The sequence below is a fragment of the Oncorhynchus mykiss genome, chromosome 5 (assembly GCF_013265735.2).
Source record: "Oncorhynchus mykiss isolate Arlee chromosome 5, USDA_OmykA_1.1, whole genome shotgun sequence".
NCBI lineage: Eukaryota > Metazoa > Chordata > Actinopteri > Salmoniformes > Salmonidae > Oncorhynchus > Oncorhynchus mykiss.
In genome coordinates, this window is record NC_048569.1 from 45,583,640 (window position 1) to 45,644,587 (window position 60,948).

General features: G+C 45.5%; 2 protein-coding genes across 4 annotated transcripts; both read left to right on the forward strand.

Moving 5' to 3' along the window:
• Positions 1-1,830: 1,830 nt before the first annotated feature.
• sh2d3ca (SH2 domain containing 3Ca) lies at positions 1,831-42,319 on the forward strand. 3 transcript variants are annotated; one of them, XM_036977672.1, is made up of 12 exons: positions 1,831-2,542; positions 21,266-21,394; positions 24,283-24,435; positions 27,252-27,529; positions 27,732-27,851; positions 28,427-28,554; positions 28,785-29,326; positions 29,763-29,878; positions 33,140-33,311; positions 33,406-33,517; positions 33,757-33,975; positions 39,092-42,319. In XM_036977672.1, exons 1-12 carry the CDS (start codon positions 2,468-2,470, stop codon positions 39,265-39,267), a joined length of 2,220 nt encoding a protein of 739 aa, XP_036833567.1. In that variant the 5' UTR covers positions 1,831-2,467; the 3' UTR covers positions 39,268-42,319. The 3 variants fall into 3 exon arrangements, with proteins under 3 accessions (XP_036833567.1, XP_036833566.1, XP_036833568.1); XM_036977671.1 differs by having other exon boundaries at positions 1,832-2,548; XM_036977673.1 differs by lacking the exon at positions 27,732-27,851 and having other exon boundaries at positions 1,835-2,548.
• Positions 42,320-44,875: 2,556 nt separating this feature from the next.
• On the forward strand, positions 44,876-60,505 carry urm1 (ubiquitin related modifier 1). The gene is made up of 5 exons (XM_021603098.2): positions 44,876-45,001; positions 51,175-51,245; positions 58,023-58,104; positions 59,142-59,190; positions 59,622-60,505. The coding sequence occupies exons 1-5, from the start codon at positions 44,967-44,969 to the stop codon at positions 59,688-59,690; spliced, it is 306 nt and encodes a 101-aa protein (XP_021458773.1). The 5' UTR covers positions 44,876-44,966; the 3' UTR covers positions 59,691-60,505.
• Positions 60,506-60,948: the final 443 nt, after the last annotated feature.

Sequence of the window (60,948 nt, forward strand, 5' to 3'; positions counted from 1 at the left end):
GCCTTTTAGATTGGTCTAAATTACCTTGTGTTATTGTTAAGAGAAGGTGGGTGGGAGAATCAGTGAGTGCAATGGGAGATAAATGATAAGTGGGTTAGGGGGGTTAGGGTGCAGAGAGAGAGAGAGAAGAACAGTGACTTTGCAATGCACTCTCCCATCAAACACACGCACACGCACACACACACTAGCTACAGTGGTTATATCTACAGTGAAATACTGTGCTTCATGCATATATAATACGCAGTGCCCGTCCCATCCTATATGTAATCTATGCATGTTATGCACACTAGCTCCCCTACCCCACCACGCCCCATGCTCCCAGGATTATCTATCTACTCTTGGTGTTCGCACAGCCACGGCAGCGGGAGCAGAGTCGTGATGGGATGCACAGACTCTGGTATGCTGTCATTGTCAGCGCAGGACGCTCGGGGATGGAGATAGGGAAACGCATGCATCCTTATGGGATTATTTGTGCTCACAAAGTGTAATCCGCCTACCGAGCCCTGCTTTAGGGGGATTTGTTTAAGGAAAGACTCCTCCGCTAATGAATCTCTCCTGTGTCTCTTCTCTTTGTGTGCCGTTTTCTCTCGCTCTGATAGTTTGGGTTATTCCCGTGTATTCAAAGACAAGATTAGCACACTGATTACCTCGTGTGTGTGTGTGTGTTGGGGTACACTACACACACACACACACACACACACGTAGTAGTAAGAGAGGTGACCTCGGCGATAAAGCAGAGGGATTCCGTCAACCCTCCATGTCCTTTCCTGTGAGGTGTCTGCAGTGCAGGGCTATCAAAAGCTCCCGGAATTTAGGATGCTGTCATGACTCCAGATCCGTTGCCATGGCGAGGCGTCCTCTGTGATGTCACTCAGTTCCCCAGGGGACAAAGCCCCACCTCTCCGCTGCTCAAGACGAACGTGACGACTCAGATTGGTGTGCATGTGGCAGTGTGTATGTGTTATTGAGTGTGATGTGTGTAGTGTGTTTTGTTTTTCGCACACTCGCTAAATTCGTTTTTTTTTTTTTTTTTTTTTTTTTTTTTTTTTTACAACACCCTGCCTTTCTCTGACTCTCAAAAACAGAACATGAATTATGTCCTCAGACACATTCTATACTTAGCACATCAACCCTTTCACAACATACAAGAACACACACCCGCAAACACTTACCCATAGACAGAAAATATTGCAAACAAGTTTAAGATGTACTGGGTGTGTGAGTGAAAGAGTCTGAATGTGTTTGTGTGTGTGTATTCAAATGTGTGTGAATGCATTCTTTGCCCCCTCTTGCCACCCTGCAATTCCTTTCAACTAGGAATAAAGGACAGATTCCTTTGAGAAGGTGCTGAAACTAAAGAGGCATACCTCTCTCTCTCTCCCCCTCTCTCTACCCCCCTCTCTCTCTCATTCTCTTTCTCTCTACCCCCCTCTCTCATTCTCTCGCTTTCTCTTTCTCTCCCCATCTCTCTCTCTCTGTGTCTCTCTCTCCTTCTCCCCTCTCTCTCTTTTGCTCCTTCTCTCTCCCCCCTTTCACGCTCTCTCTCACTCTCTTTCTCTCGCTCTCTCTCCGGCCGGTCTCTCTCTCTCTCTCATTCTCCCTCTTTCTCCTTCTCTCTCTCTCCTTCTCCCCTCTCTTTTGCTCCTCTCTCTTTTGCTCCTCTCTCTCCCTTTCACTCTCTCTCCTATCCCCCCTCTCTCTCTTTCTCTCGCTCTCTCTCCACCCGGTCTCTCTCTCTTTCATTCTCCCTCTTTCTCCTTCTCCTCTCTCTCTCTCTCTCTCTCTCTCTCTCTCAGTATTGTCTCTCTGTGGTCGTGAAGGAGGGGGTGGGTGGGGTCTGCCTTGCCAGCAATTCGACAGCACTCCGCCAGTGCCTGCTAGCATCTCTCCCTCCTCCTCCCTATCCCTCCCTCCTTTCCACCCTCCCCCACCCACTCCTTTCATCAGAAAGGGATGAGGTAATCCCTGCGAGGGCTCGTGAAGCACAGCCAGAGTGTGAGCGAGACAGGGAAGCAGTACGAGAAAGAGCCTGTGCGTAGCTGAGAGAGAGAGAGAGAGAGAGAGAGAGAGAGAGAGAGAGAGAGAGAGAGAGAGAGAGAGAGAGAGAGAGAGAGAGAGAGAGAGAGAGAGAGAGAGAGAGAGAGAGAGAGAGAGAGAGAGAGAGAGAGAGAGAGAGAGAGAGAGAGAGAGAGAGAGAGAGAGAGAGAGAGAGAGAGAGAGAGAGAGAGAGATGACAGTAGCAGCAGAGTGCGAGGGGCTGGAGTCCTGACCAGCAGTAGCAACTGTAGTGTTAGCTAGCGTTAGTAGCATAGCAGCCACACGGTTTTGAGTGAGATGAGCCGCTGCCGTGGCTGCTAGCGAGGAGCGCTGCCTGCCTGCTGTGGGACAGTGACAGAGGAGAGGAGAGCTGGTGCTAGGGTCCTCAGGGTGGAGTACAGCCGTGAGCTGAGCCGTAAGGAGAGGAATCATGACTGAACGCTGTAGCCTATGGAGCGCCCTGTCGGCAGCCGCCTGCTGTTTCTACAGAGGCTCCTTCATGCAGGTGCAGGTGAGTGTGTGTGTGTGTGTGTTTGTGTAGGTGTGTGTTTGAGAAATGAAAGTGAGCGGTTGTGATTCAAAGAATGTGTTTTTGTTGGAGAGTTTTGGGTTTGAACAGAATCTGTATATTGGCTCGTGAATTTCTGGACATTTCTGTTAGCGGTTTTGTCTTTGCGTGTGAGAGTGTGTACGGGTTGTGCTGGAGTGTGTTCATTCCTGTTTTGGACCAGCCGCTAACTGGTGATATCATAGATACCATACGACACGGGCAGGCATATCTAGTTGTGCTTGTCTAATTTAGAAGCCAGGGGGGAAACATGAGGCTGGCTGATTCCTGACAGATGATCTAAGGGTTGTACTGTTGGCAGGTTGTGGTCAGATCATCTATTGTAACAGAGGTGGACAGGAGAGAAGAGCAGGGAGGTGAATTCCATTCGATCACCACTGAAAGTCATGCCGCTTGGATCTGATGGCATGAAGCATCGCTGAAGTATGTTGTTATTGAAAGTCATGCCGCTTGGATCTGATCGTACAAAACCTCAATGTAGTACGTTGTTATTGAAAGCTTTTGTATGTGATAGTATGAAACCTCACTGTAATACATTGCTACTCGCTGTTCTGTTTTTTTTTGTTTTTCATCTCTTATCTGTGTGTAGTCTCTCTCAACTGTTCCTTGTCTGTTGGGAGACTCTCTGTGGCAGTATTCGGAGTTTAGTAACAGGATTTATAGCAGAGTAGTGGCTTTCAAATAAAATAGGACCCTGACGTGTGTACGTGTGTGTTGGGAGTATGTTCAGTGAAGGGGCTCATTTTGGTATTTGTAGTTGGGCCACCAGCCCCAGCCACTTGAGTCTGATAGATGGTCTGGTAACATCCTCCGTCTGTTGACCTGTGTGTCCTGTTTACATCACCTGATCTCAGACCAGCACCAGGACAGGAAGCTGAGACACTGTCTGTCAGTGACAGTTCGAGTTGAAAAGAGCCTCGACTCCAGGGCGATGCTGGAGCATTTCAACCACTACATTCTCAAAAATAAGAATCTGATCGAGGTTCATTTCAGTGCCCCGGGCCAGGGAACAAAATAGCAGGCTTTCAACACTTCAGTTCAACCATTAGCTTGTTTTCAATTTCCAGCTGATATGGTGCTTTAAACTCCCAGCAGAGAGATTACTACTGATCGTATGGTCTATGAGTCTATGGGAGTGCGGCATGCTGGCATTGCTACCATTGTGTCTGTAATTAAGACCACTGCCGTCCCAGTCGGTCTCTAACTGGGACATTGTGACGTTACAGCCCTGTTTGTTCACAGAGCAGATCAGCGCTTGAACCCCATCTGCCCCTCGCTCCCCTCTCCATGCAGTTTGCACTTTGATGGTTTTCTCCTGATTTTTAATCCCCCCTTTCTGTGTCTGCCAGCCAGGCTAACTCCAACCATCCAGGCAGCGTAACCCCAGTTTATCTCCAAAGTGACCCAGCTGGGATAGGCTGGCAAGGCCACAGAGAGTGTCTGTCAACCCCAGAGGCCATGGCCTGGCACCACGGCCCCCAACCAGTGGAGGCTGGTGTCACTTTAAATTGGAGGACCGGCTCAAAGGAATGAATGGAATCAAACATGTCCTCTGGATTCAAGTGACACTGTAGCCTCCGCTGCCTTCAATCGTGACGGGAGCTCTAAGGGCCACCACAGCCACCAATTATCCCAGGGCCCCGTACCACCAGTTACCGCGGGGGCTCTTTCAACCTCCACATAGTCAGTTAACCATGTTCAACCCCACCTGTCTGACATACGTAGCAGAAGCGGTAGCTGATACTGAAACGTTTTTTTTTTTGCGTTAGCGACGTTAGGTAGCATTATCCCCGCGCCGCCCGTAGCCGATTTGGCGTGCTGGAGTATTGTAATATGCGACCCTCTGTGTAATCCCCCCCTGCGCCACTCTTCTTGTGTCTCGTCTCGGGCGCCCCCCTCCTCCTCCGAATCCTTTTCACAGCAAATCCTCTTTGCAGCGCCTGCCTCGCCTCTGCCTCGCCCGCCTGCCACTCCCCCCGGGACAGCGAGGGGCTAAGCGGCTGTTTAACTGCTAAAGTTCAAGAGAAAATCAGCCTGTTACTGAGAGAGAGGAAGCTAATTACACTGGGATGTTTTCTCTAGTAATGAGACACACTTAGCCTGTTTTTTTTTCTTTTTTTTTTTCGGTTTGCTCGGAGTCCTAACCATTAGTGCCCTTTTCCAACAAAAAAAACCTATGCCAGTGCATTGTAGCCTGGGTGCCAGTCTGTATCTACTCTCTTGTCGTGAGAATTCCACAAAACGAGAGCATAAACAGACTGTTACCCGGGCTAACTGCTTGGAGTTGTAGCTGGATACAGCGAAGAGGGTAGACAGTGAAGCACAAGGGATTATACATGACCAGAGACTGAGGAATGGTGAGGAATGGTGAGGAATGGTAGGGGTGCTGGGATCTGAGCAGAGCAGAGACACTTCCACAGATCCATAGCCCCAGGTCAGGATTAGGGTCGGTAGCTGCTCCCACTCACTGGTTCTCACCTTTCTCCCAATTAGCCAATCTCTCCTTTGTCAGTTCAAAAACCTTCAGTTTCTTGTCGTTGGCTCTTTTCAAGCTTTCATGTCAGAACGTAGGATGCGGACTGCGTGTTTTAAGTGCCATTCGATAGTACCTGAAATGTGTCCCACAGGAACCTTTTGATCCAAAGATATAATAGACCGATCCACCTCTGAGTATTTAGTAGGGGTTTAGAGGAGCTGAGGAGGGTGTCACCCTGGACTGTACTATAATGAAACAGTGGGAGGGTGGTTGCAGATGGCATTTTGGAGGACATAGCTAGAGAGAGAGAGAGAGAGAGCGAGAGCGAGAGAGAGCGAGAGAGAGCGAGAGAGAGAGAGCGAGAGAGAGCGAGAGAGAGAGAGAGAGAGAGAGAGAGAGAGAGAGAGAGAGAGAGAGAGAGAGAGAGAGCGTGGGATAAGAACGGCTGAGGCACTGACTGGTGAACATTTGTAAATGAAATAGGTGTGCTGGATACTGCTGGAACCGGGATATCTACCACTGTACCAGGTAGAGGTGTGAGTGTGTTGACAGACAGACTCACCTCAGTCACTCTACTCACACTACTGCTACCCACACTAACTGCTCCACTCCAGAGAGACTGTGTGTGTGTGTGTCTCAGATCCAGGTGCTACATAAAGGGATTGGAGGTTGTTGCATGCTTCCGTGTATGTGTGTGCCATACAGAGAGATCTAAAGGACCCCTCGTGGTGCCTGCATGGTTCCCCCTCAGAAGTCTTTGTGTGTGTGTGTGTGGCTCTTTTAGGGAGCAGAGCAGCACAGCACTGCTGAGATCACAGACTTGGTCTGGAACTTACTTCTACCCCCACCTGCTCTGTACACTCCCCAACCCCCGCTCTCCAACTCACTATACACGGCCTCACAAGCTATTCATCTACCAGTAGGTCTATATCCTGTTAAATTCCTCATTATTGAACATTGATAAACATCATTTCATTGTTGACGTGGTAGACCGTTTGCTGCTATGGATGTCAGCGGACTTCTGATCCTGTGTTTTTCTGACGGCGTTCGAGAGCGAGAGGGAATCCAGGGTGAGGATTTAGGCAGGAGGGGTCAGGGGGAGGGGTTCTATTGTGTGTCCACTTGGCCTTTGACCCCGGGGGTCAGCGGTTTTCGGGGTCGCCAGCAGGAGGCCAGAGTTCAGCCGGACAGATATGACTGAACCACCCCTACTGAGCCTCTCTGGTGAGCGCAGAGGCCTGAGGATAAGTGGGCCGAGGGTAGGGAAGGTTATGGTAACCTGGTGGTCATAGCAGTACGTCAACTACAGATGTCGGGCCCATGCTAAGGTTTAAGGCACGAGTAACCTAGGTCTTGTCTTTGTCTGTTGGGTCTCTGATAAGATGGGTGTGAGGATTTAGTGGGTCAGCCAGGGGAGGATGAGGTGACGTGGTCCCAGTACTCCTTAGGCTAGCATTGTTATTTATGGCACGACGGGACACCAGGTCTCCCCTCGTGAAAGACCGTCTTCTAACATCAGTGGGATAGGTAAAGGTTGAACAGAAGGCACGAGTAACCTAGGTCTCCCATTTACGCTGTAGGTTCTCTGGACTCAATCTACCTCACTGGCATTTATACCATAAATAAATCTTATTCCTCTTCCCAGCGATGGCCCCCCAAAAAAGGTCTTTGTGAGTTACTGGGTACCAGAGTCCCGGTGGAATTCTTAATGTTTCAGTTTACTTTATGAAAGGACCCCAGGCAATTAAAGTGCAACTAGGTGATTTGCGGCGTAGGACAGAGAATAGCTCCACAGCAGCAGACAATGTGTTTGATCATGGTGGAAGAGAAGATATAGGAGATGGAGAATGTATGTTTTTCCACAGACGGTTACTGATAACATCGAAATAAAACTAGTAGAACCATTTTGAAAAATGTAAATTAGAAAACGTTTAAACAACCGTTTCTGTGATGGATTCAACTTCATTTAGAAAAAGATGAGACTAAAGATTAAAATGTTGACGATACCCAAACGATTAAAGTAATCGAATCTAACATAAAGATACGTTAGGGATTAATGAATCACGTTTCATTAGTTCTCCAAAGATGAAACAATTCAATTTGAAAAGCTTTGAATGCAATTCAATTTAGATGAGACTAAGAATTAGACTATCCTTGATTAGATCGTGTTCGGAGGGAACACACACACGGAGAGAATTACCCTGATTAGATGGTTTTCAGCGTTCAGAGAGGCAACGGTATGCTCTGCTGAAGTGTTGAGCTGACTCTGAACGTTTAGGACTAATTTAGTGTGACTGAACGGCAGACGCTGATGCTGCTGGTACACACACACAAAAGAAAAACCATGCATCTTCATGAGCTGTGCCATAGGCTACACCATCGTGGGGGGTGAGGGGGAGGGATCCCCTCATGCTCCTGAAAAGATGAAGAGACTAACCACATAGCAGTCTCAACATAGAGATGGAGGGATAGAGAGATGGAGGGATGACTGTCCGTCTCTTTAGATACAGTATGTATGCATCTCATCGGAGCTTAGGCAACAGCAACTACAGAAAACGATTACATAATTCTCTGGATGAAAAAATGGACAGAGGAAGGTGAGGAAGGGGGGTGAGAGAGGGAAGAAGGAAGACGGGTAAGGGTGACACCACAGCAGGGTATCACAGGCTAATTTCCCATGAGTGTCTCTCGGAATAACACGTCGATCTTGTGCAGGCAGGGCTAGTGTTTCCCCCTGGGAGTGTACACACACACACACACACACACCCACACATATTTTAGGCTGCTTTCGGTGTGCTATGAGAGTCCGGACATGCAAGGGCATTGCTGATCTTAAGGGATGTGTGTTGTGTTTTGGAAGGCCCTCCCCTCCTCCCTCCTCTCCAACAGCGCGAGTTCAAGCCAGCAAGAAGGGCTCCATCTGAACATCACCATGGTGACAGCCTAGTACACACACAAGGACAACACCCACCTCCCCGATATCCCTCTATCCCTACCCCCATCAATGATTATACTGTCTGTGAGGAAGAAAGAGCGTGTGTGTGTGTTTAGGAGCATGAGTACTGTACCAATACTATCTCAGTCTGTCAATTTAATGGCCCTCTGTGTCGGAGGTAACCAAGGGGTTACTAGCTGTCCATCAAAGCTTTGCACCGCCCTCAGACACTGTGCAAGAGCTGTACCGTAATGTGTTAGTGTGCGCCCGTGTGTGTGTCTGTCTGTGTGTGTGCGAGATGTGTGGCAGCGGGTACACAGAGCTCTGCTCACTCTCTCTGCTCTGTATGAATGAAAGTGATACCTCAGCGCTCCCGCACTGTCTAGCCTTTCCGCCCTGCCAGCCAATAGCACTCAGCGCTACCTTGCCTCCTGGAAACAATGACATCATCTCTAGCCAATAGCATCACAGCTCTGGGGCTTGCTGCCTGCTGCAGCTCCAACGATGATCAGTTGGGACAAGGGGAGAGGGAAGGATGGAGAAAAGAGAGAGACTATTGTACTGACAGTGCAAACGGAAGATAGCAGGGCCCGGATTTGAAGCAGGCTATAAGGCTCAGAGGTATTTCTGTGTGCACTCTTCAAAATAAAGGTGCCAGTTGGAACCGAATAAGGTTTGTGAGAGCGATGCCATAGTGGAACCATTTTAGGGTCTCTGAAGCACCTTTTCATGGGATGGTTCTTTTGAAGAACCATACAAAAATCCATAAACCAGACAAGTTTCGGCCCTTCGGGACCAGAATTCGATATCCCTGCTGTAGGGTTGAAAGTCTTAATTGCATATTCATATTGCATATCCTTGGTGACTTTCGAGTGAATTTTAAAGTTACCACCCATGACTGTGTTTGCTAGTGACACAGACACGGTTCTTGCATTCATTCATTTTCAGTCCTGTGGCCTTCACCAAGTGAGATTTTAAGTGAATATGTTGTCAGTTAAATGTGATTATTCGAGACAACACAATAGATATTTCATAATGCCTTCTTGTGAAGGCGTAGTTTTACCATAATACAGTGGCCTGAAACTCTTGGTTTACAGGCCACATCAGGCCTGCAAGCCACATTATGCCGGCTAGCAAAGTGATGTGTAATTTCTATTGGAATCCAGCCAGAGTGGGGATATCCAACATTTGGAATTTTGGGAAGACCAAGATATGAGACTACCTTAAATATCCAAACTGGAACAACCATTTTAGTAACTGGTGCAGTAACAGATTGGTATAGTTTAGGAAAATGTATGTCATTTATATTTGAGTAGCGTGAGATTAATTAATCAATCAGTGTACATGCAAAAACAGAGATATTAAAACACAACAATTCTTAAAATCAACTTACAATAGAGCATGCTGGGAAATATGATAAGGATGGGCGTGATTTGGCTTCCACTTAACGCCAACACTGGGGTACTTTTACACCACTGTGTTAATTTAACTCTTGAATCAACGCTAGAAATGTTACACTGAAAAAGCAACACTAGTTAACATAGTGAAAGGGACACATCTGCAGGCTCCCATACATTTCAAGAACCTTTTAGAATTCTGAAGAACAGTGGATGTGAAGAACCCCACACTCAATGTTCTTTATCGGGACCAAGACATGGTTCTATCACGGCCACGGATACTATAACAGCCAGACAGGGCTGTGTGTGTGTGTGTGTACTCGGCCCATCAGAGGGCCTGGCTAATTCACACCCCTGATTTATATGCATCACCAGTCCACCTATCAGATCAAACGCTGCCTCATTATCAGCAGTGGACATGGGGAGAAGAGACCGTGTGTACGTGAGGACTTTCTCTAATCTGTTTATTTTATATGTATCATATGACAGCTTTTATATATTTAAAAAATAATTTTTTAACCTTTATATTTAACTAGGCAAGACAGTTAAGAACAAATTCTTATTTACAATGATGGCCTAGGAGCAGTGGTTTAACTGCCTTGTTCAGGGGCAGAAAGACTGATTTTTACCTTGTCAGCTCGGGGATTCGATCCAGCTACGCTCTAACCGCTAGGCTACCTGCCGACGTCTCTCTCTCTCTCTCTCTCTCTCTCTCTCTCTCTCTCCTCCCCCGACTTTCCTCCCTCTCTGGTCCCCCACCCTGTTCTCTCTCTCCCTCTCCTCCCCGTCTCTCGTACGACCCTGGTCTGTGTGTTTGTGTGCAGAGCCCGTCAAGCCCGTCAATAGGTCACCCTATGTTTGTGTACTGACAGACTGAGGACTGTATAGCGTTGGGTGTCCGCGTCTGACTGTCGACTCCGGGCGGACCACGGCTAGTCAGCGACATTGATGCTTTTCCTCTTTTCGACCCTCACAAAGCAAAACGTCCCACCGCAGGGTGTGTCCAGGTATCGATTAGACTGGCGTTTGCGTGTGTGTCTGCGTGTTGTGCATGTGCTTGCCTGTCTCTTCCTGTGTGCTCATCAGCATGTATACACACACACACACACACACACACACACAGGATATCTTTTCCAACGTTAGCCTTTTGTATGCACTGGAGGGCGGTTACACCGTCGACCCACAAAGGCCCTTGACCACACCAAAAGCATAAAAGCACAGCTGAAAGTAAAAGCAAAATAAAAGGGTGTGACGATCCGCTATTAAGACTATATCAAATATCAACACTTACAGCCAAAGCTACAAATAATGCTGAGGCCGTCAGGGGCTCCCTATATTAAGTCATATTGCTTTGTATCTGCTGTTGTCTTTTGTTGTGGCGCATCGAGACTACTGTACGAGCAACAATAGGCGTGCTGCTGTTCTCCGCTGCTGCTGTTGTGGTTTGATGTGATGGATGATGATTGATGTGACAGGCCCATCCCTCCGTTCTCGCTTCCTTTCTCTCCTCTCCCTCTTTTCCCTCCGCTCCTTCCTCCTCTCTCTGGTCCATCCTTTCCCTCAGGCCTGAAGCCAGTGGCTGGGATTGGGAGTGGTCAGTCATTTGATGAGGGATGAGATGAGGGAGGGATGAGATGCTGTTACGATGTTCTCATCAATTTCCTCTGAAGGATGGGGATGGGGATGGGGGCAGGATATATTACTGACCATCAGAGAAGAGCCATTCATTCGGTGTCTGAATCAGAAACAATCCTTCAATCTGTGTTTCGCAATCTATTTATCCTTAATTTCACCAGGGAGTCTCTAGAGATTTAAAATTTTAAAAAAGGGTTTCTTAAACTATGGGTCGGGACCCAAAGTTGGCCCTGAGCATGTGAGAGATGGTTTGCGGGTTATGAGAATACATCTATAATACACACTATTTCAATTTAATTTGAGTCATTAAAGGATGATTTGGGTCACAGAAGGATGGTCAATTTCTCATTTGGGTTTCAAGCTGAAAAAGTGTACGAACCCATGATAGACTGATAGTGTGGTAGACCGATTTGTCTCTAGCCAGCCCCTTTGCTTCACCATGAAACGGTTCAGTTTGGATTCCAGGCTAGCCAGCCCCGTTGCTTCACCATGAAACGGTTCAGTTTGGATTCCAGGCTAGCCAGCCCCTTTGCTTCACCATGAAACGGTTCAGTTTGGATTCCAGGCTAGCCAACTCCTTTGCTTCACCATGAAACGGTTCAGTTTGGATTCCAGGCTAGCCAGCCCCTTTGCTTCACCATGAAACGGTTCAGTTTGGATTCCAGGCTAGCCAGCCCCTTTGCTTCACCATGAAACGGTTCAGTTTGGATTCCAGGCTAGCCAACTCCTTTGTCGTTGTCATAAACGCTATGTAAGACGGTGACAAAGGAGTTGAGTCTAAAACGGAAAGCGATCTGGTGTCTGTCTGGCTGTAGCATCAAAGGGAGACCGTTCAGTCAATGTCTGGTCTCATCTGCTCAGTCTCTGTCTGTCAGATCCCTCATGTGTTCCTGACTCATCATCAGGGACATAAGTCTCTGTTTTTGGGAGGAGATGAAATCTCCCATCTTTTATTGGCTTTCTACATCTTCATAATTCCAGCCCGCTGTGTCTTTTAGGCAGCAACAATTAATTCAGGACTGGCGTTTATCGATTAATCAATGGAAGGGATGCAGCATCTCTGTATTTCTCCACCGCACACACACACACACACACACACACACACACACCACACACACACACACACACACACACACACACACACACACACACACACACACACACACACACACACTTTCTGCTCCTCTTGACTCTTTCCTCCTGCTGCTTCCTCCTCTCCTGCCTTGGGGTGGTGGGGAGAGAGAGGAGCATCGTGGGACTTGTGGTTTATCTGACAGTGTAAAGGCCTCCATTTATAAAGAACAACAAAAAGATCCCATGGCCTCGGCTTAACACATTACCGCTTGTCACCGTGGTAACAGATAGCCTCTGGCCTCGGCCTCTGGCTCCCAGCCGACACACCACACACACACACACACACACACAACGTCCCACACACTGACACCGCTGGGCTAGAGGAGCAGAAGCAGGTTAGTATTGATGAGGCACCAAGACCCACAATCCATCAGGGCCCTGACCCCTGACCCTTGAGAGCCTTTAAACTGGCCATTAATGGGCCATTCTTTCAGTGTGTGTGTGTGTGTGTTTTTCTGTGTGTGAGGAGAGGGGCTTAAGCACTGTCTATTCCTGACTACTCCTACATGCCAACACACATTTATTTTGATATTCATCTCACACAAACGGGCAGGTTATGCTTTCACCCAGCAGAGTGTTATATAATTTCTGCGGTCGATATGTCTGTAAACAAAATGAATCCATACCAATTTGTGAACCGGGAATCTTTCTGAATAGGAAAAATATAATAAATCCCAGTCAGAGGAGGTTTGTGGGTTTTTGGGAACCTCATATGACCTGAACAATGAAATTCAGCCGACAGCCATCCAGGGTTTAATCCGGCCAATTTTCTCTTTCTCTGGTGTGTGGATTATCCACCCGTATCCCTGTAAGCCTGTTCGCTCTCCTCCTCCTCTTCCTCTCCCCCCTTCTCCTTTTCTCCTCCCTTTCTCTCCCCGGAGCCCAGTCATCAGTGTGTTGCTCCTGTTCTTGTCAGTGTAATGGGCCGACCAGTCTCACTGCTGCACCAAACACACACACACACACACACACACACACACACACACACACACACACACACACACACACACACACACACACACACACACACACACACACACACACACACACACACACACACACACACACACACACACACACACACACACACACACACACACACACACACACTCACTCACACACACACACACACACACACACTCTGATACAGGCTGCTACACCGAGCACACACACTGACAGGCAGGGAGCAGGTGGGAAAGATAGATGGGGGAGGGAGGCGATAGAGAGACAGGTGGAGAAAGAGAGGAGGATGAAGGAAAGTAGAGGAGGAGAGAGAGAGAGAGCGAGAGAGAGAGAGAGAGGAGGAGAAGGCAGAGGAATGGAGAGACCCGAAGCAGGTAAGTGAGACAAGTGCCCTTTCATTTGCCCTCCCTCCATCCTTGCCGTTCCTGGCAGATTACTCACTGCCTGTCTGTACTGAGGAGGTGGACCGGAGGCTGTTGCTGGGGCTGGAGGCTGGGCAGTGACAAAGCAAGGTTTTGGGTAGAGGAGACGGGGCCGTGTTATCTCAGTGCTACAGAGAAGTCGGGTAGTTGAGATATGTTGTTGGTAAATGGAGGACCAGGGAAGTCTTATCGGGTCGTATTGTAGTGCCGCGGAGAGAGCTGTACCTCGGACGGTAGTGTTATGAGTCCAGGTTGACGGTGCATGTATGTAGTCTACTGTTATTGGTTAGTGGAGACCCAGACCATGGGGTAGCAGATCAGAGGAAAGCGTTGGCCACACCCAGCTGTGTTTTCCTCTTCAGTTCACCCCACTGCACATTGCAGGATCGTCCCCAGCCCGGCAAGGCCCAGCCCGGCAAGGCCCAGCTCGGCGTGACGGTGCACATGAACCCTTTCAGTCTCCTCTCTACCAGCTTCGAGGGAGGAAGGTAGGGAGGAGGGAGCCACCATGGAGTGGGAGGGGTTACCAAGGCAGTGTCTCCCAGGTGTGGCCCTGCTGAGTAGGCTAGAGAAGGGAGGGAGGGAGGAGCCACCATAGAGGGGGAGGGGTTACCAAGGCAGTATCTCCCAGGTGTGGCCCTGCTGAGTAGGCTAGGGAGGGAGGGAGGGAGGGAGGGAGGGAGGGAGGGAGGGAGGGAGGGAGGGAGGGAGGGAGGGAGGGAGGGAAGGCGGTGGGTTGGTGGTAGGTGCTGGTTGATGATGGAGTGGTCGTGCTGGGTCTCCTGAGACGGATAGGGAGGAGGGAGGAAAGGGCTTGGTTGATGATGGTAGATGTGTTGCGTGAGACCTCTAGCCTTGCGTTTTGTCAAACCTCTCAGCTGTCCTCTCCTAATTGGGTAGTCATGCCCTGATGGAGCCTCCAGTCCCCAGTCCCAAAACCCCAAGCCCCCTCCCTGTTCTTTCCCCAGCCCCTGACCCCTTGTGGCCTTGCCTCAGTCTCATCCAGCAGCCCCCAATCTTCCAATCCTGGCCTTTCCCCAGCCAGCAGCCCCCCAGGGCCAGGGAAAGGATGTAAGGGGGGGGGGTCAGTGGAGGGAACACAAAGTGACCCCCACTGTGGGGTCTGTGGGGTGGGTGGAGGCTGTAGAGTAGAGGCTGATTCCCCCTGACAGGACTGGCTCTGTGAAGAGTTTATCTAAACGCAAAAAAGGACCTGTTCCCTTTTGGTAGGGTCACAAGGCTGCCTAGCATGGACACACACAGACACACACTCACACACACACACACGCACAGACGCACACAAAGAGTGAGTTAAAGATGACCTATTTTCTATACCAATATGTTTCCAGATGCAGGAGGGAAGCAGCTTGGGGGCATGTTGTGGCCATCCAGAGGCATTATTTTGGGGGTTGTGTGTGTGTGTGTGTGTGTGTGTGTGTGTGTGTGTGTGTGTGTGTGTGTGTGTGTGTGTGTGTGTGTGTGGTGTGTGGTGTGTGGTGTGTGTGTGTGTGTGTGTGTGTGTGTGTGTGTGCCCTTACCTCTGAACATACTCTGCTACCCTACAGGCGTGTTTAACAGTAAAAACAGAGGTTGAGAGTCAGGGGGAAGAGAATCAGCTCCGAGACATACTTGCAGTCCGAAATCATTAGAGCTGAGTGCATCTCTGTACCTCTCTCACGTTGTGTGTGTGTGGTAGTGGGGTGAGAGGCACACACAGCAACTCATTCTTACCCGCTCAGTTAATATTGTCTTTTCCTTATCATCATAAATCACACCCATCAGGTGCAGTATCTTAATCAACTGTCATTAAGAAACCAGAGAGTGGGACAAAGAAGGCTTTGATGAGAGAGAGAGAAGGGGGGGAGACAAACAGACAGACAGAGAGAAAGAGAGGGAGGGAGATGGAGAGAGGGAAATAGTTTGGAAGAGAGAGCAAAAGAGAATAGATGGATAGTCCACAGTGGGAGTCCAGGAGCGTGTCATATCCTGTGGCCCAGCTGTCAGTCAGTGTGGGGGTAGAGGCACTGAGACCATGCTGAGTGACAAGCTCTAGAGGGGATTGTGTGTGTGTGTGTGTGTGTATGTGTGTGTGTGTGTGTGTGTGTGGTGTGTGTGTGTGTGTGTGTGTGTGTGTGTGTGTGTGTGTGTGTGTGTGTGTGTGTGTGTGTGTGTGTGTGTGTGTGTGTGTGTGTGTGTGTGTGTGTGTGTGTGTGTGTGTGTGTGGTGTGTGTGTGTGTGTGTGTGTGTGTGTGTCTGAGAGCTAGCACTGAGCAGCCCTAAGGGGGTAGACAGGGCATGACAGAGGAAAGGAATGAGGATTTTTCTGCCACTCTGTCGCAAGCCAGTAGCTTTGTGTGTCTGTGTATACCAGCAGTAGTAGGTGTGGTGGAGTCGGTGTTGACAGCGGAGGTCCCAGTTATCAGTCCCACCTCCAGACCCCAGCCTGCAGATATATCAGCCAACAGAGGGGATGTAAACTATAGCCTGCAGAGGTGATCCTACAGAGGGGGCACAGTCGGACAAGACACCCACGAGGAGTAGGGGTCGACCGAAGAGTGACTGGAGGATGGAATTCATACAATGTAACTAGATGTATATCTGGTTGGTGGGAGAGGAGGAGGAGGGAGGGTGAGGGATACGTTGCTCCTCGGCGATTCCTTAGCTAAGCGTCTACATGGCGCAATTACTGTATGTGAATGACGTTACCGGAGAAATGAATCAGATGAGCTTTGGTGGTTATCATAAAGCTATGGGATTTACTTTGGGTTACAGTCTGTGCCAGGCTAACTTAAGCCTTGTATGTCCTTTTAACATTCCTGACACTGCGACGTGGCTTCTCATAGTACCGCGAGTCTGTGGAAGGGGAGTGATGGTGTTTAGGACTAAGAGACTAGGAGGAGAGAGAGGATATCAGGTAAGATAGGAGCATGTGAAATAATGGGATACGGCTGAGATGGTGGGAGACAGGGTTGGGTGGGAGGGTTTTAAGCAGTAATCCAGGCCCCTAAACCCCTTAGAGGGGGGCAGATGGAAAGAGGGAGGGAGGGATAGAGGGTACAGAGAGGGACCTCTGCTCTGGCCCAGCGGATGGGGAGGAGGTGGGGTCCCCCAATCTCAGGCTGCTACCATAGCAACGGGGCTGGGGTAGGGGCAGGGGGAAGCTGAAAGAGAAAGGCTCTACATTCTATCATGGGTTTGGATCTAAGAACACTTCATGTCTGTTTCAGTGCATCCCTTATTCCTTGCTTTGCATTGTACCATTTGGGCCAGAGAGGGGGTTTGTTTTTTTTGGTAGATTGCGCCTGGTAGATTGTATGTATCTTGGATCCAGGCGAAATTTCTGTGAGTTTGACTGATGGTAACGCCACCTCTGGTTTGGTGATCTGCTGGAGGGAGTGGGGGATGTCATTAGTTGGTGCGATTTTATTGGTCAGCAGTGAGTAAGTGGGAGGGTAGTAGGTGTCTGGGTAAATGAGGTGATGGATCATCCGGTGTTATTATTCATAACATCAAGGAGTGCAGGGACACAGTCCAACCCTCCACCTGCACCCCCATCCATCCCCAGCTAACCCCCGTATCTCCCACCTGCACCCCCTAACCCCCCCCCATCTCCGTCTGTCCCTAGCCCTGCGTCGCACACCCAATCTCCAGCCCAACCCCCATATCCCCTAATGTCCTACTCCAGAATCAGCTGGGGGAAAGAACCAAGACCCAGCGGTCTGTCCCTGTCCTAACTATCCCACCTCTTCAATAAACCTGACACCTCTGTGCCTCCAGTCCACAGACGAAATGAGCAACTTAAAAAGAATGATGAAGTTGGTATGCACTGTAGTCCGTTGTTTTTTACCTCCAATGTGATGTATTGGTAGTGGTATGTACTATAGGTCGACCAATTAATTGGAATGGCCGATTATTTTGGCCCGATTTCAAGTTTTCATTACAATCGGAAATCTGTATTTTTGTGCGCAGATTTGACGATTTAAAAAAATATATATATTATTTTTAAAATTTTATTTTTATTATTTTTTTACACCTTTATTTAATCTTTATTTAACTAGGCAAGTCAGTTAAGAACATATTCTTATTTTCAATGACGGCCTAGGAACGGTGGGTTAACTGCCTCGTTCAGGGGCAGAAAGACAGATTTTCACCTTGTCAGCTCGGGGGATCCAATGTTGCAACCTAACAGTTAACTAGTCCAACGCAATAACTACCTGCCTCTCTCTCGTTGCACTCCACAAGGAGACTGCCTGTTACGCGAATGCAGTGAGCCAAGGTAAGTTGCTAGCTAGCATTAAACTTATCTTATAAAAAACAATCAATCATAATCACTAGTTAACTACACATGGTTGATGATATTACTAGATATTATCTAGCGTGTCCTGTGTTGCATATAATCTGATTGAGCATACAAACATACAAGTATCTGACTGAGCGGTGGTAGGCAGAAGCAGGCGCGTAAACATTCATTCAAACAGCACTTTCCTGCGTTTTGCCAGCAGCTCTTCATTGTGCGTCAAGCATTGCGATGTTTCTGACTTCAAGCCAAAAACTTCTTAGCTGGGAATATTGAAGACTCATGTTAAAAGGAACCACCAGCTTTCATATGTTCTCATGTTCTGAGCAAGGAACTGAAACGTTAGCTTTCTTACATAGCACATATTGCACTTTTACTTTCTTCTACAATACTTTGTTTTTGCATTATTTAAACCAAATTGAACATGTTTCATTATCTACTTGAGGCTAAATTGATTTCATTGATGTATTATATTAAGTTAAAATTATTGTTAATTCAGTATTGTTGTAATTGTCATTATTACAAACACATGTAAAAAAATAAAAAATCTAATTAATCGTCCGATTAATCGGTATCGGCTTTTTTTTGGTCCTCCAATAATAGGTATCGGCGTTGAAAAATCATAATCGGTCGACCTCTAGTATGTACAGTAGATATAACTGTATGGTTAGAGTGTTACAGTAAGCCAGCCAAAGCTAATGGCTTTCTGGCTCAATATTGAGGTGAATGAGCTGCTGTGTTTAACATCTTATATACATGAGGAGGACTGTGTGTTTGTTGTGTGTGTGTGTGACTCAAGACTCCCAGCTGCGTGCTGTTGGAGCCAGGAATGCTGCACTCACTGTACATCGCCCGGCACCTGGCCTCTTCACACACAATGAGACGTTTCCATAGCAACCAAGGCTGCAGTGGGGGGGGGGGTTAGATGAATGGCATAGTCTTTCGCACTCCATTGTAGTTCCTCTATTACTCTCTCTCTCCCTCTACCCACCCTGTATCAATGAATGTCACCTGGCTATTCTCTACTTCTCTGTCTCTCTCTCTCGCTGTCTCTCTCTCACTGTCTGTGTCTGTCTGTCTGTGTCTGTCTGTCTGTGTCTGTCTGTGTCTCTCTGATGTTGCATTAACAAAAAAGTATTGGGTTTGTGCTTTCCAGGAAAGTAAGGAGTGTGAGGCTGTTACTCCAACCCACCAGGGAGGCACTGTAACTGGGCCACAGAACATGGGGCTCAGCCAGAGGTTGGATGGGTGTACCACCCCTCTTTGGGAGTCAGAAGAGAAAAAGTTTGAAAAAGTTTCTCTCTCACACACATCCTGGTCCCTCTGACTCTTTCTCTCTTTCTGCCCCTCTTTCTCTCTGTCGCTCTCGGTTTGTCAGTCGGTCTGTCTCCCTCTCTGGTCTCAGTCATATCATAGAGAGCCTGGCTATTCCAATTTGCCCACCACCTACTCAACTACACACACACACACACACACACACACACAGTGTGTGTCTACTGTATAACCCAATTACAGGATGGTCCGTCAGCTCAGCAGCAGCAGGGCTAGTCTCTCCTGGGTCACCACAGAGACGGGGAAAAGCAATAACTCCACACTTGACCCTGCTGCTCTTTTATTGCCCAGAATCCCTTTCACACAGACACACACTTCACGCCCACTTCACTTCAGAAACGTGACGTCAAATCTAATCTGAGTGGAAACTGCTGTGGTTTTCCTGCCCTCCTCCATACCTCCATCCTTCCCTAGAGGAGGAGAGGCGAAAGAGGAGGAGGTGAAGTAGAAAGTGGGGGTTTAATCAACTTATCTCAGAGAAGAGGAGAGAAGGGGGCAGGTGACCAGAAGCATACAGTGACCCGGGGCGATATGGTATTGATTGTCTGCCTTCTGGAGCCCCCTCATCTCTTTCTCTCACTCATACAGACAGATAGACAGCTTCACTGATCAATGGATGGATGGACGGACACACGCGCGAAGAGATGCAGTACTTTCAATGATAGTCTCACTTGTAGTCAAAAATCTTGCTTGTACAGATGTAGGATCTTAATTTTCTACGGTAGGAAAATAATCCTGCAGCAACAGGAAATGTGAATATTTACATGGATTATAATTAATGGAAATGTTTGTAGGGATTGTTTGTCACAGCTGTTGAAGGAAGTGGACCAAGGTGCAGCATTGTGAGCGTACATTTTATTTTATTATTAAAAATGACGCCAACAAAGCGCCAAATGAGAAAACAACCGTGAAGCTACATGCTATAAACAAAAGTCAACTTCCCACAAAGATAGGTGGGAAAAAGCTGCCTAAGTGTTTTGTGGGTAGTTATTTTTTGTTTTGTTTTTCTGCACCTGACAGAACTGTTCGTTGTTATTTTGTTCAAGTGTTTTTTGGAAAATAAATCATGAACACTTACCACGCTGCGCTTTGGTCCACTCCCTTTTCTTTTAACGGCCGTGACATTGTTACAGTTTCTGAAATGTCAAAGTGGAAATGTCAAACTTTAGAACCCTTTTTAAAACTTAAACACACTACAGGAATAATCCCTGTAACAAAAGGGTGATCAAATTAAGATCCTACACCTGTAGAAGTGTACTTGGATAGTGTTTACTCCCAGTGGGTGTCAGATAACGTCATGTCTTTCCATTTAGCATCTCATCCCTGTGTCCATAGAGACCGTGTTGTTATTGTTTGTTTTGGTGGTTGTGCCTCTACTGGTAGTATAGAGATGCTGTCAGTGTGTTTACTCCTCTCTCTCTCATCTCTCTCTCGCTCTCTGTGGCTCTCTGACTCACTCTCTTTCCCCCTTCTCTCTCATCTCCCACTCCCTGTCTCTCTCTTTCAGTTCCTCTCTCACTCTGACCCTCTCCCCTGTCTCTCTCTTTCAGTTCCTCTCTCACTCTGACCCTCTCTCTGTCCTCCCTGGCCGCGTCTTTCCTCATAGATCTGGACTCGAGTGTAAATGTCTTTGTCGTCATGGTGGTTTCAACGTAACTTCAGAACAGTACTGTTGAAATGTGTCTTACTGTAAAGTCTTGCATTCTGATTGTGTAACTACGGTTGTTGGTGGGACTGTGGTGCGTGAGTTACGCTGTGCTGTGTTCGTGTGCGTAGGAATGGAGGATGTTAGGTCATAGATTACTATATAACAGACATTTTAAAGACAGGCAGAGTACTGTAAGCCTACACACACACACACACACGTAAGAAAGAGTTTTATTTAGAAAGGTTTCACAATGGGGGAAATCAGACCTTCTTTGAAATCAGGTCAACGAGTGTTGGATTCCACGTACTACATTGTACTGTGTGTGTGTGTGCGTGCGTGCATAGTACCAGTATCACTGCTGTCCTGCTAGCCTGAGGGGTGAGCAGCTGTCTCACAGGGGTGTGTTTCCTGTTCCCTCTAGTTCTCCAAGGAGAAGTACCTGCTGGAGTCTCCACCGGAGAAACTACGGAAGGAGCTGGAGGAGGAGCTGAAACTCTGCAGCAGCGATATCAGGAGCCATGGCTGGTACCATGGACACATCCCTCGAGAGGTACACACACACACACACACACACAGAGAGTACACATACAGAGTACACACATACACACAAAGAAGAGTGGTTATCTACGTGCATACTGTTGTCTTCTTAGTTAGTGATGTTTCATGCACAATAAAAGTCCCATGCGTGCATTTCTTTGCCAACTTATACCTTCCGCTGTAGTATTTATTGACATTCTTACTGACTCATTTGCATAATGAACAGACTTCCATATGCTCTTAGTTCAAGGCAAAACGGCAAAATCCTGAACTTGTGAAACGTTCCACACACACACACACACCGGTGTGGCCGCACAGTCCTCCTGACACCCATCCGCACTCCTCCCTCGCTTTCTGTCTGTAGTGTGAGTTAAACCATCTGTGAGTCTGTCTCCCTCCCTCCCTCCGTCTGCGATGCTTCAGCACATTAACATAATGCTACATTCACACTGGAGTAAACAGACAGAACAGGGGGAACCCGTGGCTCACCCTCACTGCTAAAACAATGCACTGTCTCCATGGTGATGGGCTCCCACGCAGCCAGCCGCAAGCAGCAGCACCCCTGTCTGTGTCTGTCTGTCCCTGCTGGTGGTGGTGGTGGTCTGGCCTGTAGTAACAGTGCTCCCTGCTGGCCATATGGAGAAAGGCTTTACTACGGAATTACACCTATAGACATTGTGTACTCCTCACTATGTCCCCTAATTATAGCATGCCTCTTCATAACAGTTCTCACAGGAAATCTTAGTTGTGTATAAGCTATGTTTCCACACTAGATGTGTGCTTAACATTGACTTCGAGTCACTTTGTGTACTTTTCAGGTGTATAGAATAAATGGTAACAATGTTGTACAGTTGAAGTCGGAAGTTTACATACACTTAGGTTGGAGTCATTTAAACTCGGTTTTCAACCACTCCACAAACTTGTTAACAAACTATAGTTTTGGCAAGTCGGTTAGGACATCTACTTTGCGCATGACACAAGTAATTTTTCCAACATTTGTTTATAGACATATTATTGAACTTATAATTCACTGTATCACAATGGGTCCAGTGGGTCAGAAGTTTACATACACTAAGTTGACTGTGCCTTTTAAACAGCTTGGAAAAATCCAGAAGAGGATGTCATGACTTTTAAAGCTTCTGATAGGCTCATTGACATAATTTGAGTCAATTGGAGGTGTACCTGTGGATGTACCTTCAAACGCAGTGCCTCTTTGCTTGACATCATGGGAAAATCAATAGAATCAGCCAAGACCTCAGAAAAAAAATTGTAGACCTCCACAAGTCTGGTTCATCCTTGGGAGCAATTTCCAAACGCCTGAAGGTACCACGTTCATCTGTACAAACAATAGTAAGCAAGTATAAACACCATGGGACCACGCAGCCGTCATACCGCTCAGGATGGAGACACATCGTGTCTCCTACAGATGAACGTACTTCGGTGTGAAAAGTGCAAATCAATCCCAGAACAACAGCAAAGGACCTTGTGAAGATGCTGGAGGAAACCAGTACAAAAGTATCTATATCCACAGTAAAACAAGTCCTATATCGACATAACCTGAAAGGCCGCTCGGCAAGGAAGAAGCCACTGCTCCAAAACCACCATAAAAAAGCCAGACTACGGTTTGCAACTGCACATGGGGACAAAGATCGTACTTTTTTGGAGAAATGTCCTCTGGTCTGATGAAACAAAAATAGAACTGTTTGGCCATAATGACCATCGTTATGTTTGGAGGGAATAGGGGGAGGCTTGCAAGCCGAAGACAACATCCCAACCGTGAATCACGGGGGTGGCAGCATCATGTTGTGGAAGTGCATTGCTGCAGGAGGGACTGGTGCACTTCACAAAATAGATGGCATCATGAGGGAGGAAAATTATGTAGATATATTGAAGCAACATCTGAAGCAACATCAGTCAGGAAGTTAAAGCTTGGTCGCAAATGGGTCTTCCAAATGGACAATGACCCCAAGCATACTTCCAAAGTTGTGGCAAAATGGCTAAAGGACATTAAAGTCAATGTATTGGAGGGGCCATCACAAAGCCCTGACATCAATCCTATAGAAAATGTGTGTGCAGAACTGAAAAAGCATGTGCGAGCAAGGAGGCCTATAAACCTGACTCAGTTACAGCTCTGTCAGGAGGAATGGGCCCAAATTTACCCAACTTATTGTGGGAAGCTTGTGGAAGGCTACCCAAAACGTTAAACAATTTAAAGGCAATGCTACCAAATGCTAATTGAGTGTATTGTTACGTCCATCGTGGAATGAATGAGACCAAAGCGCAGCGTGGAAAGTGTTCGTGATAGTTTATATTTTGTTGGTGTTTCATTATTAAATGAACGTCAAGTTCTGCAGGGCTAGACAGCTACTGTGCAAAAACAAGATCTCAGGTGGAAAACAGGCTGCCAAAGTATGATTCCCAATCAGAGACAACGATAGACAGCTGCCTCTGATTGGGAACCATACCCGGCTAACAAAGAAATAGAAAACTAGAACGCCCACCCAAATCACACCCTGACCTAACCAAATAGAGAAATGAACAGGCTCTCTACGGTCAGGGCGTGACATATGTATGTAAACTTCTGACCCACTGGGAATGTGATGAAAGAAATAAAAGCTGAAATAAATCATTCTCTCTTCTATTATTCTGACATTTCACATTCTTAAAATAAAGTGGTGATCCTAACTGACCTAAAACAGGGAATTTATACTAGGATTAAATGTCAGAAATTGTGAAAAACTGAGATTAAATGTATTTGGCTAAGGTGTATGCAAACTTCTGACTTCAACTGTAGATAAAACAGTCTTCTAAAAATGTCACTATAACAATGATACCTCATAACAATCTAACAATGTTATATATATGAAATAACCCTCCTAATTCCTTTCTGTCTACCTCCAGCTATCGGAGACTGTAGTCCTGCAGAACGGAGATTTCCTGATCCGTGATTCGCTGATTAACATGGGCGACTACGTCCTAACGACCCGCTGGAACCACGAGGTTCTGCATTTCAAGATCACCAAGGTCCTGGTCAAGTCCAGCACTGAGTCGAAGGTATGTATTGTAACTTGCAGACCTGGGTTCGTGTACTATTTCAGGTATTTGAATGACTTTTCAATACATTTCAAAACAAGTATTTCAATCCAGTGTATTTGAAAAAACAAGTTGCTGAACATGTAAATGCATTTGAAAATACTATTTGAAAAGTATTGTTATGGATTTACAATTCCTTCAAAGACATATCATTGGACGTGTTTGAAAGACAGTATTTTCTAATAAATATTTGATTTAATTTTATTTAAAATAACAAACAATTTACAATTATATTGGTCTTGTTTCACTGTTTAACCTCTAGCGTCGAGCAATCCCGTATCCGGGAGCGTAATCATAGCCTCAAGCTCATTACCATAACACAACGTTTTCCTATTCAGGCAACATTTTCACAAAAACAAGAAAAGCATTCAAATAAAATAATTTACCTTTGAAGAACTTCGGATGTTTTCAATGACGAGACTCTCAGTTAGATAGCAAATGTTAATTTTTTCCAAAAATATTATTTGTGTAAGAGAAATAGCTCCGTTTTGTTCATCACGTTTGGCTAAAAAAAAAAACGAAAATGCAGTCACTTACAACGCCAAACTTTTTTCCAAATTAGCTCCATAATATCGACAGAAACATGGCAAACGTTGTTTAGAATCAATCCTCAAGGTGTTTTTCACAATTCTATTAGATGAAAAATCATTCCTGGCAGTCGGTTTCTCATCAGAGCCAAACGGAAAAATACTGCAGCTGGAGATTACGCAATAATTGCGACGGAGGACACCAAGCGACCACCTGGTAAATGTAGTCTCTTATGGTCAATCTACCAATGATATGCTTACAAATACGTCACAATGCTGCAGACACCTTGGGGAAAACGTGGAAAAGGTAAGCTGACTCCTAGCTCCTTCACAGCCATATAAGGAGTCATTGCCATGAGGCGGTTGAAAAAAATGCAGCACTTCCTGATTGTATTTTTATCTGGATTTTTTCTGTAACATCAGTTCTGTGGCACTCACAGACAATATCTTTGCAGTTTTGGAAACGTCAGAGTGTTTTCTTTCCAAAGCTGTCAATTATATGCATAGTCGAGCAAAATATCTTGTTTAAAATGGGAACGTTTTTCATCCAAAAATTAAAAGAGCACCCCCTATATCGAAGAAGTTAATCACAATATGCAGCCCATACTTTACATTGGTGTCTCATGAAAGAGGACAAGATGCCATGTTATATTTTTTAAAAAACATCAGAGTTTCAAAAAGCTCATCAGACATTGAGTAGCGATCTGTTCTGAAGATACACCCCCCCAATGCTGAAAAGCAGCTCCACAGCTTCAGATGATGCTCGGACATGTAGGTACACAGCAGCAACTCTGCTCAGTGTTGGGCGTGTGTGACTGTGTCTTCCAGAATTTCAGAGGATCAGCTCGATAGAAGATATGGGGTGATGAGGTAATCATCAATTTCTCTATTCTTTGGTTGTTCCATGCAACCGAACAGTGTGTCCAAGCGACTTTGTTGTTGGTGATGGCTCACTGTGTGGGACATCCTATGTTGTGCTGGTGAACTTTGTGTCCAGATCATTGATGTCCTGCCGTAAGGGCAGCCTTCTCAGTGGCATTGCACTGTGCCAGTTTAAAGCGTGGATCCAAGACTGAGGCAATCTGGTGCGGCTTCTTCTGCTCATAAACAGTCAGGCACTTCTCAACTACTTTTTGTTATACCTGGTAAACCAATTGGTGAGATGTTTAGTCAGTCCTCTGATGCATGGAATGATGTAGCTGGCTGTGACAATATCAGATCCTTGCACACAATCTGTGGCAACCTCAAAGGGGGTTAGGATGTCCCCAGCATCAGCACTGACATACTTCTTGTGCATGGATAGCTTGGTGACAGGCAGTGTGTTATGCTTTCCTTCATCCGCATTGAGAGAATCATTTTCGGTTGAGTTCCACCTTGTGACAGTGGCTGGTTGGCAGACAATTCTTCTCTTTCAGGAGATCCTGTGCAAATGGTAGTGGGAGACAATGTTGGAGGATTTGGAAATGGCTGTGTTGAGGTTATCTGCAGATTTAAGCCATATAAACATATTCAAATACACAGGAAAAAAAGTATTTTAAATAACAAATACCGGTCACCAGGCCGGCCAAAACTCCAGCCCATCAAAACAGGCTTTTCAAACAGCTCTTACACTAAAAGGGCATTATCATAAATTTCACAATTTCAGGGTGTTATTCCAACTTCATCATGTGGAAATACCGGTCAAAAGTTTTAGAACATCTCCTCATTCAGAAGGCACACCTGTTAATTGAAATGCATTCCAGGTGACTACCGCATGAAGCTGGTTGAGAGAATGCCAAAAGTGTGCAAAGCTGTCATCAAGGCAAAGGGTGGCTATTTAAAGATTCTGAAATATTAAATGTATTTTGATTTGTTTAAAACTTTTTTTGGTTACTACATGATTCCATATGTGTTATTTCATAGTTTTGATGTCTTCACTATTATTCTACAATGTAGAAAATAGAACAAATAAAGAAAAACCCTTGAATCAGTAGGTGTTTCTAAAACTCTTGACCGGTAAGTGTATAAAACAGGAAAATCTAGTTTTTGACTGCACTGGGCCTTAAAGATTTAATGACAAGTCTAGTGAGTAAGGTGACTATGGATAAACTATTTATATATTTTTATGATCTATTGATTATTGTAAATGAACTGTTGACTGTTTTATGCTGCTATCTGATTTTAATCCTTATATTGTTGGTCATCGTCTTTTTGTCCTTGTGACTGTGTTGCAATGATTTGACAACTAAGTGTTTCTTATTTTATCTTAAGGTCCAGTACCTGTTAGAGACGGACAGCTTCGACTCCATACCTGAACTGGTGAGGTTCTACGTGGCCGGCCGGCGGCCTGTCTCCCAGCCCAGTGGAGCCCAGATCTACTGTCCAATCATACGCACCCTACCCCTGCGCTACCTGGAGGCCACATTTGCCTTAGCCAATAGCAGGCACAGCCTGGCCCACTCACCGTCCAGTCAGAGAGGAGCGTACATCAAGAGGCGGAGCGTAACCATGAACGACGGATTGACCACAGAGAAGCTGATACCTCACAGGTGAGAGACAGACTGACATGGTATCATTGTTATATTATCTTCTTCTTCTACGACATTCTTGTTCTGTGTGTGTGTGTGTGTGTGTGTGTGTGTGTGTGTGTGTGTGTGTGTGTGTGTGTGTGTGTGTGTGTGTGTGTGTGTGTGTCTCTCAGTGTTGTAAAGCAGATGTTTCATTGTCCATTCATTCCCATTGTGCGGTCAGTGATGTGGAGTCCATCAGTCCAGTGGAACCACCAGTTCTCCCAGTACCAGTCCCAGTAGCTACACCCGTACCAGTGGTACCAAAGCCAGAAGTGAAAGCTGCTGTCGTGGGGTGCAGGTGGTGTGTGTAAGCCCATTTGGGTCAGAACACCGGTGTTATGACAGAGTACTGACCCCTTCTCACTCTCACCCCCTGCCTCTGATTCACTGAGAGCATGCTAGATCCGAGCCATACTTTAGACTCTGTACAATATGGCTCGGTGTTAAACTAGTTGCTACACCGGTCACTCTGACACTGAACTCTCTGCACATCCTTATAATGCATGACTGTCTGTTTCCTCCTCCTCGGCACAGCAACCCGAGGTCAAGCTGAGAGGTCAAGCTTAGCCTGGTCACAGATCTGTTTGTGCTTCCTTCAAATCAAACCTTGTCAACTCGTATGGTCATTGTCATGCCATGACCATGTGGCCATGCGGCACAAACAGATCTGGGACAAGGATAAGGTTGACCTGTGTTTCACCTCTTCTTAGTAGACCAATAAGGGACAACTGTTTATCTGGCACTTAAGTTAAAATATAGACTTTTGGGGCATTTAATCAAATCAAAATGATCCTATGACAACTCTCACACGGTTCATGGGAACCCAGCCACGTTACAAAACAATTGGAAATGACTGTGTTGGTTTGTGTTTTGCAGCCCTTCTACTATTCACAACCACAAGGATGCGATGAGGAACTGTGCCGTGAGTATGGATCAGATCCAGGAGTATCGCTGTCCCCTGTCTCCTGTAGGAGAAACACCTCTCTCCCCAGCATACAGCCACAGTGAGTGTTTCTGTCATGGACATATTTTACAAGGTGGTGCTGTGGTGCATTTGATTGAGCATGCCTGTCTACAGTGTAAGATGGGTAGGGTTTGCACTTTTGAGACAATTCCATTAGCTCCATTGCCCCCAGGCGAGCTCAATCAAGCACAGCTAAACAGAAACATTACGAATTGAACCCTCATATTGAATATACAATACATGTGTCTAACCCCCTGCTTATCTCCCCAGTCCACAGACACAGAACCCAGTCAGGGGGTAGAGTTCTGGCAGTGGTTCCCCCCTCACCAGTCCTGAGACGCTCCAGCGAGCCCCAGCTCAGCCCTGGCTCCAACAACAACCTACCCGACATGCTAGCTGCCAGCTCCCACTCCACCCCGGCCCACTGCTCCTGCCCAGCCCCAGCAGGGGGCTCTGGAACAGAGGGAAGCTACTGCGACCTCAGGCCCTCCCCGGCCCCATGTCCCGGGGCTCCATGTGCCGCTGGTATGCCCTCCACGCCTCCAGCTAAGAGCTACGTGGAGCGGCTGCGTGTGGAGGAGGGCCGAGGGCCTGCCCCAGGGAGGGAGAACGGAGCAGGGGCTGGGGGAGAGGCGTTCAGCGCCCCCCTGGTGGAGACTGCCTCCTCCTTCAGACCAGGGAAGTACCTGTCGCCCCTGATCCCCCAGGAGAACAAGCCCTTGGAGATGAGCGTGCTGAAGCGAGTCAAGGAGTTGTTGGCTGAGGTGGACGCTAGGACGGCTGCCAAACACATCACAATGGCCGACTGCACGGTATGGACACGCGTGCATACAGTATGGACCCATAGGACTTTGAATAGGGTTATAAGAGCAGCATTCTGGCACTGTGCACCTTGGACCCCTGAACGTAACTCAGTGATGTCACTAATCCCCTACGGTCAGCCACACTACTCCATCACAGAGTGTTGCTCAATTAACTCCTGTTAATGGTAGAGCAGCAGAGAGCAACCTGAGGTTAATACAGGGATGACTATGCTACTCTCAACACTATTTACTCAACTCATTATTTGAATTTGAATTAAGAGCCAATTAACCACATGTTGCAGTGACCATGAATACATTAAGATAGAAATTACAATAAACCCTTCCTATCTCCTCTCTCTCACCTCTCCTATCCTTCCCGACCTCTCTGCTTCCTTCACTCACTCCTTACCTCTATGTTGTGCTTCCTCCTTCTGTCTGTCTGCAGGTGGCAAGGATACTGGGCGTTACCAAGGAGATGCAGAGGATGATGGGAGTAGGTTCAGGACTTGAGCTTTTGACTCTACCTCACGGACATCAGCTGAGACTGGACCTACTGGAGAGGTAAGGGTTCATATTAATATAATATGTAGGGTTGTGGTTGAGGCTAGGGTTGAACTGGGATGAAGACATTAAGTTAGGGTTAGGGTTGTGATTGAGGCTAGGGTTGAACTGGGATGTAGACATTGTCGTGTCTTTGGCTATGCCGGATTAAGTGATATGATATGCTATTCTATACAATTATTTCTCCGTAATTAATGTTACCTGATTGAGCTAATCATGTAAATGCAATTAACTAGAGAGTCGGGCACCACAAAATAATATTTATAGAGCTGTTATCTTCCGAATAAACTCTTAAAGACCTAGTCATATTTTACATCAATAGCAGTCAATATTAATCGTCATCTTAATTCAGTCTCATCTGAAAGTTGTAAATTCTTAGTTATCTGCACGAACCCTGGCTAACAAGTTGAATCAGCAATACAAAATTGGGTTTAATTATTTATTTACTAAATACCTAACTAATCACGCAGAATTACACATACACATAATTAAATCACAACTTGATTACAAATTACGTCATAAAGGAAAACGTCCCTAGCGGGAGGAACAGATATGACAGCTTGTTACACAATAGAGAAGGGCTGGGTTTGAGTGAAAGAGAGGGAAGACTGAGGAACAAAGGGAAGAAGCTGTGCTATCGTAAATACAGTATCTTATGAATTCTAAATTACCGCCCATTTGGAAAAGGAAAATGCAATAAATATTTACTCTGAGTTGCGCTTCGGTAGGTTGGTGGAAGATGGAAGGCCGTGTTGACCAACCAAGTCCTTTGAAGAATGTCTCTGGTTGTCAATTGGATAAATTGTAGTAACGTCGTTGGGTGATAGACTAGGTTGAGGCTAGGGTTGAACTGTGATGTGGACATGAAGCTAGGGTTATGTTTGAGGCTAGGGTTTAACTGGGATGTAGACATGAAGACGGGGTTGTGGTTGAGGCTAGGGTTGAACTGGCATGTAGACATGAAGTTAGGGTTGTGGTTGAGGCTAGGGTTGAACTGGGATGTGGACATGAAGTTAGGGTTGTAGTTGAGGCTTGAGTTGAACTGGGATGTGGACATTAAGTTAGGGTTGAACTGGGATATAGACATGAAGTTAGGGTTGTGGTTGATGCTACGTTTGAACTGGGATGTTGACATTAAGCTAGGGTTAGGGTTGTGGTTGAGGGTTGAACTGGGATGTAGACATGAAACTAGGGTTAGGGTTGTGGTGGAGATAAGGGTTGAACTGGGATGTAAACATGAAGTTAGGGTTGAGGCTAGGGTTGAACTTGGATGTAGACATGAAGCTAGGATTAGGGTTGTGGGTAATGGTAGTGTTGAACTTGGATGTGGACATGAAGCTAGGGTTAGGGTTGTGATCAGGCTAGGGTTGAACTGGGATGTGGAAATGAAGCTAGGGTTATGTTTGAGGCTAGGGTTGAACTTGGATGTGGACATGAAGTTAGGGTTATGGTTGACACCTTGGTTGAACTGGGATATAAGAGGGTTTAGGGTTGTGGTTTAGGGTTGTGGTTAAGGGTAGTGTTGAACTTGGATGTGGACATGAAGCTAGGGTTAGGGTTGTGATCAGGCTAGGGTTGAACTGGGATGTGGAAATGAAGTTAGGGTTATGGTTGACACCTTGGTTGAACTGGGATATAAGAGGGTTTAGGGTTGTGGTTTAGGGTTGTGGTTAAGGGTAGTGTTGAACTTGGATGTGGACATGAAGCTAGGGTTAGGGTTGTGATCAGGCTAGGGTTGAACTGGGATGTGGAAATGAAGCTATGTTTAGGTTTGATGCTAGAGTTGAACTGGGATGTGGACATGAAGCTAGGGTTGTGGTTGAGGCTAGGGTTGAACTGGGATGTAGATATTAAGTTTGGGTTGTGGTTGAACTGGGATGTGGACATGAAGCTAGGGTCATGGTTGAGGCCAGGGTTGAAATGGGATGTGGACATGGAGTTGGAGTTAGGGTTGAACTTGGCTGTAGACATGAAGTTAGGTTTATTGTTGATGCTAGTGGGCTAGGGTTGAACTGGGATGTGGAAATGAAGTTAGGGTTGAGGTTAGAGTTAAACTGGGATGTGGACATGAAGTTAGGGTTGTTGCTGAGGCTAGGGTTGAAATGGGATGTGGACATGAATCTAGGTTTATTGTTGATGCTAGTGGGCTAGGGTTGAACTGGGATGTGGACATGAATCTAGGTTTATTGTTGATGCTAGTGTGGAACTTGGATGTGGACATGAAGTTAGGGTTGAGGTTAGAGTTGAACTGGGATGTGGACATGAAGTTAGGGTTGTTGCTGAGGCTAGGGTTGAAATGGGATGTGGACATGAATCTAGGTTTATTGTTGATGGTAGTGGGCTAGGGTTGAACTGGGATGTGGACATGAATCTAGGTTTATTGTTGATGCTAGTGTGGAACTTGGATGTGGACATGGAGTTAGGGTTGAGGTTAGAGTTGAACTGGGATGTGGACATGAAGTTAAGGTTGTTGCTGAGGCTAGGGTTGAAATGGGATGTGGACATGAAGCTAGAGTTATGGTTGAGGGTTGAGGCTGAGTCTGAGGTTGAACTCGGATGTGACATGAAGTTATGGTTGAGGCTAGGGTAGGGATAGGGTTGTGGTTGAGGCTAGGGTTGAACTGGGATGTAGACATAAAGTTAGGGTTGTGGTTGAGGCTAGGGTTGAACTGGGATGTAGACATGAAGCTAGGGTTGTGGTTGAACTGGGATGTAGACATGAAGACGGGGTTGTGGTTGAGGCTAGGGTTGAACTGGCATGTAGACATGAAGTTAGGGTTGTGGTTGAGGCTCGGGTTGAACTTGGATGTGGACATGAAGCTAGGTTTAGGGTTATGGTTGATGCTAGGGTTGACCTTGGATGTGGACAGGAAGTTAGGGTTGGGGATGTGGTTGAGGCTAGATTGGAACTGGGGTGTGGACATGAAGCTCTGTTTAGGGTTGTGGTTGAGGCTAGGGTTGAACTTGGATGTGGACATGAAGCTGGGTTCGAGTTAGCTGAGACTGGACCTGATGGAGAGGTTAGGGTTCAGCTCAATGCTGGACATAAAACAGCCAGAGAGTACACGCTGGGAAATTGAAATGTCCCTCCCGTCATATTCCCGTACACCCCAGACGACCTCTTTCTTTGTCGCAATTAGCCTTGGGATGAGTGAACTCTCGTCATGGTAAGTCAATTGGGCTCCTCAACCGTGACTGTATCCTCATCTACTCTATCTACTCATCTCTTGCTTCCTTCATCTCCCATCCCGCCCTTCCCAGGTTCTACACCATGTCTATAATGATGGCTGTGGACCTGCTGGGGTGTACAGGCAGTACAGAGGAGAGGGCTGCTCTGCTCCATAAGACCATACAGCTGGCTGCTGAACTCAAGAGCAACCTTGGGAACATGTTCGGCTTTGCTGCTGTGATGAGAGCACTGGAGCTGCCACAGGTATATGGACATAAAGTATGCACACACACACACACACACACATCATAATTATATTTTAATTGACATTACTCATGCTGTTCTACCTCTCCGTCAGATTTCTCGTTTGGAGCAGACGTGGATGACGTTGCGTCAGAGACACACAGAGGGAGCCATCCTCTATGAGAAGAAGCTCAAGCCCTTCATGAAGAACATGAACGATGGCAAAGGTATGAAGCTGGAGGCTCAGATAGCACTTTTCTACAAGGCACTCTGTCACAGGAGAGCACAGCGCACAAAGCATGATGTATATCTCATGGTGAAGAAATGAAAAGATGAATCACTATTGAAAAGTCTCAAGATAGATGAGTCTGAGTGTCTCTCTACCTGTCTACTAGATGTTATATAGTATTTCAGTGACCAGTGTTTCTAACTCTCTGTATCTGTGTGTCCTCGGTGTGTATTTAAGAGAGCAGTGTGCTGTCCAACACGTCCTTCCCTCACGTGGTTCCTCTGCTGTCTCTGTTGGAGAAGGGTGTGGCCGTGGGGGAGGGGCCAGGGGCAGGGATAGAACCCTGGGAGAACGTGGAGGCGGGTGTTGATGTGGTGATGTCACACCTGGAGGCGGCCCGGACCATCGCTCACCACGGGGTGCTGTACCGCACCAATGCTGAAACCAAACTACAAGGTAAGGTGTGTGTGTGTGAGAGAGAGAGAGAGAGAGAGAGAGAGAGAGAGAGAGAGAGAGAGAGAGAGAGAGAGAGAGAGAGAGAGAGAGAGAGAGAGAGAGAGAGAGAGAGAGAGAGAGAGAGAGAGAGAGAGAGAGAGAGAGAGAGAGAGAGAGAGAGAGAGAGAGAGAGAGAGAGAGAGAGAGAGAGAGAGAGAGAGAGAGAGAGAGAGAGAGAGAGAGAGAGAGAGAGAGAGAGAGAGAGAGAGAGAGAGAGAGAGAGAGAGAGAGAGAGAGAGAGAGAGAGAGAGAGAGAGAGAGAGAGAGAGAGAGAGAGAGAGAGAGAGAGAGAGAGAGAGAGAGAGAGAGAGAGAGAGAGAGAGAGAGAGAGAGAGAGTGAGTGAGTGAGTGAGTGAGTGAGTGAGTGAGTGAGTGAGTGAGTGAGTGAGTGAGTGAGTGAGTGAGTGAGTGAGTGAGTGAGTGAGTGAGTGAGTGAGTGAGTGAGTGAGTTGCACACACGAGGCCAGTTTACCGTACCCAGATCACTGTCAGAAACGAAGAGAATCTCATTCACAGAGTTGAGAGTCATTCAGGACAGGTGGGGCTCTTGAGTTCTTGCCTGTTATTTATTTCTTTATTTAACTAAGTCAGATCAAATTCTTATTTTACAATGACGGCCTACCCCAGCCAAACCCTCCCTTAACCCAGGCGACGCTGGGAGAATTGTGCACTGCCCTATGGGACTCCCGATCATGGCCAGTTGTGATACAGCCCAGGATTGAACCAGGGTCCGTAGTGACACCTCTAGCAGTGAGATGCAGTGCCATATGCAGGGAGCCTGTTTTGCATGTTATTTTGCCATTAATACGTGTCACATACCAGTTTGCAAACAATGTAAAAAAAAAAAAAAAAAATGCGGAAAAAAACTGCTTAGAAATGTTCTCTTTTTTGCTTTCTTGAGTACGGCAGCTCCAAAAGGCAGATGTTTCAGCCTAGCTCAGTTTTTAAAATGTGTTTTTATTTAACCTTTATTTAACTAGGCAAGTCAGTTAAGAACAAATTCTTATTTGCAATGACGGCCTAGGAACAGTGGGTTAACTGCCTTGTTCAGGGGCAGAACGACATATTTTTACCTTGTCAGCTCAGGGATTCAATCTAGCAACCTTTCTGTTACTGGCCCAACGCTCTAACCACGAGGCTACCTGCCGCCCCAAGTGCTTTCTGTGGTGGAGGGGCAGCCAGTGGAAAATACAGAGCGTAGGGGTTGGTATTCTTCTCTAGTTGCGCCTTGATTGGCTCAGTGTTCTGTCACTCATGGGGACACTACGTCGCTGCAAAATCTGACAGCTTGAAAGTTCAAGCCCTTTTGGGTGCTGCCATTGAATTACATTCGATGTGCCCATCCAAGAAAGCTCAAGGTCATTGGCCACAGATAAAATGACATCAAATCACGTTATAAACTAAAAATAAACGTCTCTTTTTCAGGACCCTGTCTTTCAAAGATAATTTGTAAAAATCCAGATAACTTTTCATTGTAAAGGGTTTAAATACTGTTTCCCATGCTTGTTCAATGAACCATAAACAATTCATCAACATACACCAGTGGAACAGTGGAACAGTCGTTAAGACACTAACAGATTACAGACGGTAGGCAATTAATGTCACAGTTCTGAAATCGTAGGACACTAAAGAGGCCTTTCTACGGACTCTGAAAAACACCAAAAGAAAGATGCCCAGGGTCCCAGCTCATCTGTGTGAATGTGCCTTAGGCATGCTGCAAGGAGGCATGAGGACTGCAGATGTGGCCAGGGAAATACATTGCAATGTCTGTACTGTGAGACACCTAAGACAGTGTTACATGGAGACAGGATGGACAACTGATCGTCCTCGCAGTGGCAGACCACGTGTAACAACACCTGCACAGGATCGGTACATCCGAACATCACATTTGCGGGACAGGTAACAGATGGCAACAGCAACTGCCCGAGTTACACCAGGAATGCACAATCCCTCAATCAGTGCTCAGACTGTCCGCAATAGGCTGAGAGAGGCTGGACTGAGGGCTTGTAGGCCTGTTGTAAGGCAGGTCCTCACCAGACATCACCGGCAACAACGTCGCCTACGGGCACAAACCCACCGTTGCTGGACCAGACAGGACTGGCAAAAAGTGCTCTTCACTGATGAGTCGCGGTTTTGTCTCACCAGGGGTGATGGTCGGATTTGCGTTTATCGTCGAAGGAATGAGCGTTACACCGAGGCCTGTACTCTGGAGCGGGATCGATTTGGAGGTGGAGGGTACGTCATGGTCTGGGGCAGTGTGTCACAGCATCATCGGACTGAGCTTGTTGTTATTGTAGGCATCTCAACGCTGTGCATTACAGGGCTGACATCCTACTCCCTCATGTGGTACTCTTCCTGCAGGCTCATCCTGACATGACCCTCCAGCAAGACAATGCCACCAGCCATACTACTCGTTCTGTGTGTGATTTCCTGCAAAACAGGAATGTCCGTGTTCTGCTATGGCCAGCGAAGAGCCCGGATCTCAATCCCATTGAGCACGTCTGGGACCTGTTGGATCAGAAGGTGAGGGCTAGGGCCAATCCCCCCAGAAATGTCCGGGAACTTGCAGGTGCCTTGGTGGAAGAGCAGGGTAACATCTCACAGCAAGAACTGGTAAATCTGGTGCAGTCCATGAGGAGGAGATGCACTGCAGTGCTTAATGCAGCTGGTGGCCACACCAGATACTGACTGTTACTTTTGATTTTGACCCCCCTCTTTGTTAAGGGACACATTATTCCATTTCTGTTAGTCACATGTCTGTGGAACTTGTTCGGTTTATGTCTCAGTTGTTGAATCTTGTTATGTTCATACAAAAGTTTGCTGAAAATAAACACAGTTGACAGTGCGAGGACGTTTGTTTTTTTGCTGAGTTTATCTACCATAGCTTTGATTAGACTGATCATGTCAACATCATACATTCAAAATCTTAGCTGGCAAGCTAGACAAGCAGTCATCATTATGAATCACGTTGACAATCTCCTGGCAAATCCTTTTCAATTCTTGTCATATGAAGAGAAATTATAGATAAAACGTATCGGTGCTCATCGGCCATTGGACATAAACATTACACAACAAGTTGGAAATCTCAAATTCAACAATGAGTGGTTGGGAAAGAATCAGTAGCTAACTGCAAGTGCTGCAAAGCAATCACTATTTTGCTTCCCCTGCCTGCTATTCGGTGGAGAGGGTTTGTAGTCTAGGTTTAAGAGTCTCTTTTCCAAGCTTAAAAGGATAAACATTCACGCCCAACACCATGGGCCAGAAAAGGTTGAATACATTGGCCATGCTGTCAATCCATCATGACTTCTGCTATGTTCAAAATAACTGGAACTCGGAACCCGGAAATCTCAGACTTCAGTGAGTTCAAGACAACTGGGAACTCAGGGGGAAAATTTTTTAAAATTAGCTCCGACTGGGAAAATACAATTTGAAGTGTCATCCAACTCTGAATTCCAAGTCGGGAACTCTGGCCTCTTTCTAGAGCTCTGACCTGAAGATCACTGAAGTCATGACTCAACCATGTTTTTCCGAGTTCCCAGTTGTATTGAAAGCACCATAAATCCAGAGAATCCAGACTTTGATGACAAAGTTTCATGACCACATTTCCCCACAAGAAGGACCGCTGCGCCACTTTCCTGTTCAAGTGAGCACAGCACAACTGTGAGTCCAATAATGTCTTGTATGCTGCTGCATAATTGATGTAATATGCCAGGGAGATACAGTATGTATACTGTAGCTAAGAAAATAATACTAAGTATGTTTGTAGTAAGTTGTTAGTAGCCCATGTGCCTCACCTTAATAATTTGGTCCCTTTCCCCCTCATAATTTAGCCTACTGTTCTGACTTGGTAGTGCACATGTAGCCTATAATCTGTTTTAGAGAAATGTAATCATTGAATAACGTAAGCGCTTTCATTGTCTGCTTAAATGCCCCCTTTATTTATCCTACGGTTCTGACTTGGTGTACAGGGAGAATACTGTAAGAACGGCCCATGCTCTGAATCGCTGTCGCTGTACATTTCAAAAGTGCTGAACAAGTAGTTATATTGACTACGTCCGTCTTAGCTCGCTCATTAATGTCTTAATCGAAATCACGGATTGCCTCTCATCTGGTCATCGTCCCCTTATGCCGTAGTTTGTACATCTCAATTGTCAGTAGAAACCACATTTGTTTAAGCAAGTCAGCCATATCAGCTATGTTTTTTTTAAAGGCAGTAAATGAGGCTGAATGAACGGTTTCGCTGCCAGACAATAGCCAGGTCTAGCGGGGATAAGGATTCACTCCATGGTTGCTGATAAGAAAGCTCTGCTGTTGGGACAGCTTTATGTAGGCCCTGGCCCTAACAGTGGGCACCGTTTGTCACCATTATCGTGCAATTCATGTATTGTTTAGTGTCGTGTTGTGTAGTGGCTTTGCTGGCATGCATCCAATTTTTTGTTGTTGTTGAGTTTGCCCAACCAAGACTTACATGCTAAAATCACCACTGCTCATTCGTCAGTCGAGAATCACAGACTCAATCTCCGTCGGGTGTGTTTTTTAGCCTCGTGATGGGATTAGGCTTAATCCAGGTCCAGGAGACCGTCCATAGAGTATATAATAGTATTATAGAGTAGTGTGTGGTGTCGGCTTTATTGACATTACTATGGACTAACCACTAAGGCCTTGTCTGAGTAGTGTCTGGTGTGCATTGATTTATTTGACAGAGTAATAACTGTAGTTATTGCGTTACATGTTAAATTGTTATGTTGCTCCCTGATGCTGAGGCATCGTAATATCTGACGGTGTGGGTGTGTTCGATATGATGTGTTATGCTTCATTGTCATTGATCTGAAATAACGATTGAGGTGTTGCGTTGTGTACATCTGTGGTAGGGTGATGGTTACAGTGTGTTTACATTGGCCGTGTGTTCTTATTGATTCCAGTCCCTGGTGATGACTGGTGTTTTGAGCAGGATGTCAATCACTACCTTAACTAGCCTGTTTTCCACTTTCTTCTCTTTTATCTTCTCTCTTATGTTCTGTCCTCTCTCTTTCTTTCTTTCTCTCTTTCTTCCTCTCTTTCTTCCCCCCTCCACCAGGCTTCCAGGAGAGTCAGGAAGTTCTGGAGATCTTCCGGACAGAGTTCCAGATGAGGTTGCTATGGGGAAGCAGGGGTTCGGAGGGCAGCCAATCGGAACGCTATGAGAAGTTCAACAAAGTCCTGACCGCTCTGTCTCACAAGCTGGAGCCTCCTGTACGCCACAGCGAACTATAGCACCCATCTCACTGAACACCCCTATACAAAGCACTGCGCTCACAGTGGTACGACCCGCTTCCCCATACTGCAAGGCACCTTGATGTGGATGTCCAAAGTGAATAAGTGGGGAGGAGGCCGACTAAACCGAGACAAAAGAGTGTACTTAGAGAAGACAGGAGGCGAGAAGGAGCATCTCACTGTATATCCCCCCCCAAAAAAAGGCACAAAGGGCTTTTTTCAGAGCTCTTCAATAGGCTGTAATATTTCCCTCCCTAAATGCTGAAAGACAGAGTGGGTCGAGGAGGAGTGGGAAATTGGGTATTCTTCTACCCATCAGCAAGCTACAAAGAACTACAGATATGGTGTGCGCTGAGGGTCAAACAGTGCATGAGAAGTTGGATCTAGCTGATCTCTGGTAGATCACATGAAGCTCTGATCTGTCTTCAACACCTTCATTATTACCTTTACTATTACGTCTGTACTTACTGGCTCATTGTCGCACACTGTTCTGTCAGAGAGTAATAGTAAACACAGTGTGTGTGTGTGTGTTCTGTCTGACTTGAAGAGAGAGTCCTATTTAACACAATGTGTGTGTACTTCAGGACACCAGTACCCCAGAGATACATCGGCATCTATCTCTATGACTTCTGACCTGTCTCATCGGACCTCAGCTTCTGACTGAGAGGTTGTGTGTTCTAGAATCTCTTCTTCTTGTATAGACTCTCTGTGTGGCTGCCATTCCTTCATCACATAGTCCATCAGGTCCCCTGTTGTTGACACACGCAGTGTGCTCATACAGACAGACACTTATTCGCCCCCACAACACACAATAATGTATGTTGCCAAGTCATATCAGCTGTTGGAGGCATACTAAGCAATTCTCTCTGTGGGTTTTGTTTGTGTGCTGTTCAGAAGCAGTTCTCTTATTGAGGCTCTTCTGAGAAGCATCCCCTCTCCTTATCTCTGGCATGTCATCCATTTTTCATATGACTCTGATTTTGTTTGAGTACCGTTTGGTATCCTTTATTTTAATAGGAGCTATTTTGGGAAGCTCTCCCTCTCCCTCTCCCTCTCCTTATCTCTGGCATGCCATTAATGTTTCATAATGACTCCTGTCCCATTGACATCATATGAGCATGTTTGCCTTGTCCTCACTTGTCACAAACACACCATTAGAAATATCCTTAAAGCACTCTGACCTGTTTGAGTGAATTAATGTGCTTTTTTACATGTAAAAACACTGACTACTCTTTTCTTCAACTTTATTTAGATAACGTTTTTCTGTGTGGTTTTATTGCTGACCGGCAGATTTTGTTGACATGTTTGAAGACTTTGTTGACATGGTAACATAACATGTTTGAGCCTCTGCTGTTGCCGTATAGGATTCAGGTTTTAACCAGTGTGAATGAATGTGCTTTAGTCTGAAAGTGACCAGAATGTTCTCAGGGCAGAATGGAGGCCCCCTCAGATCTAGCCTGGTCCCAGACCTGTTTGTGCTGTCTTCTTGCCAACTTCTCTGGTCATTGTCAGCCAAAGAAACTAAACGAGATTGCAAAACAACAGAAATAGATGTGGGATCAGGCTACCTCAAACCCCCTCAGTGACTGTATGATGTGTTTTGCTTTGTATGTATGATAACGTGTGTTTGATATGATATGGACAGAGTGTTGAAAAGGACATTTAGATTTTAAAACCATCAAAAGCGTTTTTGATTTCACATATTTACTGTAGGATCGTGCGATTTTCACTCACTCAAATTCATAAAATGTTCTCTTTTAAATTGTATTGTTGCTGAAATGCTTTAGTAAAATGCAACATCAAGATGAGGGCTTAAAGGAATCTGTCAACGTCCTTGGAACTAAATACAGTGTGACCTTTGACCTTTTGATCACATAATACCTGGCAACCTTTCCTCTGCCGACTCCTAAGCAGTGTTGTGTTGAAACACAAAAGCACTATGAATGAAGATGACGATTTATTTTCGATCTGTTTGTTGAAGTGTCAGTGTCTGCTGATTGCTTTCCAATCCATGATGTATTTAGGCCTGAGATAGAGAGCTGACTCTCAGATCTATGCAATCACTTTTAAATCAATTAAGAGTCCCATAGAAAACAAGCAGAGTAGACACTGCTGCCCCTGAGGATGTGAGTCGTGTCCTGCTGGGAACAATCCACTTGAACGCCCCTCTAACTGGTATGTACTACTGGAAACTCGTCTATCGTCCCTGAGCTACAACTTCTCCCACATGCTGACCACTGACGTCACCTACTAAGAAAATGACCTTGATAACAGCATTTGAGAGTTCAATGCAACAACAAAACAATTTATAAAAAGCAATCAATTAATATGGGTTTTGAATACTATAATTGGTTTACAAGCATGATAGCTGTACTTTTAGTTTATGGTTGAGCAGCTTGTTGGCCATTAGCCAATCAGCATTCCTCAATGAGTTCAAAGCATGTGAATGCATCCAACTGGTATTTATCACTTTACAACTGGTAATGACCAGCTTCCTACTTGGTTATGAATGCAGCATAAGTGCCAGCCAGCCAGAAAGTGCATCGCAGGTCGTATTCATAAGGCACCAAACAAAGGAAAACATAGTGAAACATGGAGGGATTATGAATTTTGTTTTATGTTGCAAAATGTTTTGCTACAGTGTGCCCTAATGAACACGACCCCAATCAGCCAGTGAGAATAAAGGGGAGAGCCAAAGTCCAATTGCCTATCTTGTCCAGTAGAGGGCACTATAGTTCAGTCAGCAAAAAAAATAAAAATAGAAGACACCTTGATTTGAATCTTTTTTTGAGTGTTTTTGTGATTTATTAATAAAGCCTACTGGTTTAGGAACGATTTGATGATGTACTGTATGTAATTATGTTTGTCTCACCTTATGTTGTACAGATTACATGTGTGCTTTTTTTTCCTGTTGTAAATAATCATTCTGAAATGATGAACCTATAAAGAAAAATGACAAAAAACTCCCATGTTTGTGACCCCATGTTTTTTTATGTACTGTACATAATGGTTCACTTGTTTTTCAAATAAAATAAAACTCGAGTCAATGACGCTTGTATGACTTGATTCTATTTACTCATTGCATGTGTTCATGGTACTAACCGCTAGATGGCAGCACTGCCTCACTAACGCTGATGCAGAGTGAAAGTCGTCAGCATCCCTGAATTGATCCTTGTCTTCTTACTTGTGGACACAGTGTTTCAGCTAGCTTCATGGGTACAGACATCAGTGCAGTTAAGGTGTTGCATACTAGTGTGATACTTAGAACTACTTGACATCAAAGAGGATGTGAGGATTTTCCATTTTAAAATGTCTGTCGAACTGTAAGATGTCTGGCTATGCTGTTGTGTGTGTGTGTGTGTGTGCGTGCGCTCGCCTGTGTTTCAGCTACGGCGCATGTGCACTGCAGCTGAGGGCAGGGCACGAGTATTAGATAACAGGGGTGCGTCAGGGTCACGTGACTATGGTCAGGGCGGGTGGGGACAAGATGGTGGAGATGGGGATGAACAGAACAGGCAGAGCAGTGTGTGTGCGTGCGTGCGTTAGAGTGAGGTGGTGGTAGAGATGGGGTGGGGGGGGGGATGTATAGCACACAGATGTTCGGAGTCAGACTCAGACCATGCAGCTGTGGGCCAGTGCCAGTCAGAGAAGGGGCGCGCTGAGCTGCACTCTCTGGCACAATGACGCAGCCATTCCCTCCGCCCTGGTTAGGACGAGACGGGAGAGACAGGGGCACTGCCGCCGATGTCCCCCGTGCAGCCCTCTCTGTCTCTCCCCCCTCCCCCACGCCAAGAAGACAATGCGGTCAGGCTGTCTCTCATACGTCAGTGTGAGCCTGTGCGAGTCACAGGCTTGGGAGGCAGAGAAACAATCTCAAGCATAAGTTTTATTCTGGTGAAACTATTAAAAAAGGCCACGAGGAAATGCCAGCTAGCAAGTGTTTTACTTGTGAGGCAAGGAGTTTATATATTTTCATATTAGTTATATAACCTACGCAGCAGTAACTATGGGGGGTGTAAATGACAATAGGCCACACAGAGTGCATTCTCTCTGCTATCCCCTGCCTCCAAGATCCATGATCCATGTAACATGTTAATTCTTCTATTTCTTTATGTGATCACAAACAGACCATGGCTCCTTTTGCCCCAAACCCATCCAAACCTCACCAATTCACTACTAATCTAATCCTCTCTGCCTCTTTTCACTGCAAATCCATTGTGTTCTCCATTGTCAGCTATCCATGTGTGACATAGCTGCACGTCCATGGGAGTATATCACAGAATGTATCACAACTGATTTATCACATAGCAGCATCAATTGTGTTGTGTCTATGCGGGTTCAATGCGCCACCATCAAACGCATCTGATCAAATGTGTTGATGAGATACGTGAAGTTGGCTTGAGATACGTGAGCGCGTGTTTGCAATGTTATGGTAAACCAGGAACCATATTCATAAAGTGTATCAGAGGAGGAGTGCTGATCTTGGATCAGGTTACAACGTCCATGTAATCTTATTCATTGTAATCTAAAAGGCCAAACTGATCCTAGATTAGCTTTATGAATACGGGCCTAGGTTATGTTCTGGTCTGGGATCAGTGCCAGTGTGTTATGACGGGATGGTGGTAACAGCTGAGGAAGAACTCAAGCAAGCCTAGCAAATGTGAAGTGACATCACACTGATGGGTTAATACTAATATGGTAATACTTAGCTATCTAAATCTATGGGGACTCCTTGTAGCCGCCCCTCCTGTCACAGGCACGCCACATGCGACACACATGGCCTGAACCACTGCTCTCCAGTAGAAAATGACTGTGTCACTCTATAATATTGTTAAAACTAGTCTGCAAATATGTAATTAGTTTGGTCTGGCCCTGTAAACCAAGTGTTACATGAGGTGTTCACAATTTTCGGATTGGAAGCATTGAGTTGTGAGGAGAGCCGGGACAGTTCCACCGGCTACAAAAACCCAATTTAAATCTTGCCTGTATATAATTATAGGTCCCTAAAAGGATCGCGCTTGTTTAGCCCTAGAGGATGTCTTGTTCACTCCCCTGGACATCAGTCAGTCTGTGATCTCCTTTTCTCTGGACATCAGTCAGTCTGCAGTCTACGTTTCCCCCGTTTTCTGAACGCCCCCCCCCCCCCCCAGCATCCTCACTCATCCACCCAGCCTCTACTCCTGGATTTTCTCATTACCACATGAATGGTGACTGGAAAGGGCCACCACAGCCTTGGACGCTAACAGAAGGCAGGAGATTTGCAATTCAATCTCCCCCACCCATATCGGGACAGGGCTGTCACCAATGACAGAGAGGACAGGGGGGTGGGGGGGGTTGCGCCTTTGACATGGCACACACACACACCTACTACTACTTCAACCACCCATATTTCTCAAAACATAACGTATGAGTTTTCTCATTTTGTTGCACGTGGTGTAGTTATGAGACAGTTAGTCAGATATTGTTACCTCCATTCAACTAGTAGGCTATTAGAAATATCCCTAAACAAAAAGGCAAAGAAAAAAAAAGCTTATTTCAGACTTACATCTTAATTTTCAACAGACAATGCTGGGATAGGCAACAATAAATGTAACACTAGAAGTGTAGTATTTGGGATTGAAAGCATTTTTTCAAAGAGGAGAAGGTCATTGGACAGCGTCACTTCCAGCGCTGGTGTGTAAACTTCCGGCGACAACAATATGGCGGCGCCCATAGCGATACACCTGGAGTTTGGGTTGGTATAAAATACGTTTTTTTGTTAGTTTGACGCAACCTTCGAACATTTTCAAACACATTTAACAAGACGTCGTCTGTTCCCAGTCGTCGTATTACTTTCAAAAGGCAGGAAATACATTGTTGCTTTTAACTATCGCAAATGTGTCGCTAGCGCTACAGTGCATAAGAGAACGACTCGTGCAGTCGCAAACTAACGTTAACGCTAAACCAATGCATGACTATAGTTTAATTAACAAACTAATGCTAGTTATCTAGCTAGCTAGGTTGCTGCGTTTAGGAATAGATTATCGCGAATTACTAGCTTTGTTCTGGTTCATCTCGCGACGACAATAAATAGTTGCCTCTGCTTTTTTTATCTTTAAAAAAAAAGTTTTACAATTAATGTACTTTCACAACTCACCAAGTAAAGATGTTGCTAGAGTGCAGGGTGTAAACATTTTTTAAATAGTGTAGGGTGTATGTCAAGAGATTAGCTCCGGTACTCGCATACTGCTGCAAGCGCGTGGACCAGAGTCTAGCCTAGTCTGTCCGTGACTAAGGTCTCAAAAATCGATCATTTCGTATTTTTGAGAAATTACACCCTGAGCAGACAAACAAGTTATCTAACACTCTAGCAACTGTGCAGTAATACGAAGGAAAATGAAAGAAGCATTTCTGGACAGGTACCTCAAGGTTGCTGTCACAAGCTAGTGCACGACTCAACTGAGGGCATCACTTCTCTGACTCTGTTATGCAGCAGCAATTGTCACATGTAATTACAGTGTTGCATTCTGTAAAAGAATACTGCTTCACAGTGTGTGAAACACTGCACTAAGAAAATGCATACAGGACGTCTGTGATTGTAGCCTAAAGGCATTTATTCTGTCTTGACTGGGCTGCCATGAGATGACAGCATTTGTCTTGTCATATAGGGAGAGGAATTAATGCTTTAAGCTGTTGTAGGAGATGAGAGAAGTAGTGTTTGAGACTGAGAGTACTGGTTGACCCCAGTGAGTGAGTGTTCCAGTAGGCATACAGGAACTTTGCTCAATCGTATATAGGATAAATGCAGTTTTCTGTCATAGACTATATAGGATCGGGATGAATGCTTTAAAATGTTGTAGTAGATGAGCAAACATAGTGTTTCTTTGAAACTCGTTGACCTCAGAGAGTGAGTGATTCATTACTAGGCGTGCTCCTCTCGCTCGATCTCCCTTTGCATAGATATACTGGGCTCTAGGCCAGCTCCGCACCAGAGCATCTGAATGACAACTCTGCATTCTCCAGGCGATGTGAGCTCTCTTTATAATGGCCCGGCCTGCACCTGCAGCAGCCAAACACACACACAGTTTATCTTTGCTTCTGTCGCTCTCTGATCTGTCCCCTTTCTATCTCTTGTGCTCACCCTATCTTTGCACTTGACTTGCTCTCTTTCTATCTCTTGTGCTCACCCTATCTTTGCACTTGACTTGCTCTCTTTCTATCTCTTGTGCTCACCCTATCTTTGCACTTGACTTGCTCTCTTTCTATCTCTTGTGCTCACCCTATCTTTGCACTTGACTTGCTCTCTTTCTATCTCTTGTGCTCACCCTATCTTTGCACTTGACTTGCTCTCTTTCTATCTCTTGTGCTCACCCTATCTTTGCACTTGACTTGCTCTCTTTCTATCTCTTGTGCTCACCCTATCTTTGCACTTGACTTGCTCTCTTTCTATCTCTTGTGCTCACCCTATCTTTGCACTTGACTTGCTCTCTTTCTATCTCTTGTGCTCACCCTATCTTTGCACTTGACTTGCTCTCTTTCTATCTCTTGTGCTCACCCTATCTTTGCACTTGACTTGCTCTCTTTCTATCTCTTGTGCTCACCCTATCTTTGCACTTGACTTGCTCTCTTTCTATCTCTTGTGCTCACCCTATCTTTGCACTTGACTTGCTCTCTTTCTATCTCTTGTGCTCACCCTATCTTTGCACTTGACTTGCTCTCTTTCTATCTCTTGTGCTCACCCTATCTTTGCACTTGACTTGCTCTCTTTCTATCTCTTGTGCTCACCCTATCTTTGCACTTGACTTGCTCTCTTTCTATCTCTTGTGCTCACCCTATCTTTGCACTTGACTTGCTCTCTTTCTATCTCTTGTGCTCACCCTATCTTTGCACTTGACTTGCTCTCTTTCTATCTCTTGTGCGCTCATATGTTTACATTGTTTATTTCACTTGCTCTGGCATTTTGCATATTAACCGTTAACATTAAACACACACAAAAGTTTCAAAAGAGAAAGACTTTTGAAATGTCATTAACGCTCCTCTCTCTTTCATGCAGGGAGAGAGGCGACTAATGTTTGTCTCGTGCTGGCAGGCTAGTCACTGCTGGTCTGTTTACTAGGATGTGTTCACTATCTGCTTACTACGTGGGTTGACGGTAGAGCTGGGCGATATATCAAATAAACGTTGTTTCTGTCGCAAGGCAATGTGGCACCATGTACCATTGTCAGCATTTTAGCCACCGACTGCTATGTGTTCGCTATCTAGTCTGTGTTTTATCAATGTGCAATGAACATAGACACACGCATGCACATAAGGAATTAGCAACTCGTTCTCCACTTGATTTCAACGTCTTAACAAAGTGGACAGGCTAGCATGCTGCTCAAACAGTTGGAGACGGACAGGTGGGTGTGTTCATAGCAGATCAACTGTTATCCCTTGTCAGCTATGAAATAGATCAAAGTTGGCTAAACTTGAAATCTAAATATTAGCTGGCTATGCACTAGCACGTGGGCTTGTTCTTGAGATGTTGTTTATGAGACCTGTGTTCATTTTCTATAATGCCCACTAAAAGAAGTAGGTCATTATTGGTGGCGATCTGCATGGTTCTGGATACATTTGTAACAAAAAGCATTTTCATGAACAGACTTGAAAGCCAGATCAGTCATTATTGCAAAAAAGAAAAAACAGGTTAAACTATTTTGATTAAATAATTAGTGGTTTTAGAATGGTTTTATTTAGCTTAGGTATAATTTTCCAAGTTTTGAATTCATTAGATTTTTGCTGACTGTTTAAATGCAGTGTATTTAGCTTTAATTGTGCAACTAAGCTTTTATTTATAAATATATATATATATATATAGGGCCAAAAGTATGTGGACACCCTTTCAAATTAGTGAATTTGGCTATTTCAGCCACACGCGTTGCTGACATTAAAATGGCCTGTACTGAATGGCTCTGTGACTTTCAACTTGACACCGTCATTGGATGCCACCTTTCCAACAAGTCAGTTCGTCAAATTTCTGCCCTGCTAGAGCTTCCCTGGTCAACTGTAAGTGCTGTAATGGTGAAGTGGAAACGTTTAGGAGCAACAACTGCTCAGCTGCGAAGTGGTAGGCCAAACAAGCTCACAGAACGGGACCACCGAGTTCTGAAGCGCGTAGCGTGTAAACATATTCTGTCCTCGGTTGCATCACTCACTACCAAGTTCCAAACTGCCTCTGGAATCAACGTCAGCACAATAACTGTTCGCCAGGAGCTTCATGAAATGGGTTTCCATGGCCGAGCAGCCGCACACAAGCCTAAGATCACCATGCAAAATGCCAAGGGTTGGCTGGAGTGGTGTCAAGCTCGCCGCCATTGGACTCTGGAACAGTGGAAACGCGTTCTCTGGAGTGATGCTTCGCCATCTCACACTACCTGCTCGAATGCATAGTATCAACTGTAAGATTTGGTGGAGGAGGAATAATGGTCTGGGGCTGTTTTTCATGGTTCGGGCTACACCCCTTAGTTCCAGTGAAGGGAAATCTTAATGCTACAGCATACAATGACATTCTAGACAGTTCTGTGCTGCCAACTTTGTGGCAACAAAGCCCTTTCCTGTTTCAGCATGACAATGCTCCCGTGCACAAAGCTAGGTCCGTACAGAAATGGTTTGTTGAGATCGGTGTGTAAGAACTTGACTGGCCTGCACAGAGCCCTGACCTCAACTCCATCTAACATCTTTCAAGTTAATTAGAATGCAGACTTCGGGCCAGGTCTAATCGCCCAACATCAGTGCCTGACCTCCCTAATGCTCTTGTGGCTGAATGGAAGCAAGTCCCCGTATCAATGTTCCACATCTAGTGGAAAGCTTTCCCAGAAGAGTGGAGGCTGTTATTGCACCAAAGGGAGGAACAACTGCATATTAATGCCCATGATTTTGGAATGAGATGTTCGACGAGCAGGTGTCCACATACCTTTGGTCATATAGTGTATATTGTGAATAAGTTTTTAAAAAATCGAGATATGAGGGGAGGTTACCAAGAACCCGATGGTCACTCTGACAGAGCTTCATAGTTCCTCTGTGGAGATGGAAGAACCTTTCAGAAGGACAACCATCTCTGCAGCACTCCACCAATTAGGCCTTTATGGTAGAGTGGCCAGACAGAAGCCACTCCTCAATAAAAAGCACATGACAGCCCACTTGGAGTTTGCCAAAAGGCACCTAAAAGACTGAGACCATGAGAAACAAGATTCTCTGGTCTGATGAAACCAATATTGAATTATTTGGCTTGAATGCCAAACGTCTCGTCTGGAGGAAACCTGGCACCATCCTTACGGTGAAGCATGGTGTTGGCAGCATCATGCTGGGGGGATGTTTTTCAGCTATAAGGACAGGGAGACTAGTCAGGAAATCCTTGTGAAACCCAGCTCCAGAGCACTCAGGACCTCAGACAGGGGTGAAGGTTCACCTTCCAACAGGACAACGACCCTAAGCACAAAGCTTCTCTGCTGCCTGTGCCTGGAACGAATTGCAAAGATCGCTGAAGTTGGAGACTTTTATCTCCCTCAACTTCAAACATCTGCTATCTGAGCAGCTAACCGATCGCTGCAGCTGTACATAGTCTATCGGTAAATAGCCCACCCATTTTTACCTACCTCATCCCCATACTGTTCTTATTTATTTACTTTTCTGCTCTTTTGCACACCAATATCTCTACCTGTACATGACCATCTGATCATTTATCACTCCAGTGTTAATCTGCAAAATTGTAATTATTCACCTACCTCCTCATGCCTTTTGCACACAATGTATATAGACTCTCTTTTTTTCTACTGTGTTATTGACTTGTTAATTGTTTACTCCATGTGTAACTCTGTTCACACTGCTATGCTTTATCTTGGCCAGGTCGCAGTTGCAAATGAGAACTTGTTCTCAACTAGCCTACCTGGTTAAATAAAGGTGAAATAAAAAAAATTAAAAAAATAAAAAGCCAAGACAACGCTTCGGGGCAAGTCTCTGAATGTCCTTGAGTGGCCCAGCCAGAGCCCAGACTTGAACCCGATCAAACATCTCTGGAGAGACCTGAAAATAGCTGTGCAGTGATGCTCTCCATCCAACCATCCAAACTCCCCAAATACTGGTGTGCCAAGCTTATAGCGACATACCCAAGAATACTGGAGGTTGTAATCGCTGCCAAAGGTGCTTCTACAAAGTACTGAGTAAAGGGTCTGAATACTTAAGTAAATGTGATAGTTCATTTTAATTTTTTATTAGCAAAAAATGTTACAACTGTTTTTGCTTTGTCATTATGGGGTATTGTGTGTAGATTGATTGAGGATTATTATTATTATTATTTTAAATAAGGCTGTAACGTAACAAAATGTGGGAAAAGTCAAGGGATCTGAATATTTTCCGAATGCGCTGTTTATAGCCTAGTCCCTCGCAAATAGATGGTCTCCTTATTGTCCCTATTCTTGGGTGGTGGCATTCAGTCGCCTCTCGGATGTCTGTCTCTGTCCTTATTGAGGGAGGCCAGTGGGACCTGTCATAACGGTCTGAAGGGGAGGCTCACAGCCGTGATATGATAAGCGTCCACTCGTGCTTTATTGAATTATCTCTGCTGGCGTCCGATGCCACACACTCGTTCACTGCAGGGGAGCCCCATCTCCCTATTCTTCAGTGTCTCACCTCTCTCCCCATCTCTATTCTTCCCTTTTTTCTTTACCATATCTTCTCCTATTCTTCAGTGTGTCTAGTCTCCACAGCCTGTTCTCCTTTCCTCGGGGATTAACTCGCCACCATGCCCTCTAATTCCAGATTATGTAAATCTAATACCACCCTGGCTGCACTTTTTATTTTACCAATTCAATATGACACTGCAAAGTTACTCTACCAACCTATGTGATAACTATGGAACAGATATGTAATTAAATGCCCTTTACTTCCTAGGGGAGGGGCGGAGCTACTGTTTGGCAGCGTGAAGGAGCATCATGTGACCCTGCCCAACCAATCAGAACCCTGTGAGTACAAATTGTTTAGCAACATTTTTGTTGATCAATTGTCAATGAATATTTACTTTCATTTACTATATATATTTTTTAAGAGACATTACTTCAAGCCAAGGATAGGCCCTGATTATGCAGTACAGACTGATTCTGCACAGTTCTGTTTTAAAACAGACCTCTAACTGAATTCAGTTTAAATTCAGCGACTGAAGGATGATGGAGGTGTGGTATTTCTGCCTCCTCTGATTGCCTCCCCTCCCCCTCTTAATTGATCCTGAGAAAATAGCCTTTCTCTTTCATGTGACTAAACAAAACTCAACTGTCACGTGCATAGATGACTTCATTAGTTCAATATATCTCCTTCCTTTCTCCTCTAACGCCGACTAAAAGGGAGGAGGGGGTTGTGCGTTAGCCGCTCTTATGGCCCCTACTCAGCGGGGGCTAATATGCAGACACAAAACCCCAGTACAAATCCTACTAAATCATGCTGCTCTATCTTTCTGCTCTCTCTCTTTCTCCTGCATCCATCTCTTTCTCCCACCACTGGTGTCCTTGCGTCTGCCCTCTCCCTTCTCTCCCCCTCCCTCCATCACTCTCTCTCTGACCTCTCTCAGCCCGTGTTCACATGGTGCCTGGACAGCTGTTGAGCTGGCCATGCTAGCCAGTGGCCTGCCTGCCTGTCTGGTTGCCTTGGCCCCTCAGTTCGGCCAACCCCCCCCTTCTCCATTGAAAATCGGGTATAAAATAGTCCACTCACCCCCCCTCATCTCCCCTCTCTCATTCCAGTCTTTCCTCAGTAACCATGGTGTTGGAGCGCCCTCCTTCCTTCCCTCTCCAGCACCACCAACATCTGTGAGCCACCCCGGGCCTCGACCCATTATTCTCCTAACTGTTCCATTATTAGACCTCATTCACTTGTAAATGCAGCCAGTGATACTGTTGATGGGTCTTCCATCCACAACGCAGAGTCAGGGAGGAAAGGAGAGTTAGGGGTGGCTGTGGAGGAGAAGAAGAAGAAGGAAGGGGGCCCAGGAAGGGGTGTTTGGGTATTTGGGGACAATTGTGACAAAGCCTCCAATTTCTTTTTGTGTAAAATCATTTTGGGGGGTTGGCGGGATGGACGAGTGGCCCTGTTTCCTCTCTCTATCCACCTGTTCCTGTGCTCTCCTGGTGGAAATAAGGAAGTGAAAGTAGGTAGAATGGAGGAAAAGGTCTCCTAAAACTGCAGAGCTCATCCCCAGAGGAGGAGGCCTACTGCAGTGGAACTGCAGCTCAACACACTCAACTGGTTTTACTCCTTTCGTTCATAGTACAGCACCTCAGTCATCTCCTGTGATTTTACTCCTTTCATTCATAGTACAGCACCTCAGTCATCTCCTGTGATTTACTCCTTTCATTCATAGTACAGCACCTCAGAGCCATCCCCTGTGATTTACTCCTTTCATTCATAGTACAGCACCTCAGAGCCATCTCCGGTGATTTACTCCTTTCATTCATAGTACAGCACCTCAGAGCCATCTCCGGTGATTTACTCCTTTCATTCATAGTACAGCACCTCAGTCATCTCCTGTAATTTACTCCTTTCATTCATAGTACAGCACCTCAGGCATCTCCTGTGATTTACTCCTTTCATTCATAGTACAGCACCTCAGAGCCATCCCCTGTGATTTACTCCTTTCATTCATAGTACAGCACCTCAGAGCCATCCCCTGTGATTTACCCCTTTCATTCATAGTACAGCACCTCAGAGCCATCCCCTGTAATTTACTCCTTTCATTCATAGTACAGCACCTCAGAGCCATCCCCTGTGATTTACTCCTTTCATTCATAGTACAGCACCTCAGAGCCATCCCCTGTGATTTACTCCTTTCATTCATAGTACAGCACCTCAGAGCCATCCCCTGTGATTTACTCCTTTCATTCATAGTACAGCACCTCAGAGCCATCCCCTGTAATTTACTCCTTTCATTCATAGTACAGCACCTCAGAGCCATCCCCTGTGATTTACTCCTTTCATCATAGTACAGCACCTCAGAGTCATCTCGGGTCTAGATCTAGATGAATCAGTGACATTGAAATCATTCTATTCGTAAACAGAACCAAAGTAGGAGGGACGGTGGACATTTTTTTTATAGTGGAGGCCAAAGGCACATCTTTTTTGTGTCCTGTTTTGTCATATCCTTTTTAGCACACTACCGTTCAAAAGTTTGTGGTCACTTAGAAATGTCCTTGTTTTTTGAAAGAAAAGCAATTGTTTTGTCCATTTAAAATAACATCAAATTGATCAAATATACAGTGTAGACATTGTTAATGTTGTAAATGACTATTGTAGCTGGAAACAGCAGATTTTTTTAATGGAATATCTACATAGGCGTACAGAGGCCCATTATCAGCCACCATCACTCCTGTGTTCCAATGGCACGTTATGTTAGCTAATCCAAGTTTATAATTTTAAAAGGCAAATTTATCATTAGAAAACCCTTTTGCAGTTATGTTAGCACAGCTGAAAACTGTTTTGCTGATTAAAGAAGCAATAAAACTGGCTTTCTTTAGACTAGTTGAGTATCTGGAGCATCAGCATTTGTGGGTTCGATTACAGGCTCAAAATGGCCAGAAACAACAAACGTTCTTATGAAACTCGTCAGTCTGTTCTTTTTCTGAGAAATGAAGGCTATTCCATGCGAGAAATTGCCAAGAAACTGAAGATCTCGTACAATGCTGTGTACTACTCCCTTCACAGAACAGCGCAAACTGGCTCTAACCAGAATAGAAAGGAAAGAGGAGTGGGAGGCCCCAGTGCACAACTGAGCAAGAGGACAAGTACATTAGTGTCTAGTTTGAGAAACAGACGCCTCACAAGTCCTCAACTGAGCTTCATTAAATAGTACCCGCAAACACCAGTCTCAACTTCAACAGTGAAGAAGCGACTCCGGGATGCTGGCCTTCTAGGCAGAGTTGCAAAGAAAAAGCCATATCTCAGACTGGCCAATAAAAATAAAAGATTAAGATGGGCAAAATAACACAGACACTGGACAGAGGAAGATTGGAAAAAAGTGTTATGGACAGACAAATCTAAGTTTGAGGTGTTCGGATCATGAAGAACATTTGTGAGACGCAGAAAAGATGATGGGAGGAGTGCTTGACGCCATCTGTCAAGCATAGTGGAGTTAATGTGATGGTCTGGGGGTGCTTTGGTGGTGGTAAAGTGGGATATTTGTACAGGGTAAAAGGGATCTTGAAGAAGGAAGGCTATCACTCCATTTTGCAACGCCATGCCATACCCTGTGGACGGCGCTTAATTGGAGCCAATTTCCTCCTACAACAGGACAATGACCCAAAGCACAGCTCCAAACTATGCAATAGCTATTTAGGGAAGAAGCAGTTGAGCTGGTATTATTTTGTCTATAATGGAGTGGCCAGCACAGTCACCGGATCTCAATCCTATTGAGCTGTAGTGGGAGCAGCTTGACCGTAAGAAGTGCCCATCAAGCCAATCCAATTTATGGGAAGGTGCTTCAGGAAGCATGGAGTGAAATCTCTTCAGATTATCTCAACAAATTGACAACTAGAATGCCAAAGGTCTGCAAGGCTGTAATTGCCGCAAATGGAGGATTGTCAACGTCTTGACTATATTTCCTATTCATTTTGCAACTCATTTCATGTATGTTTTAATGGAGAACAAGGCCATTTCTAAGTGACCCCAAACTTTTGAGCGGTAGTGTAGGTGTGTGGTGTGCTTCAGAACGTATTGTTGTTTTTTTCTTCGTTTGTTTGTTTGTCGATATGTGTGTCTGTCAATGACTGTGTGTGAGTGACCGTGTTGAAGTGTGTGAATGTCCACTCCCTTGCTAGACCCCATAGTAGAACTGTGAGGGATTGATAGGAGTCGTTTGGGTTGTTCTGACCTCCTACAAACAAAGATTTGGTCTCCGTGGCAGTGTAGTTTCCAGGACAACCTTAACACAAAAGTTGGCCAGAGCAGAGAATGCGAGCCTAGGATGACCTTGTTGATCTGCTGTCCGCTGGACGTGTGTGTGTGTGTGTGTGTGTGTGTGTGTGTGTGTGTGTGTGTGTGTGTGTGTGTGTGTGAGTGAGTGTGAGAGAGATAATCCCTTTCTGAATCCTCAATATTTCTCTTTAACCCCTGTGAGTGATTGATGACCCTGGCTCTGAATTCCCCCCTGCCTAAGACCCCCCCCCCCCCACACACACACACACACACACACACACACATCCCAGAAAATGTCCCACACACATCCCAGCAAGATGGATGATTTATTTCCTCCCACCCACAGATAACCACCATATCAATAGTAGTGCAACGCACGGAGAGAACGAGGGGAATTAAGAGGAAAGAAAAAGAGAGGGAATGCTTTGAGCCTGCCGTTCAGACGCCCTCTCCCCTCCGACCCAGACAGCGCTATCCCATAATGCACCTGCATGGAGCCTGTGACGCACATTCCTCATTTTCCTCCTCCTCTCCATTGTTGTCCTCCATCATCCTCGGCCCGCCCCACCTGCGCTCTCCTACCCCTACAGCCTATGGGTGGGCTGAAACACAAACAGGGTCGTATTCACTAGGCACGAAACGACAGAAAACTGGCTGAATCGGGGAGGGACTACCTGAACTCGTCCAATAAGAAACTCTTGTTTTCTGTTGCATATCCTAATGAGTACTACCCAGGACAACGAAAGCAGACCAGAGTCCAGGAGAACCTTCATCTCTGCCCCCTCAGCCACCCTGACCTCTGTCTCTCTGAAGGAAAATCGACAGTCAGGGCGGGAAGGGGGGGGGGGGGTTGCGATAGACTTCAGCGGCTTTTGCGAGAGAGTAGAGAGTATCTTGCTCCCACAAAGGCGAAATTATGAGAGTGGAGTGATTGGCTTCTTTTTTTAGAACTGTGCTGAGGTTCAAGTCAATATTCATTGCCTTTGCTCTGCATCACTCTTCTTTATAGGTGCTGGTGAGAGGGAAGTGGGAGCGGGGGAAGAGGAGGGAGAGAGAGAGAGAGCGGGGGTTCTAGGCAGGGGGGGAGGAAGGAAGGTAGGCCAATCATTACACTTGTGAAGAGGTCTGACAGCCATCCAATTAACCTGATACTGCCCCCCCCCCCCCCCCCCCCCCCCACACGCCTCAGAGGTGCCATATAAAGCCCCACCAAACACCTACAGTACCCCCAGGTACTAGGACTGTTTTGTAACGAGCAGAGAGACTCTATGTCTTAGACGGACTGGGTTCCACGACTCCCATGCATGGTTTCCGCTTTATCGATGTCCGCAGAGTCACTGGTGTAGAGTAAGAGGGGTGTTAGCTCTGTGAAGAGCTTTCTCTCTGTCTCTGTCTGATGGGAAAGGGGTTGGCTGTCTGTGGACTGGCCCCTATGCTTCTTTTACACGTCCTTTCTGTGACATGCCCTGTTCAGAGGTTATGGATCTGAAATAGCACATCAGTGGGGATGGCAATAATGAAATGATTCTACGCTTTAGTGAGCATCGAGCACAGCCTCGTCACATTTCATCAAAAGTCCTGCCTCGGATATTATTTCCGACCGCAGCGTAGACTTTGCTATTTTATACATCCTTTCGCTTCTTTCTCCCCTTCTCTCTTTCCCTCCCTCCCTCTCACATCCATATCAGCACTGAGCGAACTGGTTGGATCCGGTGAGAGAGGCTGATGATGCTGTGTTAGGGATGGGGAGGCTGGTGTGTGTGTGTGTTTCTGTGATATGGGGACACTGCAGTCCCAGTCCTGCTCTCGTATGCCATCGCGAGGCCTTGTCCTTCTGTACATCTGCAGACGGCCATGATCTTATAAGAGCACATCGTTTTTCTTATAAGGAACCACACATTGCATTCACACGCACATTGACGGACAGTAATGAACGCTTAGGTTACAGTATATGGAATCGTATCGAATGGCGGCGAGAGGATATTATAATTGTCTGTAGTGTGTGTGTGTGTGTGTGTGTGTGTGTGTGTGTGTGTGTGTGTGTGTGTTGCTCTCGTAACCCGATGGTTTGGTATATGTTGTTCTCTGTAGCCTGACAGTTCAAGTAGCTCAAGCCATTGTTAATGCGAGGTCGTTTTCCCAAACAACAACCGATTGCTCCAGAGGTCAGACTCATGGAAAATGTTTAAATATCACTGACGTTCAAGTTCTTTAAAAAAAGACACGGATGTGTTTTATTTTCAAATGCATATAGACACAATCATTTGAATTCCTTATTTTGGGCTTTGCATTTTCTGTCAATCAATTCCTAATCTCTGTTTAGGAGCGGTTTCCTGGACAGAGATAAAGCTATTATTTCTCTCTTTTTCAAAAGGCAGAAAACAATTTCAATCAACAGAAAATATTTATTTCGTTATTAATCCAGGAATAGGCTATATCTGAATCTGGGAAACCGGACCTTTCGGGTTTACGAGGACAGCACTGCATGCATACCATGCACACCTCCACTTAGGAAGTGGAGGATTGCATATGTCAGGATGTTATCCATTTAAAAGCTCCTTTTCTATTTGAACCTCTTTGTTTACCAAGAGACCCTAATATAAAACCTAATGTCCCAGAGGTGAATGAGGGCGATGGCCGGCTTCGAGACGTCTGTCTCGCCATCCCCCTCAGCATCTCACACACACACACACACACACACACCGTGATCTCTGGTGATCCCTGGTCCCTCTGTCGCGTCACATCGACCGGCTGGGACTTGGGGGCTGGACCATGCACCTTGAACTCTGACCCCTGTCTCTGCTTCTGTCTGTGTACCTGTGTGTGTGTGTGTGTGTGTGTAGGGGACATGAAGCAGCTGCTGGTATGGATCAGAGGGAATATGCTGAAGGAACGGCCAGAGCTCTTTGTCCAGGGAGATACTGTGTGAGTATTATACACACACACACGCACACCGCAATACATTTTTTTTAGTGATCGACTGTTTATTCTTTTTGGGGTGAAACAGTTACAAAAGGAGCGATGCAGACATGTTTATATTTGCCAAAATGTGTCCGAAAGGCACAGCCATCATTAAAAGAGGTGGATACTACCGGACAGACAGGAGTTGTGGTTTGTGGATGCCCTGTCCTCCTCACCCATTATAGACTTTTATTGTTCCTTTTTTATAGGGGTCTATTTATAGGGGTAACTAGCTAATGAAGGGAGGACATGTGAGAGAGGGAGGAAATCTGTGCTACTACCTATAGATCTGTCTACTCTTAATCATTGTAAGGTCACATTGTATTCCAAACGGGGATTCTTTTCTTTTAACCTGAAAAACTGACATTTTTAACAGCTGCACCACATTAGTGGAGTCTGTTTTTAATGCTTTAATTTTTGAAAAACATTCTAGTGATTTAGCAGACGCTTTTATCTAGAGCGACTTCCAGTAGTGAGTGCATAGATTTTCATACTGGTCCCCCGTGGGAATCGAACCCACAACCCTACCAACGGAGTCACCCGGGACTATGTTTTTTAAGGTGTACTGGCCATGTCAGGGGAGGTTATGTATTTTATGCAGTATGGAAAGGGGAAGTGCGTTTTGAAGGTAAAGCAGCCTATCAGAGCATTGCGTGTAGCCCTCTGACTCTGTGACGTCGAGAGCTCACCGACCGCGGTGGGGATGGAGGCAACTTCATACGTACAGCAAGAGAGGAAAAATAAACTACCCGCAGTTGTGCCGCATGTCGCTACGTCTTCAGCTAGCATAGTCAGATTTAAGCGGGCTACCGCAGTCTACAACACATGATCTCACACACCCGATCCGCGTCCTCCTGTGATGTGTAAAACACATGCATGTGATTTTTTTATATCATTTTTCTTCCTTGTGTAGAATTATCTTCAGACTAGATTGCCTTACTTGTGTGTCTGAGGTATTCTGAGGTGTTCAATGCAATGTCTTTTCCCCTTGATTTTAATAGGAGGCCTGGGATCTTGGTACTTATCAATGATGCCGACTGGGAATTGATGGTGGGTGTTCTAACAGAGTGTGTATTGGGTGTAAAAGACTAAACACAAAAAGCTCACGCACATTGTTCATTTGCACGGTATATGCTACAGCGTATCTCTAAAAACTATACCGGTCTTTTGAGACTAAATGCATTTAAAAATATATATATATAGTTATGAGCACACTTTTGATACCATTTCTGTTTAGTTTTTTTAACAGGAGCAAATCCACACTCCCTTTTGTCTATTTCCTCCATGTCTTTTCTATTTACCTGTTATAGCATACGTGTGAATGTCTGACTGTTTGTGTGTGTCTCTCTCTTTCCTTATTTAAACATACGTATATATTAAATATCCCTAGCATGCATGTGTGTCTCTCACACACACACACACACACACACACACACACACCTTTTATATAAATTCAATGAATGAAATCTCTCTCTCTGAAGGGTGAGTTGGAGTACGAGCTACAGGACAAGGACAACGTAGTATTCATCTCTACTCTCCACGGAGGTTAGAAAATACTGGGTGTAGATGTCTACAGGCAGCCTCCACACACAATTCCCCTCACTTTCTCCTACTCCTATTGTTCCACCACAAAACAAAACTCGCTGGACTCTTAGACCTCTCCGGTCCAACCAACCAACCACTGAAAGAACACTGGGATGCTATGATTTATGTTTTCCCAAGCCTGTATTATCTAGGATCATTTTTTTATTTTATTTTTTTAGATCATAATTATTACAATTATAAGGACAGGGTGGGCCTGATCCTAGATCAGCACTCCGAATTGTTTTTTTGTTTTTTTAAATATGGGTGCTGGTCCTCCAGAATTATTTTTTTTTGTTTGTTGTGGAGTGAGGAGAAGATTTTGTCTACGGAGAGGGACTCTATGGTGATGGCGTGAGTCTTTTCAGGGCCACAGTCATTAATATTCTGCTACAGTTCTGTCTCCATTCAAATAGATTCAGAAGAGACAGTAGGACTTGAGCTGATACTTTTTTGCCTTGAACTCTGCATGTGATTGGTCAAGAATCATAATAATTTACCAGATTTTAAACTTTTTTTTAATTCACTGACAAATTGCTGCTTCAATCCTGCAATGTATGTTTTGAGACAAAATGGGTATTGAGACAATTAATCTGTCATAAAAATATGCATTTGGCTTGCTGCAATGTAACCATAAACAAATGTATTTAATTGGCTTAGATGAATAAAAGGATTGCATACTTTAACTCATTTATTACCTATCAAGTCTAACTTTCCCTTTCAACGACATCTTTCTGTTTGCTGCAGTACAGAATAAAATAAGTTGAATGATACGGTCACAGTTTACTATGCCTCGCTCTACATGTCTAAGCATACACAACCTGTTTACATCGTTGCTTATGTTGTCTATCCTTACCTATTCCCCTATAGTTACACGCATTTGAATGATTTGTTTGACAATGTTATTATTATGTTTTATTATAACGGTCCATATAGGCCAATAATAAGCATTTGAAAGTGTTATATCGTGATTTAAAACTGATCGATGTAAATGAGGTATCGGATTTGGAGTTATAGGCTGATTACAGACGGGATTTAAAGGACTATTTCTCCTCAGAGCCTTCACGTAGAATATTCATAAGGTCAACCTGAAAGAAAGACCACGGCGGTTGTGGACTCGGATTTGCAACGGGAAACCATCTGATAATAGTAGCTATAATGCCAATGCAAATTAGCTTTGCGAGAGGGAGAAATGTGGTGCGTGTCAGTCGGTGCTTGGAAGGTTGA

Coding starts and splice junctions, on each gene's coding strand:
- sh2d3ca (XM_036977671.1), top strand. CDS start 2,468: ATGACTGAACGCTGTAGCCTATGGAGCGCCCTGTCGGCAGCCGCCTGC. Junction 29,327..29,762: donor TCACAATGGCCGACTGCACG/GTATGGACACGC, acceptor GTCTGTCTGCAG/GTGGCAAGGATACTGGGCGT. Junction 33,976..39,091: donor TGCTGAAACCAAACTACAAG/GTAAGGTGTGTG, acceptor CCCCTCCACCAG/GCTTCCAGGAGAGTCAGGAA.
- urm1 (XM_021603098.2), top strand. CDS start 44,967: ATGGCGGCGCCCATAGCGATACACCTGGAGTTTGG. Junction 45,002..51,174: donor GCGATACACCTGGAGTTTGG/GTTGGTATAAAA, acceptor TTTACTTCCTAG/GGGAGGGGCGGAGCTACTGT. Junction 59,191..59,621: donor ATGCCGACTGGGAATTGATG/GTGGGTGTTCTA, acceptor CTCTCTCTGAAG/GGTGAGTTGGAGTACGAGCT.